The sequence below is a fragment of the Cornus florida genome, unplaced genomic scaffold (genome assembly GCF_030987335.1).
Source record: "Cornus florida cultivar Cherokee Brave unplaced genomic scaffold, ASM3098733v1 CherokeeBrave_3.0.0_Hap2_Chr10, whole genome shotgun sequence".
Taxonomy (NCBI): domain Eukaryota; kingdom Viridiplantae; phylum Streptophyta; class Magnoliopsida; order Cornales; family Cornaceae; genus Cornus; species Cornus florida.
The window spans coordinates 11599562-11671650 of record NW_026775580.1 but is presented as its reverse complement, the minus strand read 5'-3'; the positions used below and the strand labels follow the sequence as shown (position 1 = coordinate 11671650).

The 72089-nt window shown below is 35.4% G+C and overlaps 3 protein-coding genes across 8 annotated transcripts; 2 read left to right on the top strand and 1 right to left on the bottom strand.

Annotated features, from left to right (window-relative positions):
• Positions 1 to 29438: 29438 nt before the first annotated feature.
• LOC132278525 (uncharacterized) lies at positions 29439 to 38706 on the top strand. 5 transcript variants are annotated; one of them, XR_009471065.1, is made up of 9 exons: positions 29439 to 29951; positions 31974 to 32145; positions 32273 to 32429; positions 32507 to 32707; positions 32838 to 32927; positions 33036 to 33140; positions 37848 to 38210; positions 38296 to 38364; positions 38455 to 38706. XR_009471065.1 is itself a non-coding variant. In XM_059780332.1 (8 exons), the coding sequence occupies exons 4-7, from the start codon at positions 32699 to 32701 to the stop codon at positions 38091 to 38093; spliced, it is 450 nt and encodes a 149-aa protein (XP_059636315.1). In that variant the 5' UTR covers positions 29439 to 29951; positions 31974 to 32145; positions 32273 to 32429; positions 32507 to 32698; the 3' UTR covers positions 38094 to 38210; positions 38296 to 38706. The 5 variants fall into 5 exon arrangements, 2 of the variants coding, with proteins under 2 accessions (XP_059636315.1, XP_059636316.1); XR_009471064.1 differs by having other exon boundaries at positions 38296 to 38370; XR_009471066.1 differs by having other exon boundaries at positions 33073 to 33140; positions 38296 to 38706.
• An 11116-nt stretch (positions 38707 to 49822) lies between these two features.
• Positions 49823 to 50931, top strand: LOC132276359 (thioredoxin-like protein CDSP32, chloroplastic). The gene has a single exon (XM_059777750.1). It carries the CDS (start codon positions 49895 to 49897, stop codon positions 50786 to 50788), a length of 894 nt encoding a protein of 297 aa, XP_059633733.1. The 5' UTR covers positions 49823 to 49894; the 3' UTR covers positions 50789 to 50931.
• Positions 50932 to 52209: 1278 nt separating this feature from the next.
• On the bottom strand, positions 52210 to 53930 carry LOC132276360 (HMG1/2-like protein). 2 transcript variants are annotated; one of them, XM_059777752.1, is made up of 8 exons: positions 53770 to 53930; positions 53626 to 53680; positions 53321 to 53419; positions 53113 to 53170; positions 52941 to 52985; positions 52729 to 52809; positions 52523 to 52621; positions 52210 to 52432 (listed from the first exon to the last, which is right to left on the bottom strand). In XM_059777752.1, the coding sequence occupies exons 2-8, from the start codon at positions 53670 to 53672 to the stop codon at positions 52415 to 52417; spliced, it is 447 nt and encodes a 148-aa protein (XP_059633735.1). In that variant the 5' UTR covers positions 53673 to 53680; positions 53770 to 53930; the 3' UTR covers positions 52210 to 52414. The 2 variants fall into 2 exon arrangements, with proteins under 2 accessions (XP_059633735.1, XP_059633734.1); XM_059777751.1 differs by having other exon boundaries at positions 53626 to 53928.
• Between the last annotated feature and the right edge of the window lie 18159 nt (positions 53931 to 72089).

Below are 72089 nucleotides of genomic sequence, written 5' to 3'. Positions count from 1 at the left end.
TGAACTAGTAGTGCATTGAAAGCTTTCATCTTGATAAAAGTGGATAACAAACCCATTTCATTAAGTTGCCGAGATTCTAGCCTCATCAAGCACTGAATTTCTCTCGCCAAAAGGTGGAGGGCCCAAAGTCTAGGTTAATAATTGAATGTCAAAAAAAAAAAAAAAAAAAAAAAAAACGAAGAAAGTTGCAAAAGTAATAAAAAAGTGAGGACTTCTCCCATAAGGTGAGAAGTGGGAAAGGATTAAATGGAGGTTATTTTGATTTGTAGCATAGTTGATTTGAGCTTGTAAGTCCTTAGGGGGTGTTTGAACACCTAGTTCCCTAAAGCCGTCTAGTTTGGGAGTCATTGACCTAATGCTCGACCTCATGGATCGCTAGAAAGCTTAATAGATCAACACATTGCATTATGCTTCCATCTTTGATCCTTAGGATTAGAAAAAAAAAATAAATAAATAAAAATAAAATGGAGTGAAAAGAATAAGCGCACCTAGAACAACAAAGCTTTAATAAAAGGTCCACTCTTTGTCTTGATGATTGGTACTAGATTTGTGTGCTAGTTTGAGGGTAAGGATGTGATTATTTCTTTAGTTGGCTTAGATAGCAATATATTTGATGCCGGTCCACTCAAAAAGGATTCTAGTGTTGTTTCAATTTGCATGATCATTTTCTTGATGTGTGGAAGACCATACTTGCTTGATTGATGTTAAAATTTTGGGAGATTGCTTGGAAATGGTTGAAAAATTGCACACTTGAGGTAGCTTTCTCCCAATGCTTGTTTGCAATATTGGTGCCTCTTTTGTGAGAATGAGCTTAATGTTTATAGGTATCATTTCTAGAAACCCTCACGAGACTTCACTCGTCCACTAGGGGTAACCTAGGGGTTTCAAAGGCTTGTTGCATATGCTAAATGCAATCGTTCCCTACAAAAGTAGTGTTATCCATTTATTGCTTTCTAGTTCATAGTTGTATAGTTGTTCATTTCATTCATTTACTTTGTATTCATCGCTAGGGACTAGCAATATTTAAGTTTGGGGCCGTGATGAGCACCGAAAAGTGAGCATTTAAACCCCTTAAGCGTAGGTATTTTATGACATTTATCTATCTTACTTTCCCGTTTTAGACTAATTTCATGTTATTGTCCTTTTTAGGTGCTTATCCCCAAAATAAGCTAATTCAGCCAAATAAGAGCCTAAAAGAAGCTAACTCAAGTCGGATGCAAGAAATGAGCAAAGTGGAAGCAAAATGAAGCAAAGTGTGGAAATCAGCATGTTCGATCGATCTCAAGAATACTACGATCGATCGAAAGTTCATCGATCTAGACTTTCCAAGATGGATCCAAGCCCTGTTGTCCTTATCCAAAGATCCCACAAAGTTCAATCGATCCAACAATGCTCAGATCGATCGAAAAGATTCCATGTTATCTTATTGTACCACCCTACCTACCACTTTTGTCTCTTTCCCAAAAATATCTCAGATCTGTCCTTATCCAAAAAGGCGCCGCCATGGGAGGATCGATCCAGCCAAAGTTTGATAGATCTCAGCCATGTTCGATCGATCTCAACACAGTTCGATCGATCAAACTTCCTCAAGTCCGAAAAAAATATATTTCCAGCTCATTAAAAGTTGTCACTTGTGCAATCATTGGAGGAGCCCTTGTGTAAGAGCCTAGACCATTTAGTGTGACATTTGAGCTACCTATATAAGGATTATGGGCCACTTTTACATAGAAGTTTTACATATGCTTTTTAGAGTAAAGAGATACAATTCTTAGAGAGGAAGAAAAGAGAGGAAGAGGCTAGAGACACATTCTTGAGAGGTTTTCAATCTCCTTCAAGAAGAAGAGCACTTCTACCATGGAGATGGCCCTTGAGGGTTGGAGGACACCATTTATGAGTGACTAGAAATCCTCTTGGGGCTAGAGTTAGCCTTAAGCATGCTTTCTTTACCTTGATTTATGTATGTTTGTGGGGATTTGTGTTGTAATACATGTTTTGACATTTTTATATACATAGATCTTGTTTACTCAATGATTTGTGTGGTTTAATTCTTCCAATTGATTATTTCATTCTATCCATATGTCTATGTATGCTAGAATAGATGTTCATGTGTTTATCTCTATCTCTTGTGTTGTTGATGCACGTCTATGTGTGTTGATGTTATAGATCTAAAGATTGTCAAGACATAGTGCTTAATAGAATGCTCTTGTGGTTTATTTAATGGTTCATACTCATTTCTTGATGGATTGTGCCTCTCCCTTAGTTTAATTAGTTCAATTTCCATGTCATTAGCTTAGATGTAGTGTAGTTACCTTAGTTGTTAAATGGGAGGACAATTCATGCTTGTTGTTTGATGTTCCATACTTATGAATGCAAGTAATATATTTATCTAATTATGTGATGTGTTTGGATTGTGAGCTTAAGGAAGGATTAATGACTTAGTTTTATGTATTGTGTTATTCATTGTGTTGTTTAGACAATATATACTTAATTGGTCATTCATGCTTGTTAAAACAACTACACACACTCACTATTGTTGCAACATATGTTTTCCCCCTCATTAATTGTTAATTGAGTGTATAGAAAGGTGATGCTTAGTGGTGATCTCTAAGTCCCAAGACCTCTTTCTCTTGTTTTCTCTATCCTTTAATTACTTATTTTACATTGAGTTTCCTTAATCTTAATTGTAGTTTAATCAACCAAACAATCTACCTTTGATCACTCGACCTACTAACCTTAAGCATTGTTTCCATTACTAGTAGCCCTCAAATCCTTTGGGACGATCCCTACTCACCCTAGCTATATTTTTAGTTAGTGGTAATAGTGGCATTTATAAATGTAAAACTTGGCCACACTATTTCGTACAAATTTGGGTGCACCACGACAGTCACACCAAGTTTTTGACGTCGTTGCCAGGGATCGAACCCGAGTCAAATGGTAGTAGTGGTGCACAATGAGACAACTTTTAATGAGCTAAAATATATTTTTTTCGGACTTGAGGAAGTTCAATCGATCGAACTGTGTTGAGATCGATCGAACATAGCTGAGATCTATCAAACTTCGGCTCGATCGATTATCCCATGGCGATACCTTTTTGGATAAGGACAGATCTGAGATATTTTAGGGAAAGAGACAAAAGTAGTAGGTAGGGTGGTACAATAGGATAAGATGGAATCTTTTCGATCGATCTGAGCATTTTTGGATCGATCAAACTTTGTGGGATCTTCGGATAAGGACAACAGGGCTTGGATCCATCTTGGAAAGTCTAGATCGATGAACTTTCAATCGATCGAAGTATTCTTGAGATAGATCGAATATGCTGATTTCCACACTTTACTTCATTCTGCTTCCACTTTTTTCTCCTTTCTTCCATCCAGCTTGAGTTAGCTTCTTTTAAGCTCTTATTTGGCTGAATTAGCTTATTTTGGTGATAAGCACCTAAAAAGGACAATAACATGAAATTAGTCTAAAACGGGAAAGTAAGATAGATAAAGGTCCTAAAATACCTAAGCTTAAGGGGTTTAAATGCGCACTTTTCAGCGCTCATCAACAACTGATCTTCCATCTGTGGTAAAATGGCAAGTCACTCTGAACAATGCAAAATGTATATATATATATATATATATATATATATATATATCATTTAATTAGATAATTTGGTATAATTTAATTCAGAAAAACACGGATCAAAAAGCATCGATTACTGCCCTAAGAGATGCAAAAGTAAAAACAATGCTTCTCCCTTTTTTCTACCAGTAATAATGAATTAATTGCAACCCCTTGCCCTTATATATAGAGACATACACTTTTCATAAGAATATATATATATATATATATATATATAATTATTTTACTTAATTCAATCAAAATATAAACAAACTTCTAATATAAATCATTTTGTAATTCAATGTAAATGTAGTTTTTCCTTTTATTTATAACCCTTCTAGAATTCAGGAGTAAGCCCAGCCAAAAACTCTGAGCAAAGCAATATATATATAATTTGGTATAATTTAATTCCGAAAAACATGAAACAAAAAGCATCGATTACTGTCCTCAGATATACAAAATGGGCAGAGCCAGGATTGTGAGGTTAAGGGGGCCAAAATTATAAGCAACATTAGCTAGAACTTTTGAAATATATATATATATATATATATATATATATATATAAACTTTTTAACAAACTTTCTGAACAAACACAAATAAGATTTATGCTAAAATTATAAAAAATTTCTATTAAACAATTAAATTTTAATTTATAAAAAAAGTAAAAATTCATAATATGTGACGGCCCAAGTTTTGTAAACCCGGTGCGTCAGTGATGACCAAAAGATGACCCGATAACGGATCCAAAATGCGAAAGCGAAAGGTGAAACAACTATCTCTAGAGATACAATGCGTCTCTAAGACACCAATGTGATCCTTAATGAGGTCATGTAACACAAAGGAAAACAAATGCGGAAGTGTCGTTTCAAAACGGACAAAAAGGAACCTAGGGGCAAAATGGTCATTTTGAAAAAGTGGATTCAAGTGCTATCGATCACACCGTTAGGAAGACAATGAAAAATTAAACATAATGGACTCAAGAATTTCATTATTCGGAGTCCGGACGAAGGAGAAAGGTCAAAAACAAAAATGATGTCGTAGCGGCCCGACGAGAACAGCCCACTACTACTGCAACTGAGAGTAAAAACGGGCATCTAAACGGACTTTTCTGGAAAAACTCAAAGAAGAAACACCCCCTAAAATCGATTTTCCTACCCCGATCACAAAGAGGAAACAAAAAAAATATATTGTAAAATGCCCAGAATGCCCCCAAGAAAATCTGGTCAAGGGGGTAGAAATTTCTCCGAGCTGCTGCCCAAGGAAAGGAAATAGGGCTTCGGGAGATTTTTAAATTGCCTAAATTGAAAATGTAATCTTAAAATACACCCACAAGACCTCTGGAAGTTTTGGATCGGTCGTCACACTTTTCAAAAAAAAGTCGATGAATAGTACCAAGTACATTTGCACTAAAAATCTGCAAAACCTGGCAGTAAAGATTTTTTAGACAAATGTGGATTTTTGAGGGCCAAGATGGCATTTTCTGGAAAAACACAAAGAAGAAACCCCCCTCAAAATTGAGGTTTCTACGTGATTCATGAGAAAAAATGAAAAAAATGCATTTTGAAATACCCGAAATGCCCTTGAACAGAATAGGGTAAAACTCCCTAAAAATGCTACTTAGAGTTTTTGTTTCATCAAGGATGGTGTTATTTGCCAACGTGAGTATGCAAGTGCATGCATTATGATAAAATAGATGTACCAACATGGCCTAAATCCTCTTTACATTCCATTAACAAGTTTTAGCATACAAAGCCTCCATTTCTCACAAATAAGCTACAATGGCAATACTTGAGTTTTAGAGGAAACATACTTGTAACCTTTCAAGTTAATGGCCCTTGGCCTCATGTCATACATGTAAAATGCATTAAAATGAGTGTACTTATGTACACTTTACATACATAGAATCAAAGAATACAAGTTTGATACATAAAGCTACCAAACGATCCAAGGCAATGAAATCTTCAAGTCTTGAGTCTTGTACCTGAAATATGCCCCAGTATCGTAGGGGTGAGTTACATAAAGCTACTCGTAGGAGATGAGCATGCATCGACCTAGCATTTTACAATTTTATCACCTTAAGGTGAAATATATCAAAGGGGTTTATGCCACCTAACGTCTATGTCAAAATGAGACTCAGGAAGCATCCTAAACTACCTTAAAACATTTCTAGCATAATCACATTGTTCATGCAATTCAAACAACATGGAAACATGTTATACAAAGCAACAAGATATAGATTCTCAAAGTCTTCAACTTGAAATCAAAGATACGAAAACAACAAGAGTGGGTCATGCCACCTAACATCTATGTTCAAAGTGAATCTATAGGATCATTCCTAAACTACATTTGAACATCAACACAAATTATGATATCGATGCAATTTAACTAACATTGGAACTTCCAATACAACGCTTAAAGTATGATTTCTCAAAGTTAACATCTTGCAACTTAAAATGGGAAATCAAATAAAGAACAACAAGTTACGATATCATCTAGTTATCAACTTGAAATGAAATACGAAATCAAACAAAGTGGATACTCGGACGTCACGCCGGATCAGACCGACAACATAGTTACTTTAGGATTACTAGCCCATGTGTAACCTCCCTATGTGCGCACTAGACTATATAGAGGGACAATCCCCCGTACTAGAACCAAGTCCCAGCCGTAGCCAAACAACGACATCCCCAAGTTTTCAAAATCAACAAATTGTGCAACAACGTATATATATATCAACATGTATATACAAGATATCAACTATTTACCAAGCACAATCCAATTTTGGAAACTTATACAATACATGCTCAAAGTCTACAACTACTATGGCATGGAAGATATCAAATACAAAGTGTGCAATTCCTTACACATAGCAACAACATATTCAATAAGGAAAAACATATTCTCATGAATATAAAAGTAACAACTATGTTATCCAATACTCAAAAGTAATTAGGTGAACATACACCAAATCCAAATCCATGATTTAAATATAAAAACAATTTCCAAAATGCAATTAAATCCATGGAGTAATAAAATAGAATTTAATTAAACATAAATAGTTAAATTCTCTAAATCCCAAGCTAATCCCAAATAACCTCAATTTAATATATTTTGAAGGACATGTCATGGTCATCACATATATATCATCAAATGACAAGTTAAGTGACTAAAACACTTAAAACAAAATTAATCAAGTTAATTAATTAATTTCCTCTAGATTTTTAAACAATTCCAAATGCCTTCAATTTAATCTATGTTAGAGAACATGCCAAGGCCTATCCAAATATCACATTACATCATGATTTCATGTTTGCTATCACCATGTGAATTAAACTTTCACAAAAAATAAATATTAAATAAATTTTGTAATTCTTATCCAAATGCCCCAAATTTAATATATGTTAATCAACATACTAAAACTTAATTTCCTAGTATACCACAATTTAATTCCATGTTATACACAAAGCCATATGAATTAAATCTCAAATATAGAAAATAATTAAATTAAATTTTAAATCTTAAACAAAACATGCTCACAAATTGTATATGCTCATTTAACAATCAATACAACATAAATATAATCCTAAGACACCCCCTACCTCAATTTGAGATGAAAATCTCAAAATCCATCAAAACGAAACGGCTTCGAATCCGACGAAACTCCTAGGTTTTGTCGGGGACAACACGATCCACATGAATCTCCAAGAAGCCCCATGAAAATCCAAACTTGGCCTAAATCCCAAACTCAAAATTTGGTCAAAAATGGTTTCTAATAAGGTGTAATGGTAGAGCACGACGAGACGAGCAACAAATGCAAAGGCCGAAGGATTTTCACTTAGGAAAAGTAGGTTAAAGGAGGAGAGAGAAGATGGCAGCTCCATGGGCATCCATGGCTGCCTTTGGTTGTGCAAGGAGAGGAGGAAGAAGAAGAAAATCTGATTTTTCTTCTTTAAGGCACTTATTTATAGTAAATCACAAAAAGTGCCCCGAAAGGGCCCCGCCGGGTCCGGAAAAGTAGATTTTGAGCAAACACCCTCAAATAGAAAAAATCCATGAATGAAAAAGATTCAAAATGAGAAAATATGAACAACAGAAGAAACGGCGTCAAAAACCAAGTCCCGAGAAGAAAGTTATGCTCCGAATAAGTTCGGCGGCAACCGGGTCCAGAAACTCCGAAACTGGAGAAAAACGACCAAAACGGAATTCTATGAATTTATGAGTCAAAAAAAAGTGAAATTGAATCCTGTACGAGGATCCAGACTCCAGACGAGACATTTTGCAATAACTTTTGTTAATTGCACAATGGCCCCTACAAAAAGGGTTAACTGCGAAACTGCCCCAAAATGAAAATATCTTCCAAAAGATATTTTCTTAGATGCCCCTGAAATAAAATATCTTCAAAATATATTTATGAAATACACCCTAAGAAATGAAATTAATTCCAAAGATTTATGCATCCATGCCCCTATGGGCACCGGGAGCAACTAGAATACTTTCTTGCAAAAGTAAAAATACGTATTTCGTGGAAACCACTCACGATAAGGATACGTGAAGTCAAAAATCAACTCCGAGCACAAGAAGTGAGGTTGTGCCAAAAACTAACAAACGGAGATAAGACGAAATACGGAAACTGATAGAATAGGGAAAAGACGAAATAGCGCATAGTGTCCAAAAACGAAAAATACAAAAATGACTCAATCCTCAAAGGAAGTTGTCAATTCACATGAAAGAGTCTCAGAAACCAATTTTGAGCACTCGAGATGACACTAAGCGACGAAACCATCCACAGAAAAGAAAAGACAACGGAAAAAATTTATCCGCAAAATTTAAGGAAAAAGGGAAAAGGAAGAAAATGACCGGGTCATTACATAATACTTGCACAAATTAATAATCATTACATAATATATCAATAAAAAAAAAACAAACAACAATAAATCAATTTTGACTAACTTAAATCAAATAATATTGGCAAGTAAAAGAAAAAGAAAAAAAAAAAAAAAAAAAAAAAAAAAAAAAAAAAAAATGTGATAAACAAACATTGTTACTTTTTTAGAAACTTATTTAAGATTCAAAACAAAACTATAGTATAGTATTAATATTGAAAAATGCAAATATTGGATCTCTAAGAAGAATGTTATGTATTCTTATAAACTAAAAATCAATACAACAATAAAATAAGTAAAATTTTGAGAAATTCAACTTTTTTAGAGATTATGAAAATCATAACTAATTAGTATAATCCAATCCAAATTTAAGAAAGCTTCAAAAAAAAAAAAATAACACAAACACAATTAGAAATCATCTACATCGATGAGAAAAAAGTGATTCCTTAGGTCAAATCAATACAAGTGTGCAATGAAATAAGGGAAATTTTTTTTTTTCTGAAGTTATATTAAAATAAGAGATTGTAAGGATATAATCTTTCTTTGCGTGTGAAATTTGTCTCTCTACACTCTCAGGAGAAAAAGGGCAAACAAATTCAAGTGGGAACAAAACAAAACAAAAAGGTCAAAAGTGTGGATGAAAAGCATTAAAAAAACAAAAACAAAAAACGTGATAATAAAAAAATAATTTTGATTATTTAAAAAAATCGTAAAATGTTAATGGCTTACACATAAAGAGTATGGGTGAAGTGCAAAAAACATCCCTATAGTATGCTTATAGTGCATATTGCACCCTCTGGTGCAAAAACTACCCCTAAACTATGACATTTGTGCAAATAGGTCCCATTTATAAAAATTGAACTAAAATGCCCTTAGAAATACATTTTATAATATATATATATATATATATATATATATATATATATATATATATATATATATATATTGTAACGACCCGGTCATTTGCCTTCCTTTCTTTTTCCTGAAATTTTAGTGTCCAAAAAACGAAGAATGCGAAAATGACTCGGTCCTCAAAGGAAGTTGTCAATTCACCTGAAAGAGTCTCAGAAACCAATTCTGAGCACTCGAGATGACACTAAGCGGCACGAAACAGAGCTCAGAAAAGAAAATTAAACGAAAAAAATTCATTCGTAAAATTTCAGGAAAAAGGAAAGGAAGGCAAATGACCGGGTCGTTACAATATATATATTGTAACGACCCGGTCATTTGCCTTCCTTTCCTTTTTCCTGAAATTTTACGAATGAATTTTTTTCGTTTAATTTTCTTTTCTGAGCTCTGTTTCGTGCCGCTTAGTGTCATCTCGAGTGCTCAGAATTGGTTTCTGAGACTCTTTCAGGTGAATTGACAACTTCCTTTGAGGACCGAGTCATTTTCGCATTCTTCGTTTTTCGGACACTACTCTATTTCGTCTTTTCCCTATTCTGTCATTTTCCCTATTTCGTCTTATCTCCGTTTGTCAGTTTTTGGCACAACTTCACTTCTCATGCTCGGAGTTGGTTTTTGGCTTCACGTGCCTTCATCTTGAGTGGTTTCCTCGAAATACGTATCTTTACTTTTGCAAGAAAGTACTCTAGTTGCTCCCGGTGTCCACAGAGGCATAGATGCACAATTCTTCAGAATCTTCTTCATTTCTTGGGGTGTTTTTCGTAAATATCTTTTGAAGATATTTTATTTCTAGGGCATCTAAGAAAATATCTTTTGGAAGATATTTTCATTCTGGGGCAATTTCGCAGTTAACCCTTTTTGTAGGGGCCATTGTGCAATTAACGAAAGTTATTGCAAAAATGTCTCGTCTGGAGCCTGGATCCTTGTACAGGATTCATTTTCACATTTCGTCGAGTTGTGTACTCTTGGAATTTCCTCCTGGTCGATGTTTTCCAGTTTCAGAGTTTCTAGCCCCGGTTTGCGCCAAACTTGTTTTGGGCATAACTTTTTGCTCGGGACTCAGTTTTCAATACTGTTTCTTCCGTTGTTCATATTTTATCATTTTGATTTTTTTTTTTGTTCACAAAGTTTTGCCATTTGAGCACGTCTGCTCAAATTTTACTTTTTCAGACCCGACGGGGCCCGTTCGGGGCACTTTTTAAGATTTCTATAAAAGAAGGGGAGAGATATTTCATTTTTTATCTTGTCCCCTCTTCATGCACGACCTGGAGCTCCCATGGCAGCCCAAGGGGTGCTGCCATCTTCTCTCTCCTCTTTTGGTTCACTTTTCCTTGATGGAAAGTCTTCGGCCTTAACGTTTGTTGTTCCCCTCGCCATGCTCTACCTTTCCCCCTTATTAGAATTCAATTTTGACCATTTCTTGAGTTTAGTTTTGAGGTCAAGTTATGATTTTGATGGGGCTTTCATGGGGGTTATATTCACAGCGTTGTCCCTGACAAAACCTAATAGTTTCGTCAGATTCGGAGCCGTTCCATTTTAATGGCATTTGAGATTTTCATCTCAAATTGAGGTAGGAGATGTTCTAGGTTTAAATTCTTATTATATAGCATGCTTGTGATGCTTATACTACTTGTTTGCATGATTAAATATAAAATCTAGAGATTTTATTATTTATTTTTCTTATACGGGATCTAATTTTCCCAGTTGCTCATGACTTGGTTTAAATATATAGCATGATTTTATATTGCCCCTTGATATGCTCATTGTCGTGTATTAAAATTGGAACAATTGAATAAGTATTAAAGATTTTATTTAATATTTATCTTAGATGAAAGATTAATTCACATCGCCTTAACTAGCTTGAAATTAATATGTGTTAACATATTATATTAGGCCTTAGCATGCTCTTCAACATAGTTGAATTTGAAAGTAATTGGAGGTATTTTGAAAATTAGTAATTATTAATTAATTTGATTAATTAATTTGCCCTGAGTGCACTAGTCACTCCATTTGAATTCCGACTTAATATTCTTGATCTGCATCCCATATAGCTTCACATATATTTGATTTAGAATATTCGGTGAGGTTTTGAAACCTTTCATTTAATTAATTTCCTTGTTTAAGATTTAATCCTCATGGTGATATACAATTTGGAATTGAATTGTGGCATGCTAGAAAATTAAGCTTTGGTGTGGTTGTTCACATATGTTAAATTGGGATTAGTTGCATGAGAATTGCAACCTTTATTTTATATTTAACGTTAGTGAAAGTTTAATTTACATAGGTGTAACTTGCATGAAATAAGCTTGTAATGTGATATTACATTAGTCCTTGGCATGTTCTCTAAGATATGTTAAATTGAGAGCATTTGGCTAAGTTTGAAAATCTAGAGATTTTAATTAAAAGAATTAATTAAAATCTATTTAATGGTCCCCTTAGCTTAATTAAGTTTTTAACTTGATAATTGTATTGATCATGACTTGTTACTAGCATATATTAATTTGGGACTATTAGAAGTTGTTTTAGAACCTTGGGATCTAAATTAGTATGATTTAATTAAAGTTCTACTTTGTTGTTCCAACAACCTAATTGAGTTTTAGAATGGATATAGATGATGACCATACCATGTCCTTAAACATGTATTAAATTGAGGTTATTTGGAATTGAATCAGAATCTAGAGAATTTAATTGTGTTTATTTATTTAAATTCTATCAATTTGCTCCATGATCTAGTTATGTTTTAGAAGTGGTTTATATATTCAAATCATGGACTTGGACTTATTGTATATTCATTTGGTTATGTTTTGAGCATTGGAGAGCATAGTTGCTATGTTTATACTCATGAGAATATGTTTTCCTTATTGAATATATTGTTGCCTTGTGTAATGATTTGCACACTTCGTATTTAACATCTTTCATGCATAGCGTGTAACGAATCGCACACTCAAATTTTAGGGTTACTAGCCCATGTGGACTTAGAGCATGTATTGTATAGGTTTCCAAATTTGGTTGTGCTTGGTAGATAGTTGATTATCTTGCATATTCCTGTTGATATATGCGTTGTTGCACAACTTGTTGATTTTGGAAACTTGGGGATGTCGTTGTTTGACTATGGCTAGGACGTGGTTCTAGTACGGGGGATAGTCCCTCTATATAGTCTAGTGCGCACATAGGGAGGTTACCCATGGGCTAGTAACCCTAAAGTAACTATGTTGTCGGTCTGATCCGGCGTGACGTCCGAGTATCCACTTTGTTTGATTTCGCATTTCATTTTCAAGTTGATAACTAGATGATGTTGTAACTTGTTGTTTCTTATTTGTCGTTCCATTTTAAGTTACATGATATTAACTTTGCGAAATTGTGCTTTATGCGTTGTATTGGAAGTTCCAATGTTGGTTAAATTGCATCGATATTGAAAATTGTGTTTTGACGTTCTAACCAAGCTTAGGATTGATCCTATTGATTCATTTATAACTTAGACGTTAGGTGGCATGACCTACTTCTGTTGTTTTCGTGCTTTAGATTTCAAGCTGATAGCTTTAAGAAATTGTATTTTGTTGCCTTGTATAATATGCTTTTATGTGGTTAGATTGCATTGAAGTTGTAAATTGCGTTTTGATTGTTCAGCATGGCCTAGGATGATTCCTTAGACTTTTTTAGAACATAGACGTTAGGTGACATGATCACCTTAGTTATTTCTATATTCGAGATTGTAAGTTAATACCTTTAAGAACCTATATCTTGTTGCTTTGTATAACGTGCTTCCATATTGTTTAAATGGCATAGATGATGTGATTTATGCTAGAAATATTCTAAGGTAGCTTAGGATGCTCCCTGAGTCTCATTTCGATATAGACGTTAGGTGGCATGAACCCCTTTAACATGTTTCACCTTAAAGTGATAAATTTGTAAAATGCTAGGTCGATGCATGCTCATCTCCTACAAGTAGCTTTATGTTACTCACCCCTACGATACTGGGGCATATTTCAGGTACAAAGACTTGGTTCGTGACGCCTAGCATTCCTTGGATGTCGTGTAGCTTTCAAGTTTTCATTTCATGAGAATGTTAGCATGAAATGTCATTTTATAGACTTATATGTCAAAAATATGTATATTTGATTCCATGTATGTAATGTGTACATAAGTACACTCCTTTCAATGTATTTGATATGTATGAGATGAGGCCAGCCGCCAATGACCATTATATTGTATCCTATGTACTTTTTAACTTCATGAAATATTGTGAAAATCTTGAAAAATCGCAAGTCATTGCTTCACCATGGTTGCATCAGGTGTGGTAATCCCATTCTCATTCTTTCATAAGGTTTCATAAATCATGTTTGAAGTGTGACCAAGGGCCAAACGGTCATTTGATCCCATTTTGTATTTTTGGATTCCGAGTTTTCATTCCAAGTTCCATTTTTGCCTTTTTGCCTGTTGGGGGGTCGGATTTTGTATCGGTAGTATTTTTAAGTCGTGGACCATTGTAACACGTCCAAATAGGTAAGTTACGTTTGTGTGCATGGTCGTTTCCGGGCAAAACCTTATCGTTTGTGTTTTGAGCCTCTTGTGAATTCATTTCGCATTTTTTTTTCATATTCTGATCTAGGGGCATTATGGCCCTTTCACATCAGTTTTATTTTCTTCTTTTAACATGGTCGCTTAGAAAACGTGATTTTAGGGGGGGTTTCTTTTTCGTGTTTTTCCAGAAAAGGTCGTCTTGGTGCTGGAAATCGATCGCAAAGTTCAGCTTTTCTGTTTTTTTTTAGCAGCTTTTTGGACCTCTATGACCAGATTTCATGGAGGGGCATTTCAGGCATTCTACATTGCATTTTTTTTTTAATTCTCTTGCGAGTCACATAGAAAATTCAATTTTGAGGCGGTTTCTTCTTTGTATTTTTCCAGAAAAATTCATCTTCTAGCCCATTTTTGCTCTCAGTTGCAGGCAGTCACTGTAGCAACTTTTAACCCTCTTGTTCAGTTCTAATCTAGGGGCATTTTGGGGATTTCACAGTGAGTTTTTTTCGATTCCGTCCAGGATGTCGAGTAGAAAACTCGATTTTAGGGGGGGTTTCTTCTTCGTGTTTTTCCAGAAAAACTCGTCTTGACCTCCGTTTCAAGCCTCAGTTCTGGGCAGATCAAAAAAAAATGTAGCAGCAGCCAAGGGCTGCCACCAGCCATGTCTTTGGGCGCCGGCATGCGCACCGGTGGGCTCGCGCATGGGCGCCGTGTGCGCCATGGCCTTCGTCGGGCCGCCGCGACGTCTCAACTTCAAACCCTTGTTTCTCCCTCGTCCAGACTCCTATTCAAGTGAATTTTTTTTTGAACTTGATTAATTTTTCACTGTCTTTCCAACGGTGTGCTCGGTTGCACCTGGTTCTTCCTGGATAATTACCAGTTTACCCTTTTTACCTTAAGTGCTCGTTTTTCTTCGTCATGCCGTTTCTCCTTCGTCCGGACTCCGAATCATGCGATTCTTGACTCCATCATGATTAGTTTTTTGTTGTCCTTCCAGCGGTGTGCTCGATGGCACCCGAATCTATAGTTTACAGAAATAACTATTTTGCCCCTGGGGGCTTATTTGTCATATTTTCGATCTTTTGCTTCCGCATCAGTTCTTGTTGAGTTCCACGACCTCATGGAAGGTCACTTTGACTTCTTAGAGTCTTGTCTTCTGTTTTCGCTTCCGCATTCAGATCTGTTATCGGATCATCCTTACGGTTCATTACAGGACACGCTGGCCTAAAAACCAAGGTCGTCACATATATACACACAAACATACACACACACACACACACACACACACACACACACACACACACATCACTGGGGAGGGAAGGAGATGTTGATGTCGATTACGGCGGCGCGTAGCTTGCAGTCGAAGATATGTGAGTCAGATTTGTCTCTCTCTAAGAAATCGATCTAACTCTTTCAGAAACCACACTTAGCCTTTTCATTTTTCTCTCTAAAATTTCAGCACTTCGAGTTACTGTTTATCATTTATGCTCGCAATAACATATATGTAATTGTAAAAATTTGTGTATATATATGTATATATACATATCAATATATAACGAGAGACTAATTGATTGATTGATGATTCAAATGATTTATCTCATATTACTATTTGATTTATCTTTATTTGAACAATTTGTTTATTAATCTCTCTCTATATTTTAATCCATATCTAGTTTGTTGGAAGATGTATATCAAATTTACAATATAATATTCTATTTATTATTATTTATTTTTTTTGGAAAATTTATTTTGCTTTACTATGTTTTTGGTTATGATTTGATTTAAAGAATATCATCTGAAGGGTTTTTTTTTTAATTATAAGAATATTGGGTCTGTATAATTGACGCAAAGAGGTGCTCAACGCTGATGGATCTGGTGGGCGGTGGTGACAGTGACAGTTCGTGGTAGAGAGTGAGGAACGACAGCCAACAAGCAAGGGAGGGGTCAGTGGTGAGACGAACGGCAGGCAAGGAAGAACTGAATCGACCGTGAGCTTGATCAGTTCAGTAAAGATGCGTGTAATGACCCAAACCCGTGGGTTCGAGTCGTTAACTGGGTCCTTACCCGAACCCAAGGTCCCCTAAGTCAATCCCGTCATGTCTAATGTCGAAGGCAACATTCTTAAGTCATAGTTATGCTTCATAAGGGCTCAAATGTAGATTCCCAAGACTCAAGGTGAATTATACTGGAGAAGGAGCAAAATGGAATGAAGCAACATGGTTCGGTCGACATAAGTGGAGCTTCGGTCGGCCGGAGTGAGCCCTCCTAAACCAGTTGGCCGAAGTGGCCAACTGGTCGACCAATTATGATCTTTGAGGGCCACTGGAAGAACCGTTCGGCCGAAATGGCTCTGCGAAATGGGTTTCAGCTACTGGAATTGCTAAAAATGAGAAAATGTGCAAAGGTTTGGGTGGAAGTCTTGAAAGCTGATCTAAACGTGTTTCAACCACATCCATGAACATACTTACTTTAATAAGATAACATTTATACATCTTATTAAAATCAAATTACATCATTACATAATGAAATAAATTCATTTACATTGAATTTGAATACATGTAACAACAAAAATAAACTTCCTAACTACGTCTAAGCACATGAAGGTGTTGATGAGCATTGAATATCGCATATTCGAGCCCCTAAATACACATATGTTAAGACCTAAAGTGATATATCTATCCTGTTTTATATTAATTTATGTTCATTTCATGTTTTTAGGTGTTTTCCCATAGAAGCAGTTAAAATCGGGCTTTTATGATGAAAAGAATGATAATGAAGTTTACAACATCGTTGCCAGTCATTCAAAGCAAGCTGAGAGCTTAAATGACGAAGTTTGGAAGAAGTCAAAATCCAAAGCTTGAGCCCAAGGCATTGAAGCTCAAGCCTTGCACCTTCAAGCTTGAGCATAGGGTCAGGTGCTCGAGCCTGACCATAGGGTGCTCGAGCCTGACCATAGGGTGCTCGAGCCTTGACCCTTAAGCTCAAGCACAAGGCGTCAGAATTCGAAGGAATTGATTTTCAAGCTCCCAGACCTCGTGCCAGACCTTAGGGATCAAGCACTAACACCTAAAGCTCGAGCCTACAGCCCCAAAGCTCGAGCCCAACACCTTGGGATCGAGCACCATGAAGAGAGGATCGAGCACCATCAATAAAAATACATTCCAGACAATTTTTGCTCCCAAAGCTCGAGCCTGAGCTTTAAGGCTCGAGCACGAATCAGAAAGCTCGAGCACCAACATTTCGAGCTCGAGCATGCCTGAAAACTCTAAACCCGCTTCAATATTTTGGGTATAACTTTTGACTCAGAACTCCAAATTGAGAAAACTCAGTGGCTTTGGAAAGAAGACTTGAAGCCTGACATTTTTATCTCTAATAGCCATCTCGAGATTCGTACTCTAAATGGGTTAAATGTAATGACCCGGTCATTTTCCTTCCTTTCCCTTTTCTCGTATTTTCACGGATATCTTTTCCGTTGATCCTTTCCTTTCTGAGTTTAGTTTCTCATCACATAGTGTCGTCTCGGGTGCTCAGAAATAGTTTCTAAGACTTTTTTCCTTGGATAGACAACTTCCTTTGAGGACCGAGTCATTTCCATATTTTTTATTTTTAGACACTATTCATTTTTTCGTCCTTTTCCTTATTTTGTCTTTTCCCAGTTTGTCACTTTGTTGGCATAACCTCACTTCTTGTGTTCGGAGTTGGTTTTTAACTTCATGTATCTTCATTCTAAGTGGTTTCCACGAAATGCGTATCTTTACTTTTGCAGAAAAGTACTCTGGTTGCTCCCGGTGTCCACAGGGGCATGGATGCACAGTTCTTCAGAAACATTTCCATTTCTTGGGATGTTTTTCGTAAATATCTTTTGAAGATATTTTATTTCAGGGGTTTTTAAGAAAATATTTTTTGGAAGATATTTTCATTTTGGGCTAGTTGTGCAGTTTTCACTTTTTGGAGGGGCCATTGTGCAATTAATGAAAGTTATTGCTAAATGCCCTGTTTTGAGCCTGGATCCTTGTACGTTATTCATTTTCACTTTTCGTCGAGTCGTGTACTCTTAGAATTTCCTTTTGGTGGTTTTTCTCCAGTTTCAGGGTTTCTGGCCCCAATTGCCGCCAAACTTGTTTGGGGCATATCTTTCTGCTCAGAACTCAATTTTCGAAACTGTTTCTTTCATTGTTCATCTTTTCTCATTCTGCTTCTTTTTTGTTCATGGAGTTTTGTCGTTTGAGCGCGTCTGCTCAATTTTCACTTTTCCGGACCCGGCGGGGCCCGTTCGGAACACTTTTAGGGTTTTTCTATAAATAGGAGGTCTTAAGAAAAAGATCAGATTTTTCTGTCTCTCTTCTCTCTCTTGGCCAGCAGCCATGGCAGCCAAGGGGCTGCCACCCTTCTTCTTCATTTTCCGGTCACTTCCCTTTAGTAAAAAAGTGTAATGCCTTAGCGTTTTATGTTCGCCTCGCCGTACTCTACCTTTCTCCCTTATTAGAATCCGTTTTTGGCCATTTCTTGAGTTTGGGTTTGGGGTCAAGTTGTGATTTTGATGGGGCTTCCTTGGGGGTTATGTTCATCGTGTTGTCCCCGACAAAATCTAAAAGTTTCATCGGATTCGGAGCGGTTTCGTTTTGGTGGGGATTTGAGATTTTATCTCAAATGGAGATTTTATCTCAAATGAAGGTAAGGGGTGTTATAATTTCATATTTTTGTTGTCTTGCATGTTTTTGATGCTTATATAAATTGTATGCATGCTTTTGTTCATAATCTAGAATTTAATTTAATTATTTTCTATGGTTAAGATTTAATTCTCATGATGATGTATAACTTAGAATTAAATTGTAGCATGCTAGAAAATTAGGCTTTGATATGTTTGTTGACATATATTAAATTGGAATTATTTGTATAAGAATTGTATTTTTTATTTAATAATTATCTTTGGTGAAAGTTTAATTCCCATGGACGTACCTTACATGAAAATAACTTGTGATATGCTTTTAAATTAAATCTTGACATGTTCTTTAACATACTTTAATTTGAGAGCATTTGGATGAGTTTGAAAATCTAGAGATTTTAATTAAATGGGTTAATTAAAATCTAATTAGTGGTTTCATTGGCTTAATTAAGTTTTTAACTTGATATTTGTGATAACTAGGACTTGTGTGCTAGCATATATTGATTTGGGATCATTTAGAGTTGATTTGGAAATTAGAGATTTAATTATCATGATTTAATTAAATTCTATCTCATTGTTCCATGGATTTTAATTATGTTGTAGAAGTTGTTTCTATATTTTAATCATGGAATTGGACTTGTTATGTAGTCACTTGGTTATGTTTTAAGCATTGAGTACATTGTTGTTAAATTTATATCCATGAGAACTTGCTTCCAATATTGGATATATGATTGACTTGTGTAATGAATTGCACACTTTATAATTGACATTATGTATGTCATTTTAGAATTGAAACTCTAAGGCATGGATTGTATAGGTTTAACCTACTTGTGCATGGAAGGTGATTGCATGTATTATATAAATTATGTATAAGTTGTGAACTTATTTGGTTTATTTTGGAGTCTTGGGACATTGTTATTACTGTGATATGGCTAGAGTCTGGCTCTAGTCCGGGAGCTATAAGTTCTCCCTAATTCAGATAGTGCGCACTAGGGTGGTCTTCCCAGCGAGTTAATGCCCGAAATAACCATTTTGTTCTTGGTTTAGTCCGAGACGTGATGTCCAAGTCTTCCACTATTTGATTTCGCATTTAATTCCAAGTTGACAATCATGTTTAATTGTGACTTGTGGTTTTGGCTACTGGCGATTTGATGTTGTTAAGTACATCTATACTAAATTGCTATATTTAGTTGTTTGCACACTTTTAGATTTCAAGTTGATAACTTAGAGAATCTATGTCTTGATGTATGGTATTAGAAATTCTAATTATACTAAATTGTTATATTTAGTTGTTATTGCATTTTAGATTTCAAGGTGATGGCTTTGAGAATCTATGGCTTGATGTTTTGTATAGCATGCACCTATGTTGTTGAAATTGCATAAAGGGATGTGTTTTATGCTAGAAATGATTTAAGGTAGTTTAGGATGCTCCCTGAGTCTCTGTAATGACCCGGATCTTTCGGATAATTTTTTTCAGTGGATCTTTTCCTTTCTGAGTTCAGTTTCACGTTGCTTAGTGTCGCCTCGAGTGCTCTGGAGTGATTTCCAAGACTCTTTTCTGTGGATTGACAACTTCCTTTGAGGACCGAGTCGTTTCCACATTTTTCGTTTTTCGACACTATGTGCTATTTTGTCTTCTTCCCTATTTCCTCTTTTCCCCGTTTGTCAATTTGTTTGCGTAACCACACTTCTTGTGTTCAAAGTTGGTTTCTGACTTCGCGTATCTTCATTCCCAATGATTTCTATGAGATACGTATCTTTACTTTCGTGAGAAAGTACTCTAGTTGCTCCCGGTGCCCATAGGGCATAAGTGTAAAGTTCTTTGGAAACTTTTTCTTTTCTTGGGGTGTTTTTCATAAATATCTTTTGAAGATATTTTATTTCAAGGGTATCTAAGAAGATATCTTTTGGAAGATATATTCATTCTGGGGCAGTTTCGCAATTTTCACTTTCTTGTGGGGCCATTGTGCAATTAATGAAAGCTATTGCTCAATGCCTTATTTTGAGCCTAGATCCTCGTATGGGATTCATTTTCACATTTCGTCGAGTTACGGACTCTTAGAATTTCCTCCTGGACGATGTTTTCCAGTTTCAGGGTTTCTGGCCCCGGTTTGTGCCAAACTTGTTTTGGGCATAACTCTCTGCTCGGGACTCAGTTTTCGACGCCGTTTCTTCCGTTGTTCATATTATCTCATTTTGAATCTTTTTCATTCATGGAGTTTTGCCATTTGAGTGCGTCTGTGCGAATTTCACTTTTCCTGACCTGGCGGGGCCCGTTCGGGGCACTTTTTAAGTTTTTCTATAAATAGGAGGTCTTAGAAAGAAAAATCAGATTTTTCTCTCTCTCTCCTCTCTCATGGGTGGTCCAAGCTCCATCCATGACTGCCATATTCTCTCTCCTCTTTTGGACTTCTTCTCTTCATTAAAAAGTGGTGATGCCTTTGTGTTTATTGTTCCCCTAGGCGAGGCCTTCGATTTCAACTGATTGGAATCTCGTTTTGGCCATTTCTTGAGTTCGGGTTTGAAGTCAAGTTATGTTTTTGATGGGGGTTCCTTGGGATTCATGTTCGTGGTGTTGTCCCCGACAAAACCTAGGAGTTTTGTCGGATTCAGAGCCGATTTATTTTGCTGGGGATTTGAGATTTCATCTCAAATGGAGGTAGGGAATGTTTTAGGATTTTATATGTATTCTATTGTGTGTTTTCCATGTTTATACAACCTATATGCATGCCTTGTATCAAATCTAAGAAATTTGAAATATTTAATTCTTTGTATAAGATTTAATTTTCATGATGATGAGAAACTTTGATTTGAATTATGGCACGGTAGAAACTCTTGTTTTAATATGTTAGTTAACATATATTAATTTGGGATTAATTAAATAAGAATTATTCTTTCTAATTAATATTTAACTTTTGTGAAAGATTTAAGTTCATGGCCATACCTTGCATGGAATTGAGTTGTGTTATACTTTTAAATTAAGTTTTGACATGTTTGTTAACATACTTTAATTTGAGAGCACTTGGTTGAGTTTGGAAATCTAGAGACTTTAATTAAGGGAATTAATTAAAATCTATTTTGGTGGTTTCATGGACCTAATTAAGCTTGTGTGTGAATATATGTAATGACCATGATATGTCTATTAACATATATTAAATTGGGGCCAATTGGAAATGATTTGAAATCTAGAGAGTTTAATTATTTTGATGTAATTAAATTCTATCTTGTGTATCTATGGACCTAATCATGTTTTAGAAGTTGTTTCTATTTTAAGAGCATAGATTTAGACTTGTGATGTATTCACTAGATTGTGTTATATGCATTGAAGAGCATTGTTGTTAAGTTTATATTTATGAGAGTATATTTCTAATATGAATATATTATTAGCTCGTAATTTCGTAGCATTATGGATATAAAATGCTTATTATGCACAATTGAGAGTTATATTGCTAACTTGTTACTATGTAGTAGTAATATATATAAGTTATGAACTTATTTGGCTTATTTTGGAATCTTGGAACATTGTTGAGTTGAGATGGCTAGGGTTTGGCTCTAGTACGGGGACGTGAGTCCTCTAAGTCATTGAGATAGTGCGCACTTAGGGTGGTCTTCCCTGCGGGTTAGTGCCCGGAATAACCATTGAGGTCTCGGCAGAATTCCGAGCGTGATGTCCATGTCTTCCACTGTTTGTTTTCGCATTCAATTCCAAGTTGACAATCATGTTGACATTCAATTCCAGGTTTTCGCATTCAATTTTGATGTTGTTAAGTTCATCCATACTAGATTGATATATTTAGTTGATTTCACACTTTTAGATTTCTAGTTGATAACCTAGAGAATCTATGTCTTGATGTGTGGTATTAGATATTCTAATTATGCTAAATTGTTATATTTAGTTGATGTTGCATTTAGACTTCAAGTTGATAACCTTGAGAATCTATATGTTGTTGCTTTGTGTAAGCATGCTCCTATGTTGTTGCTCTGTGTAAGCATGAACCTATGTTGCTAAAATTGCATGAATGAGGTGATTAATGCTAGAAATGATCTTAAGTAGCTAGGATGCTCCTTGAGTCTCACATTTGACATAGACGTTAGGTGGAATGAACCACAATGATTAAAATCATGCAACTTGTAAAACGTAGGTCGATGCATACTCATTTCCTACGAGTAACTTTATGTTACTCACCCCTATGATACTGGGGCATATTTTAGGTGCAAGAATCAAATTTGAGGTCTTCATTATGCTTTGATGGTTTGTGGACTTGGAGACTTCCACTTTTGTGAAGGTTGGCTTGGAATGCCAATTGTAGTCTTATATGTCAACATGTGTACATTTGATTCCTTATATGTAATGTGTATATGAGTACACTCTTTACGATGTATTTGACATGTATGAGATAAGGCCGGAGGCCAATGACATGTAAATTGTATCCTATGTAAATTTTGACTTCATGGAATATTATGAAAGTATTGTAAAATATTGAGTTTTTGATTCACCATGTTTGCATTGGGTGTGGGAATTCCATTTTGATTCTTCCATTAGCATTCATTCACCATGTATGAAGTGTGGCCAAGGGTCAAGCGGCATTTTGAAACCATTTCAGAGTTTTGAATTCCAAGTTTTCGTTCAAAACTTCATTTTTGGCATTTTGGCCGTTGGGGGGTCATATTTTGCATCGACCATATTTTTGGGCCATGGACCATTGTAGCACATCTTACTAGGTAAGTTACGTTTGCGTGCATGGTCGTTTCCGGGCAAAGCTTCTTCTTTGGTGAAATGAGCCTCCTACGGACTCAATGAACACTTTTGTTGCATTTTCTGACCTAAGGGTATTTTGGGAATTTCCTTTGGGAAATAAATTCCGTTCTTTACATGGTTGAATAGAAAATATGATTTTGGCGGGAGGGGGGGGTGTTCGTTCTTCGTGTTTTTCCAGAAAATTCCATCTTGGCATCGGAAATCGCATCCGAAGTTTAGCTTTCAGTTTTTAAATTTAGCAGCTTTTTGGACCATCTGGACCAGTTTTCTTAGGAGGGCATTTTAGGCATTTCACAGTGAGTTTTTTTCAATTTTTCTCGCGAGTCATGTAGAACACTCGATTTTGGGGGGGTTTTTTCTTTGAGTTTTTCCAGAAAATGTCATCGAGGCCCTCAAATTTCCATTTTTCCTGGAAAAACCCCTGCTGCCAGGTTTTTGGGTTGCACTTTACTGCCCTCTTCACATGTAAACGGTTACGAGGGGTTTCGTAACCGGTTACATGTGCATGGGCAGTGTTTTTGGCGAGATTTTTGGCTTCCTAACCGGTTTGGAAGGTCTCCTAACCGGTTAGATGTTCTTGGTTGCCCCCTTTTTGACTGTTTTGCCCATTCTTCTTTCGTAAGCCATATCTTCTTCATCCGGACTCCGAATCAAGCGATTTTTGAGTCTAATTTCATTGATTTTTCGTTGTCTTTCCAATGGTGTGCTTGGTGGCACCCACTTTTAGGCTGGAAATGTAACGACCCGGTCATTTGCCTTCCTTTCCTTTTTTCCTGAAATTTTACGAATGAATTTTTTTCGTTTAATTTTCTTTTCTAAGCTCTGTTTTATGTCGCTTAGTGTCATCTCGAGTGCTCAGAATTGGTTCCTAAGACTCTTTTCCGTGGATTGACAACTTCCTTTGAGGACCGAGTCATTTTCACATTTTTCATTTTTCGACACTATGCGCTATTTCGTCCTTTTCCCTATTCTGTCTTATCTCCGTTTGTCAATTTTTGGCACAACCTCACTTTTCGTGCTCGGAGTTAGTTTTTGACTTCATATATCTTGATCTTGCGTGGTTTCCATGAAATACGTATCTTCACTTTTGTAAGAAAGTACTCTGGTTGCTCCCGGTGTCCATAGGGGCATGGATGCAATGTTCTTTGAAATTATTTTCTTTTCTTATGGTGTTTTTCGTAAATATCTTTTGAAGATATTTTATTTCAGGGGTTTTTAAGAAAATATTGTTGGAAGATATTTTCATTCTGGGCCATGAATGTAGTTTTCACTTTTTGGAGGGGCCATTGCGCAATTAATGAAAGTTATTGCAAAATGTCTTGTTTTGAGCCTGGATCCTCGTACGGGATTCATTTTCACATTTCGTCGAGTTTTGTACTCTTGGAATTTCCTCCTGGTCGATGTTTTCCAGTTTCAGGGTTTCTGGCCCTCGTTTTCGCCAAACTTGTTTTGGGCATAACTTTCTGTTCGGGACTCAGTTTTTGATGTCGTTTCTTTCGTTGTTCATATTTTATCATTTTGAATCTTTTTTGTTCACAAATTTTTGCCATTTGAGTGAGTCTGCTCAAATTTTACTTTTTCGGACTCGGCGGGGCCCATTCGGGGCACTTTTTGAGATTTCTATAAAAGGGGGGTGAGATATTTCATTTTTCATCTTCTCCCCTCTTCATGCACGAACTAGAGCTCCCATGGCAGCCCAAGGGGTGCTGCCATCTTCTCTCTCCTCTTTTGGTTCACTTTTCTTTGATGGAAAGTCTTCGGCTTTAACGTTTGTTGTTCCCCTCGCCGTGCTCTACCTTTCCCCCTTGTTAGAATTCAGTTTTGACCATTTCTTGAGTTTGGTTTTGAGGTCAAGTTATGATTTTGATGGGGCTTTGATGGGGGTTATGTTCACGGTGTTGTCCCCGACAAAACCTCTCGGTATCGTCGAATTCGGAGCACTTTTATTTTGGTGGGCCTTTGGGATTTTCATCTCAAATTGAGGTAAGAGATGTTTTAGGTTTAAATTCTTGTTATATAGCATGCTTGCGATGCTTATACTACTTGTTTGCATGATTAAATATAAAATCTAGAGATTTTATTATTTATTTTTCTTGTACGGGATCTAATTTTCCCGGTTACTCATGACTTGGTTTAAACATGTAGCATGATTTTATATTGCCCCTTGATATGCTCATTATCGTGTATTAAAATTGGAACATTTGAATAAGTATTAAAGATTTTATTTAATATTTATCGTAGGTGAAAGATTAATTCACATGGCCTTAACTAGCTTAAAATCAATATGTGTTAGGATATTAAATTAGGCATTTGTATGCTCTCCAACATAGTTGAATTTGAAAGTAATTCGAGGTGTTTTGAAAATTAGTAATTATTAATTAATTTGATTAATTAATTTGCCCTGAGTGCACTATTCACTCTATTTGAATTCCAACTTGATATTCTTGATTTATATGCCATATAGTTTCACATATATTTGATTTAGAATATTCGGTTAGGTTTTGAAACCTTTTATTTAATTAAATTCCATGTTTAAGACTTAATCCTCATGGTGATTTACAACTTGGGATTGTATTGTGGCATGCTTGAAAATTAAGCTTAGGTATAGTTGTTCACATATATTAAATTGGGATTAATTGCATGAGAATTGTAACTTTTAATTTATATTTAACTTTAGTGAAAGTTTAATTCTCATGGTCGTAAATTGCATGAAATAAGCTTGTAATGTGATATTACATTAATCCTTGGCATGTTCTCTAAGATATGTTAAATTGAGAGCATTTGGTTATAAGTTTAAAAATCTAGAGATTTTAATTAAAAGAATTAATTAAAATCTATTTTGTGGTCCCATTAGCTTAATTAAGGTTTTAACTTGATATTTGTATTGACCATGATTTGTTTACTAGTATATATTAATTTGGGACTATTAGAAGTTGTATTAGAACCTTAGGATTTAAATTAGCATGACTTAATTAAAGTTCTACTTTGTTATTCTAACAACCTAATTGAGTTTTAGAATGAATATAGGTGATGACCTTGCCATGACCTTTAACATGTATTAAATTGAGGTTAATTGAAATTGAATCGGAAATCTAGAGAATTTAATTGTGTTTATCTATTTAAATTCTATCAATTTGCTCCATGATCTAGTTGTGTTTTAGAAGTGGTTTCTATATTCAAATCATGGACTTAGACTTGTTGTATATTCATTTGGTTATGTTTTGAACATTGGATAACATAGTTGCTATGTTTGTACTCATGAGAATATGTTTTTCTTATTGAATATATTGTTGCCTTGTGTAATGATTTGCACATTTCGTATTTAACATCATTCATGTATAGCGTGTAACGAATCGCACACTGAAGATTCGACATTCATTACATCATATTAGTTGTGGACTTAGAACATGTATTGTATATGTTTCCAAATTTGGTTGTGCTTAGTAGATAGTTGATTATCTTACATATTCCTGTTGATATATGCGTTGTTGCACAACTTGTTAACTTTGGAAACTTGGGGATGTCGTTGTTTGACTATGGCTAGGACGTGGTTCTAGTACGGGGGATAGTCCCTCTATATGGTCTAGTGCGCACATAGGGAGGTTACCCATGGGCTAGTAACCCTAAAGTAACTATGTTGTCGGTCTGATCCGGCGTGACGTCCGAGTATCCACTTTGTTTGATTTCGCATTTCATTTTCAAGTTGATAACTAGATGATGTTGTAACTTGTTGTTTCTTATTTGTCGTTCCATTTTAAGTTACAGGATGTTAACTGTGCGAAATTGTGCTTTATGCTTTGTATTGGAAGTTCCAATATTGGTTAAATTGCATCGATATTGAAAATCGTGTTTTGACGTTCTAATAAAGCTTAGGATTGATCCTATTGATTCATTTATAACATAGACGTTAGGTGGCATGAACCACTACTGTTATTTTGTGCTTTAGATTCTAAGTTGATGGCTTTGAGAACTTAAACCTTGTTGCATTGTATAACATGCGCTTTTGTTGTTGAATTGCATGGATAATGTGATTCTTGTTAACTTGTATTCAAATATACTTTTGTTATGTTGTATGGATTACTCTAGACCTGGTTCAATTGTATTGAAAATGTAATTCATGTTAATCTATGCTCAAGCATTGTTCTTGTCGTGTTTTTTGGATTATCCCAACCATGATTCGTTTCATACACGTATGTATATCATGATTCTTGTTGCTTAGACTCTAAGGTAGCTTAGAATGCTCTCCGAGTCTCACTTGGACATAGACGTTAGGTGGCATGAGCCCCTTTAACATGTTTCACCTTAAGGTGATAAATTTGTAAAATGCTAGGTCGATGCATGCTCATCTCCTACGAGTAGCTTTATGTTACTCACCCTATGATACTGGAGCATATTTCAGGTACAAAGACTTGGTTCGTGAAGCCTAGCATTCCTTGAATGTCGTGTAGCTTTCAAGTTTCCATTTCATGCAAATGTTAGCATGAAATGTCATTTTGTAGACTTATATGTCAAAATATGTATATTTGATTCCATGTGTGTAATGTGTACTTAAGTACACTCCTTTCAATGTATTTGATATGTATGAGATGAGGGCGGAGGCCAATGACATGTATATTGTATTTTATGCAACTTTTTAACTTCATGAAATGTTATGAAAAACTTGAAAAATCGCAAGTCATTCCTTCACCACGGTTGCATCGGGTGTGGGAATTCCATTTTCATTCTTTTATAGGGTCTTATTAATCTTGTATGAAGTGTGGCCAAGGGCCAAACGATCATTTGATCCCGTTTTGCATTTTTGGATTCCATGTTTTCTATTCCAAGTCCATTTTTGCCTTTTTGCTCGTGGGGGGTCGGATTTTGCATCGGTTATATTTTTAAGCCATGGACCATTGTAGCGCGTCTAAATAGGTAAGTTACGTTTGCATGCATAGTCGTTTCCGGGCAAAACCTCATCGTTTGTGTTTTGAGCCTCTTGTGAATTCATTTCGCATTTTTTTTTTGCATCTTCTGATCTAGGGGCATTATGGACCTTTCACCTCAGTTTTATTTTCTTCTTTCGACATGATCGCTTAGAAAATGTGATTTTAGGGGGGGTTTCTTTTTTGTGTTTTTCCAGAAAAGGTCGTCTTGGTACCGGAAATCCCTCGTGAAGTTTCAGCTTCCAGTTTTCATTTAGCAGCTTTATGACCCTCTTGTTCAGTTCTGATCTAGGGGCATTTTGGGGATTTCACAGTGAGGTTTTTTTGATTCTGTTTGCGATGTTGGGTAGAAAACTCGATTTTAGGGGGGGCTTCTTCTTCGTGTTTTTCCAGAAAAACTCGTCTTGACCTCCGTTTCAAGCCTCAGTTCTGGGCAGATCAAAAAAAATGTAGCCGCAGCCAAGGGCTGCCACCAGCCGTGTCTTTGGGCGCCGGCATGCACGTCGGTGGGCTCGCGCATGGGCGCCGTGTGCGCCATGGCCCCTCGTCGGGCCGCCGCAACGTCAATTCTTCTTTTGGGCTTTTCTCCTTCGTCCGGACTCCGATTCAAGTGAATTTTTTTTTTTGAACTTGACTAATTTTTCACTGTCTTTTCAACGGTGTACTCGGTTGCACCCGATTCTTCCTGGATAATTACCAGTTTACCCTTTTTGCTTTAAGTGCTCGTTTTTCTTCGTCATGCCGTTTCTCCTTCGTTTGGACTCCGAATCATGCGATTCTTGAGTCCATCTTGATTAGTTTTTCGTTATCCTTCCAGCGGTGTGCTCGGTGGCACCCGAATCTACAGTTTTCAGAAATGACTATTTTGCCCCTGGGGGCTTATTTGTCATATTTTCGATCTTTTGCTTCCACATCAGTTCTTGTTGAATTCCACGATCTCATGGAAGGTCACTTTGACTTCTTAGAGTCTTGTTTTCTGTTTTCGCTTCCGCATTTGGATCCGTTATCGGATCAATCTTCAGTTCATCACAGGATACGCTGACCTAAAAATCAGGATCGTCACGTACCAGCGCTTTTCGACACTGGTATTAGGGTAACATACCAGCGCTTTTCTTTTATGCCCTTGTATTAGAGTAATAGTAATAGTACCAGCGCTTAAAATAGAAGCGCTGGTATTGGGATAATAGTACCAGAAGCGCTGGTATTGCCCTTTCCTCCAATTTTTTCTCTTCCCCCTTCCCTCCACTTTTTCCCTCCCCATATTTATATATATTTCGTGCCTGAACTATGTCATTTTTTGGGTCCACTATTACAGATTATTCCACTTCCCTTTTCATTCAATTTCATTTTGGCTACTTCATCCGCTGCCCTCTCTGCTCTATCGCTATCTCGATCTCTCAGCTGCAAGACACTGCTCTTTCTCGATCCATTTAGCAAGACCTTGATTGATGTTTGCCCCCATATAAAGCCCTTTGACACACACACAATCAGACGATTAGCATAAACCCTCACACACACAATCAGACGATCAAACATAAACCCTAGCGCACACAATCAGACGATTCTTGACCAAGGAGAAAGACCGTGTCTCACCGCTGATTCTCCTCTTCTGGTTTTCTTCTCCGGCCGATTCTCTGGCCGAAGTTCGGTCTCTCTCTCTCGGATTCTCCTCTTTTTCCTCTCTTCTCCCTCGGGTAAGTCGTCTCCCTCTTCTCATCCTATATATCTATATATATAAATATATGAGTTCATGTTTGAAAATAAAAAATTTAAGGAGGTTTTGATACATATTGATTTGGGGATTTTGGATTTTCATGAGGAAATTTGGGATTTCATTGTGACGTAGGTCTATATATGGCTTTGTGTTCAATTCTTTTGGAAAAATTGTGACTATGCTTGCATGTATTTCGAATTCAAATTTATTTTGGGGCTGTGACTGTGATAACTGTAATGCCAATATATGTTTGTTTTGTATGTTGAGATTTTGAAAACCCTGTTTTGATATGCATATATGGTCTGTATTTCCAATTTTCATTGGGGCTGTGAATCTGTGAATCCAATTTTCATTGGGGCGTGCAACTCTATGAATTGCATCGATAATGATATATAAAGCTCCTGGAGATGTTTGATGGATGGTTGGGACATTGTTGCTGGTGTCCATGTTTTTGGCTTTATGTTTCTGTTTTTGCTGGTGTCCATGTTCTTGCCAGAATTAAAAAATAAAATAATAATAATAATTAAAAAAATGGTCTACTACCGGTAAAGATATAATGGAGATGCTTATGAAAACCCAAGTTGGTAATCAAAGCTCTAGATCAGTGTTAGACCTGCATTAATTTAGACCATGGTGATACTTGTTGATATTGATTTTTTCCACTTAACGAGAGAACTAACAAGATGCAAATGAATTCTAAACTTGTATGAAACAGGATTGGAAAATAGGATTTACTTAATTGACTTAGTTGAGAAATGTTTGTTAAGTTGAGTAAATGTCTTCTCTGTATTCACTAAATATATAACTTCAAAAGCAAAATTTAGCAAATGTTAAATGTATCTTTTATTTAATATAGAATTCTATTTGAGCTCCAAGATAATATTCAGAGACCTTTTCTTTTTTAGGGGTTAAAATAGACTGAGTGTATCAAATTCTTGTAATGCAATTATCCACCTCTATATACCAAATTAATCAAGGTCTATTGTAGAAATTTCTAGAATAATGGTCCAGAAAATTGATTTCTTTTTGCAAAAATGTTTACTTTTTTTTTTTTTTAACGTATTTTTGTCCTCCATTGTACTTGATGGAATTACTTGATTGATGTTTGCTAACCCGTCTCTCTTTCGGCATTATCTCATCTGAGATTACAAAGTTGAAGCCCTAGGGCTTCAACTTTGTTTTACTTTGTCTCTCTTTCGGCATTACTTTTCTTTTAATGTTTTTTTTTTTCTTTTATGAAATGAATTTTTGGTTTGAATTTTTTTTTTCTTTTATTTCCAAACGAATTTTTCGTGCTTAGTATATATATATATATATATATATATATATATATATAGTTGATCTTTTACTGTACATAAGATTTTTTATAATACAAATTTTGGTTAGGATTGTTTTAGTTTCTCTCTGCAAGACTATTTTGATGTTTGGTTGCTTTGGTTAGGATTGCTTTTTATATCTATATTCATATTTATATTAGCATTGATGTTTGACTTAACAATTGGGTTTAGAAAAATAATTCAAAACAACATAACGGTCTAATTTTAATTAGAATGGTTTTATATAATTTCCATTGAACAACCATAAATACCCTAAAGTTTTGAGGTATTTGTTATTTCTTTTTATTGGTTTTTCCTGGACCGCCTTTTTTTAACAATTTGATTGTATTCTCTTAACTGAATTCTCACTTTTTTGTTTGCTTTTCCAGGAAGGATAAATAATAAGCTGACTTTGTTGATCTTGCTCAACTATATATCTATCATCCATTAGCTATTTTATTCATCGATTCTCGATGGCATTACAGATTGGCTTGTAATCGGTTGCATTAGATCCAACTTAATACTTTGACCTGGAACAAGAGTCAATAATTACCACTGTGTCATAGTTATTAAATTGCCCGTGCTGATGTTTAGATGTTGTGTTGAATTACAATTTTATTGTCTTTTTTTAATAATTTGATTGCATTCTCTTAACTGAATTCTCACTTTTTTGTTTGCTTTTCTAGGAAGGATAAATAATAAGTTAACAATGAAACGAACGGTTAGTGAAGTGGAAAAAGTGAGTGAACAAAATACCGAAGCTTCAACTTCAAAATCATCCCAACCACCGCCGAAGAAGAGACGGGGTCCGACACGATGCAAGAATGTCATAGACGCGAAAACCTTATTACCTTTAAGGTACATATATATATATAGATCATCTTATATAGTTTACATAATTAGACTATATTCAATATGAAGGAGAAAAAATGATTTCTATCTTTATTTTTGTACTAAACATCTACAATTGTTAATTTTTGTTTAGGGTTAATAAGTTTGGACAGCCGATCGGTCCGGGGAGTGGGACATATACTAATTATCTGGGAACACTTGCCCGGAAGGGTGAATTAGCTCCTTTGTGCTACAAAACTTGGTAGGAGATACCTAAACAGCTAAAGGAGGATATGTGGAACATTGTAAAGGTAAAACCCTTCAATAACATTAAAATAATTTTTATGAAAAAAGTGGACTAACATACAACAATTATCACATTTTCAAGGAAAATATGATGTGGGAATCATGACAAAACAGTGGACAATATCCTCCATCTGGAAAAAATAGAGGGGGTACAAGTGAGTTGAAAAATGAATACTACTTAGTTAGGGATACAGATGAAGAAAGATTGGCAAACCCACCACCTAATGTTGAAAAGGAGCATTGGGAATTTTTGGTTAGGCATTGGGGTACGCCTATGGCGAAGGTAATCCTCCATTTATCACAATGTTTTTTGAAGTCAATGAGTTGAATTTATAGTTTACCTGCTTTCAGTCATTATTTTAGGTGGAATGTTCTTTACTCAAAGAACTTTTACTTTTTCTCGCTTTTTGTAGGAGGTCAGCAAAAAAAATAAAGAACGTCGTGGGAAGCAGACAATGATGCATACTACAGGGACAAAAAGCTTTGCACGTGTTTTTGCCGAGGTTAGTTGAAGTTTTTATGGAAAATATAAATTATTTCAATTCTTATGTCTTTGAATGATTATAAATGTTAGTGGTAAATAATATATATCACAATGTATTCTTTTATAGATTGAGGATGACGAAGGTATTCAGCTTTCTCGTGTAGATTTATTCATCCGCACATATGTAAATAAGGATGGCAAAGCTACTGATGCTGCTACTTCGGAGATGATTGTAAGTTTTCACGCTTCCATTTTGCAAAAAGGGGGTCATGTGCCTTAAAGTGACCAATTTTTAAACTCTTTACGTTGTATTAGGGGGTCACGTGCCTTGAAGTGACCAATTTTTAAATCATCGGCCCGTGTGGAGGCAATTTACTTTCTTGTATTTGTTGAAAAGCATGGGAGTATGGGATCATTGTATGTGGAGGCTTCTTGTTGATTGATTTGTGTTGTGGAGAAGAAGTATTTGCTATTTGTTGTTTGTATTAATTTGTTACTCATATATTGTGGCAATAGTTTTTTGAATGTAAACAACTTCAAATATTATATACAAGCTATGTAAAGGGCCACTAAACACTTGTTCATGATGATCATTGTAATTATTGTGATAAACTATCAATTCTACAAGCTTTCAACACTTGGATCTCTTGATTTGCAATTCCCAGTTGATGAGACGCAACAATTTATAGTAGTTTTCAACCACAAATTTATGTCTATATATCTATATTATAGAGTATATAGATATATATGTGTATAAATGGTTTCAATAATTCAATGTAACGATGCTATTACACCCATTTGAGAACTTTATAAATCTTGAACGTAATCATGCTAGATGAATTGGTATTTAGTAATATTGTTATCTCTTCGAAGAACATATCTCTATTGATTTGCATAGATTTCATTTCAATTTAGCTTTTCTAAGATAAAAACATTAATATTTGTTTGAGCATCCTAAATTTTCTCGTATCAAGTTACAGAAAAAAACAAAGTTGCACAAATTTAGAAATATAAGTTATAACTCTGGGAGGCAAAGTTTTGTTATTCTTTTTTAATATTACTCTATGTAATTAGAAATCAATTTGACCACTTTGCCCTATAACAAGGTCGTGGAAGAAAATCAGATTAATTGGAAACAACTTCCACTCGACAAATTAGACTGTCATAGAAAAAATTTATAGCTTGAAACTTATTTAACGAGTTTTAAACTTTTCCTCCCAAACAGCCCACCAAAACTGAAACCATTGTTTCTTCAACCTGTCATAAAAAAAATTCGGGAGCTCGAAGTAAGATATTGCATAAGAGGGTAAGCATAGCTTTTAACACCTTTCTACTGCTAGGCGACAAAAAAATTTCCTTTCCATCCCCTTATTTTCTTTGCAATATTATCTTCAATAAAACTAAATACCTCCCTACCGAAATACTTCTCTTGGCCCCACTCTTTAAGGATATTAAGTAAATCCCTCAACAAACAAGTTTTTTGAAGATGGAAATCTGAGTTGATAGTTTATCACAATATTTCCATCTTCAAAAAGCTTGGCATGTTGATAAAAATTGTTTCAGATTCAATCTCTGCAGATTTCTAATCCAATTCAGATTCTTTTTTTTTTTTTTTTCAGTTCTGAAAAGATTTCCATCTTCAAAAAACTTGGCATGTTGGTAAAAATTGTTTCAGATTCAATCTCTGCAGATTTCTAATCCAATTCAGATTCTTTTTTTTTTTTTTTCAGTTCTGAAAAGATTTCCATCTTCAAAAAGCTTGGCATGTTGATAAAAATTGTTTCAGATTCAATCTCTGCAGATTTCTAATCCAATTCGGATTCTTTTTTTTTTTTTTTTTTTCAGTTCTGAAAAGATTTTCATCTTCAAAAAACTTGGCATGTTGGTAAAAATTGTTTCAAATTCAATCTCTGCAGATTTCTAATCCAATTCAGATTCTTTTTTTTTATTATTTTTAATAGTTCTGAAAAGATTAACTTAGGATAACCCAGACGTAACACAGTGAAAGTGTCAAAGATGACTTGTTGACTAAACTTAATTTTTATACATCCCTGTAAAGTTACCAGAATGGGTCCATGATTTGGGATCTCTCCTGTGCCGCATTAGGAACATTTACAACTTTTATATAACTTCTTTTATGCAATAATATTATATTGTTTATACAATAATTATATTAAATCATTATTTTATGATGTTACATTTTATCATCAAATTGTTGAAGGATACAAAACGAAGGAAAGATCCCTTTAGGTGGGGATCCAGAGTACTCCATTCTCATTTCTCCCTTAAAATATTAGACTGATTTTATACATCATCCAGGAATTTGATGGGTCTCGTCATCTGATGGGTCTGAGTTTGCTTCCAATTTGACATAACACAATGAAAACTCAGTCTTTATCACAAACACTTTGATAGCAATCAGAATGGCGGTTAGCATAATAACGTATTATAGGAAATTATGTAGTTTTGGTTAATGAGCAGATAGATGAAGAGGATCATGTACTTCATGGGGTTTAATGAATCTTATTTAATCATATGCTTCTTTGTAAAGTAATGTGCAGTCCAACAGAGGTTATGCCCATGGAATAAAGTGATTTAAGCCCCCGTCATCTTCCAGACTGCACTGGTTTTCGCCTTTGAACTTTTAATCACATGCAAGACTAGTGTGAATCACATCAACATTTTATCAATTAATGTCAAGTGCCACAGACTCACAGGATTACATATAAATATGGTAGCTTATATAACATTTGACATTGACTAATGTATTCCACCAACAAATAGAAAAGTAGCTTATGGATCCATATAGAGAGTATAAAGCATTATACGTGGCTCATTCTTCTCTGGTGGTCTTGGTTTAATAAAGAAAAGGGCTTGCCACTTCCTTGTCTTTGAAACTTCTGTTCTGAAATTATTTGGAGCCCACCCACTATAGCCGGATCATCCCCCATTTTTTTTTTATTTTTTCTTTTTTTATTTTATTTTATTTTATATATATATATATATCAACTCTGATACACAACTAAGGATATATAGTATGGAATTCATGTATTAGAACTGGAATCAGAAAAAGATTATGTTCAAATATTGAACTAATATAATCCTTAATTCAAATTTTTAAGTGTGGATTTCATACTTATTATGGTACATTTACATTGACATCTAGTTGAATTCAAGGAGGACCTAACAAATACAGAGTAGAGTGTATATAAATGCTAAGCTACAAATTTCATATCAGTGCTCTGTACAAAAACTAGAATATGATCAAAAACCCCTACTTGTTTTGCTAAGGTACCCAACAAAAATAATAATGAAAAAAAGATCAAACATATATATTTGGCCTCATCTCATCAACTTCATTCTGTTTCAATCCCTAGCCTTCCCATCCACTTTGATCAGTTCCAGCCAGTCAATTTTGGAATTTTTAGAGATTGAATTCTGTGTTTTCTTTTTCAGATTTTTTTTTTTAATTTTTTTTTCTTGAGTTTGATATGACTTGATAACATTATTCAGGATCAATGTTAATTAGCTGAGACACAAGAAAGAGGGTATTAATTAGTAATTAAGCTAGGTCCCCTATAGATGAAGCAAGCATAATGACCAGTTGTTACTTTGAAGGGCAAATCAAATGTTAACAAATAGAATGTTCCAAGTGAATTCATTTGAGGTCAAAAACATTGCGCCATAGAAGACTAGATCTAGCTTTGTTAGGAATGCTGTAACTTGACTGTTAGTGAGATGTCTTGTTGTAGAAAAAGCTCAAATCATTCAAACATGGAGACCATGGACTGTTTGCTATCTAGCTCTTGGTGCTACCTTAAAGCTGATAAGATTGATCGTGTCAGATTCTTTCAAAAGCTAAATAAGTGATTCAACTTTGAGCGTGGGGGGGGGGGGGGGGGGGGGGGGGGGAGATGTCTAATGGTTCAGTAGGTTTGCTTCTTGTGGTCCCTCTTGATTACAGGTAGGGCAAAGAAAAAGATATTTCCAGAAAGATTTTTAGAAAGCGAATCTTGTGAACCATAGCGCAGCACTCAAAATCTTTAGATGATATAAAGATTAAAGAAGTTCATGCTGCCGACCTACCAATGGATACCGCCCTGTATCATCCCTTTCACGCGAATATTTATGAAGCTAACACATTCTAAATCATTCCTCATCACAATATTTGTGGTCTGCGTTACAGTCCAACAGAAAATGCATGTGCATATTGTATATATATTTGTTCTGTGTGTGTGTATATATATAGATTAATGACATGATCACTCTGCTAAGGGAATGTTTTAAAAGAAAATGTGTGAAAGTATAGGTTTAAAGTGATTAATTCTGAGCTAGCTTAATAGTGAATTTGATAAAAAAACGTTTTGTTAAACTGCATTGACTGTTGTCTCTTTTTTGGAATTAATGGTAAAGCAAACAAACACACGGCAAACAAACATAGAAACACAACTTTTTGGCCATGCCTAGGCTCGAACATCTCCCTGCTCATTTGTAGCCTTTCAATAGCTCTATCACCACATAACACGTACGAGAAGGAGGACGAGTACATTTCTAATGATCGACATGAATTTGGTGGTGATGTTGGGTTTGCAGATTGTAATTACAGGGGAGATCATTGACATGTGAATTGTCTGGCATGCATCAGATGATAAGACTACTAATTTGATTTTTCCTCTTCTATAACGACTCGATTAAAAGAACTACTAATTTGATAAAAATTTGATTTTTTTTTTTGCTCTATTTACTTCATTTAAATCCTTTTGTTTTTGTCATGAAAGCTTAGGTATATATATATATATATATTATACATGCACATGTATATTTAAGTATTACATGTTCATAGCTTGTTGGGATTTCAGTTCTTTTGTGGTTTATTTAGAATCTAGGGTTTTCAGTTCTGGATGTCATGGTAGTTCAAACTTTTTTTTTTTTTTGGCAGGAAAACATAAGAGAACTTCAAAAAAGTTACTCTGACTTGTCTATTGGCAGCTCCAATGATTTGTTCTCCATTGTGAGGGGAGAAGAGAGAACTGGTCGTGTGCGGATGCTTGGCTTCGGGCCTACACCAAGCGATGTTTGGAGACCCTCTCCTAGTAAAGTTGAACTGATTAATAATGCTAAAAAATCTCAGGAGGAGGCACGTGCTACACGTGTAGAGTTGCAGGAGACGATTTCAAAAATGTAAGCTGACTATGACAACAAGTTGGAAAATTTACGAGCCAACTACGACAACAAGTTGGAAAATTTGCAACAACAGGTGGCTATGCTAATACAGATGTAACAACAAAATTGTAATGGACAGGTATATTTATTATTAGTTTTACTCTTTACTAAATATATGTTTACTTATGCCAAGATTTCATATATTTTGTGTTGTTATTTTGAAGGATTCTGATTCTTTAAATGCTCCTCCTAGAGTATCTCCAAATCCATTTTCTAGTCGTGATGCCAATTCAGTTAAGGTTATGAATTTTTAATTTCTTTTATATATATGTTAAATTTTCATTTATTATAATGTGCGCTTAATGAATTTATAAAAAATGTAGGGTAATTCAAATCAAATGGGCAAGAAGACTTGTTGAAGTTGAAGTTAAAGTTGAAGATGGGGTCGTGGTTGTGCTTTTTGAATTTCCTTTGCCTTGGATGGGTTCTTTTTGAAAAACTTGTACTACATTTGTTAAAAATTCTTAATTCTTTTTGTGTGACATTTAGTACCTTTATCTAGATAATTTGAATGATATTTTCATATTGGCACCTTAACTTGTGGTTGTATTAGTATATATTTTTTACTAGCTTAACTTTTGGTGGTATTAGTAGTCAATTTTGATGGTATTTTTCATATTGGCAGGGTTAACTTGTGGTTGTTTGTAAAAACAATTTGGATGGTATTTTTATATTGACTTGTGTTAGGATGCATTTAGTAGTCGTGAAGGGGAAAAAAAATATTTAAAAAAAAAAAAATTCAAATAACCCTTTACCAGTGCTTTTTCAAAAAGAGCTGGCATAAGGGAAAAAAAATATAAAAATAAAAAAATTTCAAATAACCATTTACTAGCGCTTCTCCAAATCTTCAAAAGCGCTGGTAAAGGCCTACCAACACTGGATTTACTAGCGCTTTTGAAGGCTTTTACCAGTGCTTTTGAGCGCTGGTAAAAACCAAAACTGTTGTAGTGTGATGCTTAGGAATTGTTTGAGGCCCTAAGTGAAAATTCTATTCAACATGCTTCTTCCTCTAGGTCTAGGTCCATTCCTGGTATCTATCAAGTTGAAAGTTTGTATGAAGTAAAAAAATCTAGAGAGCTTGCCACTCAAATGGAAGTGTTGAATCGAAAGTTTGACCAAGTTTTGTCAGTTGTAAGTACTATTAGTTCTTCTTAGCATTCCTCTTTCCCAAAAGAAGTGTGTTCTGTTTGCGCTAGTCTATCTCATTATGCTAACAGTTGTCCTCTCTTAGGTCACTCTTTTGAAAATCCACAAGCATAAACCAATGTTGCATTCCCCAGTTCGAGTTATAATCCAAATTTCAATGCTTATAACCCTGGCTGGAGAGATCATTCCAATATATCATAGCAGAATCAAAGCCAAGGCCATACTGTTCCCCAATCTGAGGGACAGTACCATAATTCATCCATTCCTCTACAAAATAATTCTTTCAATCAATTTTCCATCTACTCTCCTCCTCAATTTAGGAACCAAGCTAATCATGATCCTCCTCCTCCTAGGTGCTCGTCTGAATTTGAAGAAAAGGTTTTGGCTGCAATTAATGATTTTAAGTCCACCACTCAATTGGTACATTCCTATTCCCAATCTATAGCCAAAATAGAAGTTTAAGTTAGGCAAATAGTTAAAGTGTTGACTCAAAGGGAGGAAGGCACAATGCCAAGTCAGCCAATTGCAAATACAGTCAAGCAACCTTACATGATTGATGAGACTACTCCTTTAAGTTCACGTCATGAGCACGTTAATGCCATCACTACTTTGAGGAGTGGAAAGATCATTAATAATCAAATTGAGGAAAAAAAGGTAGAAAAAGAGAAGCGTATAATTCCTATCAATCCCATTCTTCCAAATCCACATCCCATAGATGTTCCCTCACATCCTATTCCATCAAGCTCCACAGGAGATGAAGGTGGAGTCATTTCTTCATCTACTCCCAACCTTGAGATAGCTTATAAGCCAAGAGCGCCTTTTCCTAAACATCTCAAGGGACCCTCTTACTTTGGTAAGCAATAAGAGAAAATCCAAGACATGATGGATGTCTTCAAACAGGTAAAAGTCAATATTCCTTTCCTTGATGCTATCAATCAAATCCCTGCCTATGCTAAATTTTTAAAAGACTTGTGCACCCAAAAGAGAAAATCGAAAAGCCAAGTCTCTAAGAAAATCTATCTCACTGAGCAAATTAGTGCACTCGTTCAGCATAGCACTCCTCCTAAGTTCAAAGATCCTGGTGCTCCTACCATACCTTGCATCATTGGAAACAATATGATAGACAGAGCACTTTTTGATCTTGGAACGAGTGTTAATCTTCTTCCTTACTCGGTGTATGAGCAATTAGGCTTGGGAGAGCTTAAACCCACATCAGTAGTGTTGTAACTTGCTGATCGATCTATCAAGCAACCACGTGGGATCATTGAAGATATTCTCATTAAAGTGGATAAGTTTTATTTTTCGGTTGACTTTCTTGTCGTGGATATAGAACTTGTTCACGATCCCAATAGATATATTCCTGTAATCCTTGGTTATCCATTCTTAGCTACAACAAATGCCAACATTAACTGTAGGATTAGGGCTATGGATATTTCTTTTGGGAACATGAAGCTCAAATTAAATATCTTCAATGCCACTCCATATTACTCAGAGAAAGATGAGTGCTTCTTTATTGATGTTATTGATGAGGATTCAGTCACCATCTTTCCAACAAAAGATCCTCCTCCTTTGATTTTGAGTCCTCCTTGTCCTTCTTGTGAGTCCTCTTACAAACTTGAGCCTAAGCCACCACCGGATAAGCTTGAGTATTCTTTCATGGGTCTTGATGGAACCACAGTGGTTCCTCCTGTTTCGAATTTTATAATCACCCATAAGACTGATTTTGGGATGAGGGAGATAATTGAGTTGTTGGATACAGGCTAAGGAGTGGTGTATAGTCGAGCTAGTAACATTAAACTTAGCATGTTGTCGAGCTATCGACTTTAAACTTAGCATTTGTATGTTTGTACCATAGTTTATTTTTATTCTTTTCAGTTTTTCTAGGTTTTTAATTTTTTTTGTTTATTTCTCTTTTATTTTTCGATTAGGTTAGTTTAGGTTTGTTTTTAGTTAAAAATAAATAAATAAATAAAAAGTTTGTCTTGTGCATAATGATATATATCTGTTTTACTCCATATGCTTACTACTCTGATGTGGGCTGTGAAATGTGATTATTTAATAGGTACGAAGGACTAAGTTTGGGGGTGAGGTGACGATTTCATTCCTCTGAGCTATCCATTCTTGATCCTTGTTGGTTCTGCGTATTTGGTAATATCTTTCTATCTTTACATCTGTTTTCACACGTTGAGGACAATATGCATCTTAAGTTCGGGGGTAAAATAGTGCCTTTTTAAAAATTTCTTGTTGATATATTGTGCACAAGAAGATGCAATTTAACTGTTTAGGCATGATTTTGAGTCTGATAATTGTTGTGATGTCTCTATTCAGTTTGATATTGGTTAAAGATGGTTTGTATACCAAATTTATGTTGAAAATGAATTTTTGAGAATTTTTGAAATTAGTTGGTGGCCTGTGGTTCACTTTGTTAGGATGATTATATTTTGATGATTGAGATCTCTGAAATACTTCACTTTGCACATATTCACACTTGCATGAATTTTGTGGGGTATAAACTATAAGTCTTGTTTTGTTTTATGTTAAACTGAGATGAGCAGGTGAATTTGATGATTTTGATAACCAAGGTATAAAAAAGAAATAGAAAGAAATAAAGAATTGGTATGTATGCAACAAATGAAAAAAATTCTTCACCAATGTGAATGAAAAAAAAAAAAAGAGAAGAAAAAGAAAAGAAGTAGAAAATTGTTAAGTTTAGGTCTGTACCTAGATTGTTTGAGCAATTAAGTCCTTAGGGGTGTATTCTGACACCTAATGCCCTAAGACCATCTGGTTTGGGAGTCATTGGCTGAAAGCTTGTTACATAAGGAGTTTAGGTTGCCTAGATTACTTGAACAATTAGGTCCGGAGGGGTGCTTTATCACTTAATGTCCTAAAACCGTTTGGTTTGGGAGTCATTGGCCGAAAGTTCGTTACATGGGTGATTTAGAAAGCTTAATAGATCTGAGCATTACACAGTATCCTTTTTGAAAAATGCATAGCTGAAGAAAATTAAAAAATAAATAAATACCTTGGGAATTGGAATTTGAAAAGTTTGCCTGTAAATTGAAGGATAACATGGAATGAATACAAGTATGGATAGTAAGCCACATGTTTGAGATTGTGAGTTCACTTTTAAAGGGTTTTGGAGATTGAGATTATTGAATAAATGGTTAAACTGGCATATGGGGACCATAGTTACTAAACTGAGATTGAAGGTTTGAAATTTTTCCTAATTAATATAACTTGTTATACTTGTTGTAATTGACTGATTGATGCATTGCTGGGACATCGTGATATAAAAACAAGTTTGAATGATCTTACCGTGCAATTAAGGCACTGATTTGAGAAATTTATGGGTATCTTTACTGGAAACCCTCACGAGACTACAACTCGTCCACTAGGGGTAACCTAGAGGTTTAAAGGCTTGTTGCATAAGCTAAATGCAACCGTGATTCCCACGAAAGCAACTTTTTAGTTCTATATTGCTAAGGGACTAGCAATATGTAAGTTTGGGGGTGTGATGAGCGCTGAATATTACATATTTGAGCCTTTAAATACGCATATGTTATGATCTAAAGTGATATATCTATCCTATTTTATACTGATTTATGTTTATTTCATGTTTTTAGGTGTTTTCCTAAAGAAGCAATTAAAACCGGGCTTTTATGATGAAAAGAATGATAATGAAGTTTACCGCGTCGTTGTCAGTCATTCAAAGCAAGCTGAGAGCTTAAATGGTGAAGTTTGGAAGAAGTCAGAATCCAAAGCTCGAGCCCAAGGCATTGAAGCTCGAGCCTTGCACCTTCAGGCTCAAGCCTAACCAAGGGTGCTTGAGCCTAACCAAGGGTGCTCGAGCCTGACCAAAGGGTACTTGAGCCTTGACCCTTAAGCTCGAGCACAAGGCGTCAGAATTTGAAAGAATTGATTTCCAAGCTCCCAGACCTCGTGCCAGACCTCAGGGATCGAGCATTAACACCTAAAGCTCGAGCCTACAACCCCAAAGCTCGAGCCCAACACCTTGGGATCGAGCACCATGAAGAGAGGATCAAACACCATCAATAAAAAGACGTTCCGAATAATTTTTGCTCCCAGAGCTCGAGCCTGAGCTTTAAGGCTTGAGCACGAATCGGAAAACTCAAGCACCAACACTTCGGGCTCAAGCAAGGATGAAAATTCTGAATCCGCTTCAGTATTTTGGACATAACTTTTGACTTAGAACTTTAAATTAAGAAAACTCAGCGGTTCTGGAAAGAAGACTCGAAGCACAACGTTTTTGTCTCTAATAGCCATCTCGAGATTTGTACTCTAAATGGGTCAAAAGCGCGTTACAAAGTCAGAACAATTTGCTGGCAGGTGATGCTCGAGCCTGAACCCAAATGCTCGAGCCTGAACCTCAAAGCTCGAGCCTAGTACTCTAGAGCTCGAGCCTGGCCGTCCTGGAAGTCTTAAATACATGCGAGAATGACCCAAAATCATATTTCTTTGTTTCCTTATGGGCCCAGATTACCCTAGAAGACCTAAAAGCTCATCCAACCCCGTATTAGAAGTTAATTATTCTATAAAAGGAGGCACAAGGCCATCAATATCTCTCATCCATCGATTGCTCTCTCTCATATCTCTTTCTCACGGCGGCTTTTAGGTTTCTGAAGAAGAAGATCCAAAAGGAGTTTTGGCGGTCCATGACGATGAAGACCACAACAACATAGATGATATCTTGCGTCGTCATGAGTAGCGGGCATTGATGTAGCCCGAATCCGAATATTATGGTTTGATTATTCTATACTTTGGGAATTTATTATATTATGTATTTTGATTGCATGATTTTGAGTAATTACTTAATTCAATTGATTTTTAATGATTACATAGTTTTTGAGTAATTAATACCTTGTCTTAAATTTAATTATTCTTAAATTATATTCAACCCATTCTTATGAACAATATCTGGCGGAGTCCTGCTGGACATACGAATGGAGATCATGCAATGGTGTTCAAACATTTTTCATGAATGAATGTTTTCATAGTCTATGCCTGAGAAAGACGAGTTATACTGCAAAATTAGTTAAAAGTAGGTAGGTAAATAATTCGTGCCAACCGAAGATAGATTATTATTAATTGAAATTCATGAAACATCTTTCTTTAAATCTGAATTAAATTAATGTTATTGAGTTTAATTCCATATTATACATAATTATTGAAATCCCAAGGTTGAATAGTTGACCATAGTATGAGGTTCGTGATGAAGTCAATCCCTAAGTATTTCTTCTCTTGATCTCAATCCTTTTATTCCGTTTATTTTCTTTTACTTAATTAATTTACTGTTTATGTTATTGCATAACACAACAAATCAAATCTTCCTTCTAAATTAAAATAGTAATTAATTGAAGACTCGATGAACCACCACAGTCATTGAGGTTCAACACCCTCAACATAACCCTATCTTACAAGGATTCGTTCTATTGCGAATGGTATTTTATTATTGATAAATAAAAACGCACATCAGGTGTCTCATGTGCTAAAAAAAAAAAAAAAAATTGTGAAATGGCCAAGATGCCCCTAGATTAGTTAAGGGCTTAAAAACTCAAAAAATGCAACTTTGTACCAAGTATACATTTGACCCTAAATGCATTTCTATGTTGAAACGAATGTGCACGCAAGTGTAATAAATGATTCTAAGCGCGGGGGAATGGTCCACGGCTCCCTAGAAGCCCCGACTCAAAATCCGACCCCCCGACGGTCAAAAATAATAAAAATGAACAAGAAATGGGAAATTTGAAAACCAAAATTAACAAATGATTTTAAATTACCGTTTGACCCTTAGCCACACTTCAAATATGATTAATGAGACCCTATGAAAGAATAAAAATGGAATTCCCACACCCGATGCAAATATGGTGAAGTAATGACTTGTCATTTTTCAATGTTTTCATAACATTTCATGAAATCAAGAATTATATAAGATGCAATATAAATGTCATTGGCCTTCGGCCTCATCTCACACAAGTCAAATACATCGTAAAAGGTGTACTTATGTATACATTACATATATGGAATCAAATATACAAGTTTAGACATATAAGGCTACAAAATAACATTTCATTCTAACAATTGCATGAAATGAAAACTTAAAAGCTACAAGTCATCCAAAGTATGATGAACATCACGAATCAAGTCTTCATACCTGAAACAAATTCCCAGTAACTTCGGGGTGAGTAACATAAAGCTACTCGTAGGAAATGAGTATGCATTGACCTAGCATTTTACAAAATTATCACCTTAAGGTGAAACAAGTCAAAGGGGCTCATGGTACCTAACATCTATGTCAAGATGAGACTCAGGGAGTATCCTAAGCTACCTTAGATCATTTCTAGCATAAATCACATCATTCATGCAATTTAAACAGCGTAGAAGCATGTTATACAAAACAACAAGATATAGATTCTCAAAGTCCTCAACTTGAAATCTAAAACACGAAAATAACTAAAGTGGATCATGCCACCTAATGTCTATGTTCTAAATGAATCTATAGGATCGTTCCTAAGCTACATTTGAACATCAAAACACAAATCACAATATCGATGCAATTTAACCAACATTGAAACTTTCAATACAACACACAAAGCATGATTTCTCTATGTTAACATCTTGAAACTCAAAATGGGAAATCAATTAAAGAACACAAGTTACGATATCATCTAGTTATCAACTTGAAATGAAATGCGAAATCAAACAAAGTGGATACTTGAACATCACGCCGAATCAGACCGACACCTTAATTACTTTAGGGTTGCTAGCCTATGGGTAACCTCCCTATGTGCGCACTAGACTGTAGAGGGACAATCCCCCGTACTAGAACCATGTTCTAGCCGTAGTCAAACAACGACATTCCCAAGTTTCCAAAATCAATAAGTTGTGCAACAACGTATATATCAACAGGAATATACAAGATAATCAATTACCTACCAAACACAACCCAAATTTGGAAACACATACAATACATGCACTAAGTCCACAACTACTATGGCATGACAAATGTCGAATCTTCAGTGTGCGATTCGTCACACGCTATAACTATATATTTCAATATTGAAAACATAAACTCATGAATCTAATACAAATCCAAAATCATGATTTAAACATATAACCAATGTTAAACACATGATTAAATCATTAACACTATAGAAACGGAAATTAATTAAATAAACTAATTAATTTCTCTAAGTTTCAAATTTCAATCAAATGACCCCTAATTAACACATGTTAAACAATATTGCATGATCATTACATACATCCATTCAAAATCTTAATTAGGTCAATGAACAACAAAGTAGAATTTAATTAAATCATGATAATTAAATCTTTAACTTCTAAAGCAACTTCAAATGGTCCCAAATTAATATATGCTAGTATACATGTCCTAGTTATCACCAATATCAAGTTAAAAACTTAATTAAACCAATGGAACCTTTAAATAGATTTTTATTAATCCTTTTAATAAAAATCTCTAAATTTTCATGCTCATCCAAATGTTCGAAAATTAAAGTATGTTAAAAAGCATGCCAAGACTTAATTTAATAGCATATCACAAGTTAATTCCATGCAAGGTATGACCAAAATAATTAAACTTTCACAAAAGAAAATTATTAAATAAAAGTTGCAATCTTTATTCAAATAATCCCAATTTAATATATGTTAACAAACATACCAAAGCCTAATTTACTAGAATACCACAATTTAATTCTAAGTTGAATATCATCATGAGAATTAAATCTTAAATATAGAAAATAATTAAATTAAATTTTAGATTATGAACAAAAGCATGCATACAAGTTGTATAAGCATCAATAGAATGCAAGACAACAAAAATAATAACCTATAACATCCCCTACCTCAATTTGATATGAAAATCTCAAAAACCATCAAAATACAACCCCTCTGAATCCGACGAAACTTCGGGATTTTGTCGGGGACAACACGGTGAACGATAAACTCCAAAGAGGACATACCAAAATCCTAACTTGACCAAAAACCCGAACTCAAAAAATGGCCAAAAACGGATTCTAATAAGGGAGAAAGATGGACGTAGTCAAGACAAACATAAAACACAAAGGCACTACGACTTTTTACACGAGGGAAGAAGGTTTAATTGAGAGAAGAAGGGTAGCAGCACCCTTTGGGCTGCCATGGGTGCTGCTAGACGTCCATGAAGAGAGGGAAAGATAACTTTTTAATTTTATAACACCCTATATATAGAAAGTGCCCCGAAAGGATCCTACCGGGTCCGGAAAAGTGGAATTTGAGCAGACAGGCTCAAATGACAAAACTCTGTGAACGAAAAAGAACTTAAATGAGAAAATATGAACAACGAAAGAAACGGCATCAAAAACTGAGTCCCGAGTAGAGAGATATGCCCCGAACAAGTTTGGCGGCAACTAAGGTTATAAATCCCTAAAACTGGGAAAAACGTCCGGGAGGAAATTCTAAGAGTACACGACTCGAAAAAATATTTAAATGAATCTCGTACGAGGATCCAGGCTCAAAACGAGATATTTTTGCAATAACTTTCGTCAATTGCACAATGGCCCCTCCAAAAAGGGTTAACTGCACTAATGACCTAGAATGAAAATATATTCCAAAAATATTTTCTTAAAAACCCCTGAAATAAAATATCTTCAAAAGATATTTATGAAAAGCACCCCAAGAAAAGAAAAAGATTCTGAAAAATTATGTATCAATGCCCATATGGACACCGAGAGCAACCAGAGTACTTTACTCCAAAAGCAAAGATACATATTTCGTGGAAACCACTTAGAATGAAGATACGTGAAGTCAAAAACCAACTCTGAACACAAAAAGTGAGGTTATGCCAACAAAGTGAGAAACAGGGAAAAAACAAAATAGGGAAAAGGACGAAACGTGAATAGTGTCAAAAAACGAAAAATGCGAAAATGACTCGGTCTTTAAAGGAAGTTGTCAATCCAAAGGAAAGAGTCTCAGAAACCATTTCCGAGTACTCGAGACAACACTAAGTGATGAGAAACCAAATACAAAATAGAAGAGACAACGAAAAATATTTATTCGTAAAATTTGAGGAAAAAAAGAAAGGAAAGAAAATGACCGGGTCATTACAGCGATTTCCGACGACAATGGTCGAAGCGACGGACAAAGACTTGTAAAAAAATGCGGTTCAGTGGTGGTTGATTTGCAGATCTTAGGACCGGATTTTTAGGTTGATGGCGGTGATGGGTGGTGATGGTTTGGGTTTGATTTTGCAAAACCCAACCTCTCCGGCAACCTCTTCCCGATTGTCTGCAACCTCCACCTCTCCCTTTGTGAAATGGGCATCAACAAGATAGGGGTATTTTTGGAAGAGTAAAAGGGTAAAATGGGCATTATATTAATTGAGGGTGTTTTTTGCACAAATTAAAAAGAATAGGGATGTTTTTTGTACACCTTTTTAAATAGGGGGTAAAATTGCTATGAAATATATACTTCAGAGGTGTTTCTTGTACTTACCCCTAAAGAGTATATAACTAATTTATATTAGAGTTTTGCTATTTCGCTCCATAATACAAAATCGATACTTCACCGACTTCACATTCCAGTGTAAAAATAGATAATTTAAAACCAAAATATAAAATAACTTTCAAAAAAAATAATAATTGAAAATTTAACAAAACAATAACTGTGATAAAAAAAACACAAAACAAATTAATAAAATAAGAATTTAGATTGTTCAATCATCGATTTTTGTTGATATTCAAAACTTCAAAGGAAATTTTTGTTCTAAATTTTATAAAAATTAATTTCTTATAGAATTCTTATAAAAACATTCCAATAAAAATAAATAAAAAGAAAAGAGAAAGTGATAGAAATTTTAGGATAATAAGGTTATGGAAAGAATCGTACTTTAGTTGGAAGGATTTTAAGATAATCATGTGTTTGAGTTGAAATTTTAAGACAACTAAATTTTTATGTGAGTAGTATCGGGATTCTATAGTCAATTAAATTATTTTCCTTTAAATTATATACAAATTATATTTTGTTAAATGCTAATTAAAGAAAGAATTAGGCAATTATAGATTTTACACCATACATGTTCCCTCTGCCAATCTCCCTTTTTTTAACTAGTAATAATTAATTTATTGTAACCCCTTGCCCTTATAGATATATATACCGACATACACTTTCCATAAGAATAAATATATATGTAATTATTTTACTTAATTCAATCAAAATAAAAAACAAACTTCTAATATAAACTATTTTGTTATTTTGAATTACTAACTCAATGTAAATCTAGTTTTCCTTTTTATTTATTACACTTCTAGAATTCAGGAGTAAACCCAGCCAAAAATTCTGCTTTCTTGAAGCCCAAGCTGACTTCAAGCCCTGCACGAACAACTGGGCTGGGCCGAAAACACCAACTATAGAAGAATATTACATAACGGAGAAAGGAATGGAAATAAAAATCTAGCCGAAGTATATACGGATGATATGAACCACATACCTAACGAGTGGATGTGGTTTTTGATCATAAGAAGATTTCATTGCACTCCCCCTCTGCAACACACACACACTCACACTCACACTCACACACTCTCTCTCTCTCTCTCTCTTCCCATGGCTTCAATCACAAACTTCTCGGCGAAACCACCCTCATCTCCCCTTTCAGTCCCTAAAATCAATCCCATTAACTCCCATTTTTCATTCCTTTCATTCTTTACCAGACGCAAACCTTTAGTAACAAAACTTGACAAAGGCCGTGACCACTTCATTGTAAAGGCCACAGCAGCATCAAAAACCAAAAAAACAGATCGTGATGAAAGAGTTCAGCAAGTTCATAGCATAGAGGAATTCGACGAGGCCCTTCGCATGGCCAAGAACAAGCTTGTCGTGGTAGAGTACGCCGCTAGCCACAGCTTCCATAGCAGTAAAATCTACCCTTTCATGGTCGACCTAAGCCGGACGTGCAGCGACGTTGAATTCTTGCTCGTGATGGGTGATGAATCCGACAAGACCAGAGAACTTTGCCGGAGAGAGAGTATCGAAAAAGTCCCCCATTTCAGCTTCTACAAAAGCATGGAAAAAATCCATGAAGAGGAAGGGATAGGCCCGGACGAGCTGGTTGGAGATGTGCTATACTACGGTGACAACCATTCTTCTGTGGTGCAGCTGCACAGTAGGGAAGACGTGGAGAGCTTGATTGAAGGTCACAAGGTTGATAATAAGTTGATTGTCCTTGATGTAGGGTTAAAGCACTGTGGACCATGCGTGAAGGTTTATCCGACGGTGATTAAGCTATCGAGGCAGATGACCGATACGGTGGTTTTTGCACGGATGAACGGAGACGAAAACGACAGCTGTATGCAGTTCTTGAAGGACATGAAGGTGGTTGAGGTGCCAACATTTCTGTTCATCAAAGAAGGTGAAATATGTGGAAGGTATGTAGGTTCTGGTAAAGGGGAGCTTATTGGGGAAATTCTCAGATACCAAGGTGTTCGTGTAACATATTAGTCAGAAAGTTATATGTTATCTCAGACATCAAAAGGAAATTGAATATTCAGGTTCAAAGATTGATGAGGGAATTGGTAATTTGATAAGGATGTATATCATTGAACCTATAAATTCTAATCATATCTTGGTAGCATTTTCTAGAATATCATTTGAGACCTTGTTTTCTTTTTTGGTCTAAAAAAGAAGAAATATTTCTTTTCACCCGTTGCACCTATAATGAATGGTTGGATACACCTGTTGTATCGCGCAACGAGCGCAAAAAAGTTTTTCTCATAAAAAAACAAAAACTTTTTAAAAAAACAAAAACTTTTTAAGGAATAATAAAAATACATATAACTTTTTTTTTTTTTTTTTTTTTTTTTTTTTTTTTCCAGAATCTAAGAACACTGAAATGAAACAGAAACAGCAAGAAGCTAAAAGCAGAAATGCCTTATCCATGCAATTGCATCAAATCCAACAAACTCCTAAGTGAAACAAATCATTTTAAAATAAGCAGAGAACAAATCATTTTAAAATAAGCAGAGAACAAATAACATATCAAAAAAAATTCAACCAAACTACCTATAATTCAGCTACAGGTCGATCCAATTCCATCAAATCCAACCAACTTCTAACACAGAACAAATAACATATCAAAAAAAATTCAACCAAAATACCTAAAACCGGTCAGGCAAAATTAGAACCAGTAAGCAAGTTCTAAGCTCTTTTTTTCTGTCAACACTTGTCAACCCCTAAACGAAATCAAAAAGTTAAAAATCTCCTTGGCACAACTTATCTCTACCATTCATCCTTTTTGGAAATACCCATGTCCCAACTGAACTGATCAACTTTTCATATTCAAAAGTTACTTACAAAAATGTATTTAAAAAAAAAAAAATCAATTAAAATTACATTCTAATCCTTATATTCGAATCCAACTGACGCATCTAAACCTTAAAACTAAAGAAAAAGTTATTGAATCCATTTGATAATTAAACCATAACAAAGCATAAAAGTGTATCCAAAATGGTATTGCATCCTAAACAAACATTTGCAATGCACCACCTAGCCTTAATTTTCATTGCTCACCTAGCAGCAAAAGACTAGTAATAACTGCAAAAGAATCTTACACAAACATTATACTAAAAGAGTAATGGTAGACCAGTCATAATCCAGTCATAATCTCTACCATCGATCTCAATCTTTGTGAATGTAAAGACGGTCAAAAAATGAATATTAAATTGAAGCAATTATTTTCCTATGTGAATTTCTACTAATTGCAAATTTCAATTGGCAATCATTAACTACTTGCACAACTCAAAACTATTGCAAAAGGCCTTTTAAGGAATACTAGAAACACATAAGAACCCTTTTTTTCCCCAAAATCGAAGAACTTCATTCAAAAGGAAATAGAAATTGCAAGAAGCTAAAGCAGAAACACCTTTTTGTAAACTAAACCAAATAAAAGATTAACTTGCTCTACAAAATTCATAAGTTCTGTCAACTATCCATTAAATTGGCGGGTAAAACAAAATGAAAGGGCAGGGACAATATACTTGTCACCGGAATATATCAAAATGCGAGCAAGGGATTAACATAACATAGAAGCTATCAAACACCAGAAGTGCCCGCCAATCATACTGAATTCTACTCGCTATCTTCCACCTGAAAAAACAGAAACATAATTTTCAACAAAATAAATTTACACCAGAGGGGGGAGGGGGGATCATAATATAACAAAAGATACTGACAAACCTCTCCACTGCCCTCCGATCCTTCATCTTCCTCATCATTGGCTTCAGACCTGGACTTGTCAGACTCCAACTCATTCTCAGAAGCATTTGTACCTCGAGCCTAATTTTATTTAAAAGGGTATACACATCAAACACCATCATAACCACCACAACTCGTAGTGAAATAAAAATAATAACACTCAACATTGCAAAACAATTAACAATTACCAATTTCTTGTTGTAGGCGTCCATGTTCTTTTCATAATCCTTCTTCCGCTGTTCTGACTTTGAAACATATGGTGCTTTCTCCTAAATTTTATTAATATCATCCCAATTAACAAATCAAATTGATTGATAGTTGGTATACTTTATAAGCATATGAAAAGGGCATATCTAATAGTAATAACAATTATAGAATTACTATATTGTTCATTACTTACAGCATCAGACATTGCCTTCCATTTGGATCCAGCAGCTTTGCCTACCTATTTTTCAAAAAATTAATAAATAAATAAGTATAAAAAAAAATAAGCTACAAGACATACAAACATAGAATATCTATATATATATATATATATATATATATATATATATATATATGAAATTACTTACAGCAGACACTAATTTGTTGTTAGGATTCTTTTCCTTGAACTGCTTTCTGAAGTCTTCCCTTTAATGGGAGAAGATGAAAATATAAATAATTAACAAAAATTTAAATAGAAATTGATAGAAATCTTTTTTCCACAAAATTAAGAAATCGCTGCAAATATATATACTGTATTAAAGAGAAAAATAAATAAAACATAGTTTGGATTTATACAAGAAAACAAAAAAAGCACTGGCAGGCCTCTTTGGTTTGTTAGGGTCCACCGCTGCCTTTCTCTTGGATGATTTGGCAGGGGCTGTATTCACAGAAAGCCTATCACAATAAACAGAAACGGGTATTAGAGGACATGTACATATACATATAGACTCACATACATGATTATATAGATACAGTGATACGAAGTATTCAGATATGCACCGCTTTGATTTTAAGGGTTTTTTTTCCTTTGATAAAAACAAAAACCAAAAAAAAAAACTAAGAGAAAGACTCATCAAAACGATTAGAAAACTTAGGCTTACTTGGTGTCTGATTTCTTTGACTCTGACTTAGATTTACGGCCTTTCATGGCGATTCCTGCAACTACAGTGTCGAATTAGTAACTGATACTGTGTGGATTGATCGAAGTGTGCGAAACTCAGCTAAAAGGACGGATGAATTCCTACCGCTTCAACGAACGTATTAGGGTTAGGGTTTGTGTGTGTGTGAGTGATATAGAGAAAGAGAGGGGATTGGGCTTTGAAAGGCGGTGACAATAATTATTTGGGAAATTGAAATTCAATTGCGGACGAAAAGAACCCCGGGTTTAGGCGGGATGTCAAATTTCGTGACATGTCAGCGATCCGTGTGCTTTCATTCAATTGTTGTTTTTGTATTTTTTTAATACAAGAGTTTCCTACCAGGTGCTAATATGGTGCAATTAGACAACAAATAATTCGTAATTACAAAATTAAAAAATAATAAATAAGGATAATAATTTTTTTTTGAAATAAATTAAATAACCTCTTATTTCTTTATTTATCATTTTCCTAATTTTATAATTCTTTATTTATCGCGGTTAGTATAAATAAGGGAAAATTCTTAATAAGTCTTACTTTTTAACTCTAATGATCAACATGTTCTACCTATTTTTCAGAAAGATAAAAAAGTCCTATTATGAAAAATATTTTCAAATAAGTTCAGATTTTGTATTTTATAATTTTATTTCCATTATTACCCTTTCTCTTTAGTGTTCTTCAACTGCCTTGTTGAAAAGCTTTCTTGAATCAAAGAGAGGGACCTGCTTTTCATGACTCTTATGTTATGTTTGGTGTGTTAGAATGGATTGCAACTTGGAATGAAATGAGAATGAAAATGGAATAGAATGAGTATTATTTGGTGTGACACAATGAATCGTTATCGAATGGAATGATTATTACCATTCTATTGTTTGGTTGACTATCATTAAATTTGGAATTGAATGATTTTTCTCAAAAATACCACTTTCATCATTTTAACTAATATTCTGACAATGAATTATAGGATGTTATAAGATGCCCAATACTGCCATTGAAAAAAAATAAAGAAAAACCTTAAAATAAAATAATATATTATTTTTAATGAGATATTAATCTTAATAAATGACTACAAAAGTTCTAGAATTGGCTTTAAAACTTGGACAGATTCAAGTTTTACAACTAAACCAATCTACCATGATTGAAGACACACAAATAAGTTTGTCAATACAATTTTATCCAAAAACAGGTTGAATACTTAACCTAAGAAGCTGATGTAAAGGCTAAAATATATATATATATATATATATATATATATATATATAATATGGTTGAAGGTCCTACAACTTTTTGTCAATGGCAGCCCTAGGTATATTCAGAAGAAAGGGAAGATGAAAGATTGCGAGTGTCGCTTGCATATGCCAAAATTGTGATGTGATTATGGCCAAGTTTGAATTTGTAAAATGTCACTACCACTACTAACTACTACTAACGTAATAAGAGTGAGTAGGGATCGTCCCAAGGGATTTGCAAGGTATTTCGGAATCAATGTTGGATTAGTAGGTTGAGTGATCAAAAGGTGGGTTTGTTGGTTGAGTTATACTATAATTTAAACAAAAGTAATGTAATGTAAAACAACTAAATAAACGAGGTATAGAGAATAAGATAGGGTTCTTAGGACATAGAGTTCACCACTAAGCCTTACCTTACTAGACATTCAATATTTGAGACATTCAATATTTAAAAGATTAGGGGGATTATATGTTGTAAAATAAGTGTGTGTCATTCATTGAAATATTAAACATAAATGGCCAAATAAGCATACATTGTCTAATCAATCTAGTGAATAGCACAGCATATCAAATTAAACCATTAATCCTCCCATAAGCCCTCAATTAATACACACACAATAATCTAGAGAAATGTACTCCTTGTACTCATAAACATAGATTATCAAATAACAAGAATGGACTGTCCACCAATCTAGAAAATTAAAGCAATTACACTATAACTATGCTAATGACATGAAAATTAAACCAATTAAGCTAAAGAGGTAGCACAATCCATCAAGAAATAAGTATAATCCATTAAATAAACCACAAGAGTAATTCATTAAGAACCATGCATTAACCAACACTACACCCATTATTTTAATACACATAGACATGCATCAAATGTAAAAAATCAAGTGTAAAGCACATGACCATTCATTCTAACATATATAAACATATGAATAGAATTAAAAGATCATTTGGAAGTATTAAACTACACAAACCATATAGAAACAAGATTTATATAAATATGAGGTCAAAATAATAATTACAACATAAATCCCCACTAATTACAAAGTATCAAAGTCTATGAGGCATGCTTAGGGCTATCTTTAGCCCCAAGAGAATAGTTTAGCCACTCATGGTTGTTGTCATCCAACCCTTAAGGGCTCTCTTCATGGTTAAATTCATCCTCCTCTTGGTGTTCTTTGTAGAAACCCTAGAAAAGTGAAAGAACCCTTCCAAAAATGTGTGTGTTCTCTCTCTAATCTCTAGCCAATTACCTTTCTAACTAACTAACCTCTTTACTAAAACTAACCAAATTCCTTATATAGGTAGCTCAAATGTCATCTCTAATGGTCAAACCTCGTGCACTAGGACCTTTAAATGATTACACCACGAGCACACCTTCAATTGGGCTTGAAATCAGTTTTGCATGCATTTTGAGGCAGTTCGATCGATCACACTGTTGCTTCGATCGATCGAAGTATGGCGGCGCAATGATTTGGATAAGGACAAAGGCTGAGATATTTATAGGAAAAGGACAAAAGTGGTTATGTGACGGCCCTGGTTTTTCAAACCAGTGCGTCTTGTGATGAACCCTAGTTTGATCCGATAATGGATCCGAAATGCAGAAGCGAAAACAAAAAACAAGACTCTAAGAAGTCAAAGTGACCTTCCATGAGGTCGTGGAACTCAATGAGAACTGATGCGGAAGCAAAAGACCAAAAATATGACAAATAAGCTCCCAGGGGCAAAATAGTCATTTATGAAAACTGTAGATTCGGGTGCCATCGAGCACACCGCTGGAAGGACAACGAAAAACTAATCAAGATGGACTCAAGAATCGCATGATTCGGAGTCCGGACGAAGGAGAAACGGCATGATGACGAAAAACAGACACTTAAAGCTTTAAGGTAAAATTGGTAATTATCCAGAAATATCTGAGTGTAACCGAACACACCGTTGGATAGACAACGAAAAATTAATCAAGTTTAAAAAAAAAAATTCACTTGAATCGGAGTCTGGACGAAGGAGAGAAGCCCAAAAGAATAATTAGCGTCGCGGCGACCCGACGAGGGGCCATGACAGACCCATGCGCACGCCCATGCGGGCGCCCATACACGCCGCGCGCGCCCATGCACGCCGCGCGCGCGATGGGTGCACCATGGCTGGCAGCAGCCCATAAAGCTGCTGTGTGGTTTTTTTCCAGAAAATTCCAGAACAGAGGCTGAATTTAGAGGCCTAGATGAACTTTTTTGCAAAACCACAAAGAAGAAAGCCCCCTCAAAATTGAGTTTTCTACGTAACACGTGAGAAAATTAAAAAAAAACTCACTGCGAAATGGCCAAAATGCCCTCCCAAGAAATCTGGTCAAAAGAGCTAAAAAGCTGCTAAAATGAAACTGGAAGCTGAAACTTCACGAGGGATTTCCGGTACCAAGACGATGTTTTTTGGAAAAACACGAAGAAAAAATCCCCCCTAAAATCACGCTTTCTAAGTGACCATGTCAAAAGAAGAAAATAAAACTGATGTGAAAGTCTATAATGCCCCTAGAACAGATTATGCAACAAAATTGAAAAATGGTTCCATAGGAAGCTCAAATCACAAAGGAAAGGGTTTTTTTTGGAAACAATCATGCACGCAGACGTAAATGGTGATTTTGAACCCGCGGGAAAGGTCCGCGGCTCCCGGAAATGGCCGAGTCAAAATCCGACCCTCCAACGACCAAAAAGGCGAAAATGAACTTGAAAATATGGAAACCAAAATTAACAAATGATTTCAAATTACCATTTGGCCCTTGGCCACACTTTAAACATGATTAATGAGACCCTACGAAAGAATAAAAATGAAATTCCCACACCCGATGCAAAAGTTATGACACAATGTCTAAGCATTTTTCAACATTTTCATATTAAGCCTTGAAAACGAAAGTGCACAGAAAGCAAAATACATGTCATTGGCTTCCGGCCTCATCTCATACATGTCAAATATATTGTAAGGAATATACTTATGTACACATTACAAAAATAGAATCAAATTTACACATTTTGACATATAAAGCTATAAATGGCATTTTAAGCTAACATTTACAAGAAATGAGAACTTTAAGTCTACAAATCATCCAAGCATGATGTGAATCCCGAATCTTGATCCCGGTACCTGAAAAATGTCCCCATTACGTGGGTGAGTAACATAAAGCTACTCGTAGGAGATGAACATGCATCGACCTAGCATTTTACAATTATATCACCTTAAGGTGAAACATGTCAAAGGGGCTTATGCCACCTAACGTCTATATCAAAATGAGACTCAGGGAGCATCCTAAGCTACTCATGCAATTTAAAGTGAACAACGGCATACAAGTATACATGCTCAAGTATACTAAACAATGTTAAACACGTCATACAACATACAAGCATACATTTCTAAGTATACTAAACCACATTAAGACAAGTCATGCAATGTCTAAGCATATTTACACAAGTATGCATTTTATATGAAAATCTCGTAAATCAAGTATACCGACACAAGTATACTAAGCTAAGAGAGATACGCCTAAGACAAGTATACACGGCACAAGCATACTAAATGAAATTTAAACTCACAAAGCAAGCATACAGGTTCAAGTACACTTTATGAGATCTAAATGCACAAAACAAGTATACAATTTCAAGTATACCACATAAGATTCAAATATCCAAAGCAAGCATTAATTCTCAAGCTATAAGTAATCCATGATTAACAACTTGAAATTAAATGCGAAATCAAATAGTGGAAAGATTAGGATCCTTGGCTACAGACCAATCGAGTTATTCCGGGTTACTAGCCCGCTAGGTACTACCTAGTGCGCACGTGTATAAGTTATTCCGGGTAATTACGACCCACAAAGTACTACCTATTGCGCACTTCATATGACTTAGGAGACTCACGAATCCGTACTAGGGCCAAACCCTAGCCATCACATGAGTATGATCTTTACAAGCCTCCAAAAACAATAAGTTCAAAACTTATGCAAAATCAATAAGTTAAACCAAACTTATACATCTCAAATAATGTCTAGGAATCAATTTACATGCACAAGTAAGGTTGAATTCACACAAACCATGTCCTAGAGTTCAAGTCTAAATAGCATATGACATGTCAAGCCTCCAATATGCAATTTTTACACCAAAACAAGAATATTTTACAACAATTGAACCACATTACCACACTAAGCCACAGGTACTAAATAAGTCCCAATTTAGTAACTAGCTTCCAAGGTAAACAATTGTAATATTCTAACAAGCTATACACCTACACAAGATATATCTAAACAAGCTATGCAAGTCAATGATATTCTATATCATGCTAAGTCCAATTACCATTTCAAGATGCCTCAAGTACTAATTCTACATCAAATTTGTAATATGTTCACAAGGTGATTAAACGGACTACGTTTCAAGGGCTTAATAACCTATTACCTCCGATATCAATTTAAGTGACCAACACACTTAAAATAAAATTAATTAAGTTCATTAATTAATTTTTCTCTAGATTTTCAAACATATCCAAATGTCCTCAATTTAATATATGTTAAAGAACTCACCAAGGCCTACTTTAAGATCACATTACAAGTTGGTTTCATGCTTGATACAACTATATGAATTAATCTTTCACAAAAGATAAATATTAAATAAATTTTGCAATTCTTAATCAAATGCCCCAAATTTAATATATGTTACACAACTCACCAAGGCCTAATTTACTAGCATGCCATAATTTAATTCTAAACTATATACCATCATTAGAATTAAATCCTAAACAAAGAAAATAAATAAATTAAATTCTAAAAACTTGAACAAGGCATGCTCACAAGTTGTATATGCTTATAAAACAATCAATATAACAATAATATAAACCTAAGACATCCCCTACCTCATTTTTGTGATGAAATCACAAATTCCCACCGAAATGAAACCGTTCTGAATCCGACGAAACTTCTAGGTTTTGTTGGGGACAACACTATTTACATGAATCCACAAGAAGCCCCATCAAAATCACAACTTGACTTCAAACTCGAACTCAAAATTTGGCCAAAAATGGGTTCTAATAAGGGTCCAAGAAGCGCGTAGTCAACACGAACACAAAACGCAAAGGCCCTATTATGTTCTGACAAATAAATGAAGTTCAAATGAGGAGAGAGAAGGTGACAGCCTCCCTTGGGCTGCCATAGAAGCTTCAGGTCGTGCAAGAGAGTGGGGAAGATGAAAAAAAAAAATATCTCATCCCCCTTTTATAGAAATCTCAAGATGAAAAAATAAAATATCTCATCCCCCTTTTATAGAAATATCAAAAAGTGCCCCGAACGGGCCCCGCAGGGTCCGGAAAAGTGAAATTTGAGCAGACGCTCTCAAATGATGAAACTCTGTGAACGAAAAACATTCAAAATGAGAAAATAAGTATAACAGAAGAAACGATGTCAAAAATTGAGTCCCGAGCAGAAAGTTATGCCCCAAACAAGTTTGGCGCAAATTGGGCCAGAAACCCTGAAACTGAAAAACATCGACCAGAAGGGACTTCTAAGAGTTTATGACTCGACGAAAAGTGAAAATGAATCCCGTACGAGGATCCAGGCTCGAAACAAGATAATTCATAATAACTTTCATTAATTGCACAATGGCCCCCACAAAAAAGATTAACTGCAAAACTGCCCCAGAATGAAAATATCTTCCAAAAGATATTTTCTTAGATACCCCTGAAATAAAATATCTTCAGAAGATATTTACGAAAAATATCCTAAGAAAAGAAATTAATTTCAAAGAATTATGCATCCATGCCCCTATGGACACCGGGAGCAACCAGAATACTTTCCTGCAAAAGTAAAGATACGTATTTCGTGGAAACCACTCACGATAAAGATACGTGAAGTAAAAAACCAACTCCGAGCATAAGAACTGAGGTTTTACCAACAAAGTGACAAATGGGGAAAAGACGAAATAGGGAAACGGACAAAATAAGAATAAGGACAAAAAAGTGAATAGTTTCGAAAAACGAAAATTGTAAAAATGACTCGGTCCTCAAAAGAAGTTGTCAATCCAAAGAAAAAAGTCTCATAAACCATTTTCGAGCACTCGAGACGACAATAAGCGATGAGAAACCGAACTTAGAAAAGGAATTTCAACGAAAAAAATTCATCCTTAAAATTCTAAGGAAAAAGGAAAGGAAGGAAATGACCGGGTCATTACAACCTACCCTCCTTAAAGAGATTTCGTCCCCGAAATCTGGAACATTTCCAGAAGAACCGAAGAAGGACCATACACAAGGTCACACAAGGAATAGATCATAAAGTACCCAAGGACAACTCCAAAGGTCTCGAGATTAACGAAGAGATATGAAACCGTGAATAGTGAGACACCTCTCTAACGAATTGACATACTAACCTAATGTCAACCACCCAAAGGAGATCAAGGAAACTACACATCGAAACAAGGAACACAACTAAAAGCAACATGGCAGCACGAATACTTACTAGAACCTGCCCACAACGTACCCAAGGTGCGGTAGCATCCACAGTGTCAAGTGCCCGCCCACACTCACATTACTAGCTAGGTAATGCAAGGTAGCATCGACGGCAACTAGCACTCGCTCACACACAACCTGTACGGTAGTATGACAGTATAAAGCCCTAATTCGCCACCTGCCCCCAACAAGTTTACCCGTGAAACCTATCGATACAAATGACATCAATGTCAAACAATCATTACCAAAAGCACTACGGAAACTAAGCATTCTGTGAGAATTGCAATATGGTCCAAAATGTCCGGCCGGACCATTCTAGCCAATCCAAAACCCTGATAACAATGTCATAGGCACCACTATGTTTAAGGCCTTAAATCCCCAATACTGGAAAAACTGACAACCCCAAGTCTCAAAACACCGCTGTCAACAACACCAGTCACGAATCCAAAGCCTGACAAGTCTATGCCCTCAAGCTAATGGATCGGACTTTACAAATCAAACAACATCATCATCGCCCTAGCCACAACGACTTCCAACTAGACAATGCACCCAAAATCCTCTACGTCATCCTAACGCTGACCTACTACAAGGCTACGCCTAGGAATCAAGACATCGGATCAAGCTCACACACACAATCTCGATAACCAAGGTCACACAACCCCAAGCAAAGTGCAGAATGATAAAAAAAATTAACTAATAAAGCAATTAGTCATGCAACATACACGTATATATACACAAGTATACATTCACAAGTATACTAAATAGTACTAAATCCATGGTGAACAAGTATACAGGCTCAAGTATACTAAATCAAAGTGAAATGAAATAAACAACGTGCAAGTATGCTAGGTACAAGTATACTAAACGTAAATAAAATTCCACGAACAATTTCACAGAAACAATATCGTACCATACAACTAAACACATAGTGTACAAGGGTAATCAAATATGCTACATATCACATAGGGGTCAAGCATTAGAGACACGCTAAACATCACCTATGATGCTAGCATGACAAGCAGATATAGTAAATGAAAACACATCACCTATATCATCACATAACTACCAAATAGTCACATCCCCTAACATATTTCTAAGGCATGCACAAAACAACAAGGCATATAAACATGTAGGAATGACTATGCAAATAACAATCCCATAAAATCACAAGCAAGAAGGGATGAAATGCCTCTCAGAAGAACAAACTCACTAAAGTGAATCCCAAAACCCGGATGAGTCCAATCCCTCACAGCAAGGAAGTGAATAATCTCCTAGAATGAACACTAAGGTTCCCGAAACAAAGAGTTTACAAGTCTTTCCCAAGACTGGCTCAAACACAAGGTGGAATCCTAACGCCACACAAGATAAAACCACTGTTCTAAGAAGAAAGGGCATGAGAACCTCGCCGTTAAGGCCTACGAAGACAAAACTTCCAATCCCCAAGGAAGGACTTGAGTCAATCCGACTCATTGCCCCATGACGCTAGAAACAAGACCTCAATGACGTCACCACATCAAGGTCACCACGAAACCCCAAGAGATGATGCCCTAGTATCAGTTTCAACCAACCAAGCTGGAACAACCCACAATGCCTAAACAAGACATAAAAGTAAGCAGTTGTCACGTAACACAACAATGGACTACGTACTCACACAAGTAGAAAAGAATCACATAAGGCATGTCAATGTAAGCATCATACGATCATGCTAAGAATAACAAGCACATGTAACACGCCAAGGCAAATAAGCATTACCATCATATAAAGCATATAAGCGTGAATCAACATGCTAAAACAGACAAACACATACAATATGCTGAGACCAATAAGTATATACAATGTACTAAGACAGACTAGCGCATACAATATACTAAAGCAAACAACCATATATATCATGCTGAGACATTTAACGAAACTTCTAAACATACATCCACATAAGCACGTAAACATGTGATCACATTCAACATGTTATCAAAAGCAATTAAACACATAGAGCATGGCAACACAAGCATGATATGCACCCAAAACCCGTAGTCCTAAGGTTTTCAAACCTAGGAGCTCTGATACCACCTGTGACGGCCTTGGTTTTTCAAGCTAGTGCGTCCTGTGATGAACCCTAGTTTGATCTGATAACGGATCCGAAATGCGGAAGCTAAAACAGAAAACAAGACTCTAAGAAGTCAAAGTGACTTTCCATGAGGTCGTGGAACTCAATGAGAACTGATGTGGAAGCAAACGACCAAAAATATGATAAATAAGCCCCCAGGGGCAAAATAGTCATTTCTGAAAATTATAGATTCGGTTGCCACCGAGCACACCGCTGGAAGGACAACGAAAAACTAATCAAGATGAACTCAAGAATCGCATGATTCGGAGTCCGGACGAAGGAGAAACGGCATGACAACAAAAAACGAACACTTATAGCTTTAAGGGAAAACTGTTAATTATCTAGAAATATCCGGGTGTAACCGAGCACACCGTTGGATAGACAACGAAAAATTAATCAAGTTAAAAAAAAAAATTCACTTGAATCGGAGTCCGAACGAAGGAGAAAAGCCCAAAAGAAGAATTGGTGTCGCGGTGGCCCGACGAGGGGCCATGACAACCCCATGCACACACCCATGCGCGCGCCCATGCACGCCGTGCGCGCGCTGGGTGCACCATGGCTAGCAGCAGCCCATAAAGCTGTTGTGTAGTTTTTTTTCAGAAAATTTCAGAACAGAGGCTGAATTTGGAGGCCTAGATGAATTTTTTTTTGCAAAAACACAAAGAAGAAAGCCCCCTTAAAATTGAGTTTTCTATGTGACATGCGAGAGAATTAAAAAAAAACTCACTGCAAAATGGCCAAAATACCTTCCCAAGAAATCTGGTCAAAAGAGCTAAAAAGCTGCTAAAATGAAACTGGAAGTTGAAACTTCACAAGGGATTTACGGTACCAAGACGATGTTTTCTGGAAAAACACGAAGAAGAAACCCCCCCTAAAATCACGTTTTCTAAGTGACCATGTCAAAAGAAGAAAATAAAACTGATGTGAAAGTCTATAATACCCTTAGAACAGATTATGCAACAAAATTGAAAAATGGTTCAATAGGAAGCTTAAATCACAAAGGAAAAGGTATTTCCTGGAAACGATCATGTATGCAGACGTAAATGGTGATTTTGAGCACGCGGGAATGGTCCGCGGCTCCCGGAAATGGCCGAGTCAAAATCCAACCCTCCAACGGCCAAAAAGGCGAAAATGAACTTGAAATTAAAAATATGAAAACCAAAATTAACAAATGATTTCAAATTACCGTTTGGCCCTTGGCCACACTTCAAACATGATTAATGAGATCCTACGAAAGAATAAAAATGAAATTCCCACACCCGATGCAAAAGTTATGACACAATGTCTAAGCATTTTTCAACATTTTCATATTAAGCCTTGAAAACGAAAGTGCACAGAAAGCAAAATACATGTCATTGGCTTCCGGCCTCATCTCATACATGTCAAATACATTGTAAGGAGTGTACTTATGTACACATTACAAAAATAGAATCAAATTTACACATTTTGACATATAAAGCTATAAATGGCATTTCAAGCCAACATTTACAAGAAATGAGAACTTCAAGTCTACAAATCATCCAAGCATGATGTGAATCCCGAATCTTGATCCCGGTACCTGAAAAATGTCCCCACTACGTGGGTGAGTAACATAAAGCTACTCGTAGGAAAAGAACATGCATCGACCTGGCATTTTACAATTATATCACCTTAAGGTGAAACATGTCAAAGAGGCTCATGCCACCTAACGTCTATATCAAAATGAGACTCAGGGAGCATCCTAAGCTACTCATGCAATTTAAAGTGAACAACGGCATATAAGTATACATGCTCAAGTATACTAAATAATGTTAAACACGTCATACAACATACAAGGATACATTTCTAAGTATACTAAACCACATTAAGACAAGTCATGTAATGTGTAAGCATATTTACACAAGTATGCATTTTATATGAAAATCTCGTAAATCAAGTATACCGACACAAGTATACTAAGCTAAGAGAGATAAGCCTAAGACAAGTATACACGGCACAAGCATACTAAATGAAATCTAAACTCACAGAGCAATCATACAAGTTCAAGTACACTTTATGAGATCTAAATGCACAAAACAAGTATACAGTTTCAAGTATACTAAATAAGATTCAAATATCCAAAGCAAGCATTAATTCTCAAGCTACAAGTAATCCATGATTAACAACTTGAAATTAAATGCGAAATCAAATAGTGGAAAGATTAGGATCCTTGGCTACAGACCAATCGAGTTATTCCGGGTTACTAGCCCGCTAGGTACTACCTAGTGCGCACGTGTATAAGTTATTCCGGGTAATTACGACCCACAAAGTACTACCTATTGCGCACTTCATATGACTTAGGAGACTCACGAATCCGTACTAGGGCCAAACCCTAGCCATCACATGAGTATGATCTTTACAAGCCTCCAAAAACAATAAGTTCAAAACTTATGCAAAATCAATAAGTTAAACCAAACTTATACATCTCAAATAATGTCTAGGAATCAATTTACATGCACAAGTAAGGTTGAATTAACACAAACCATGTCCTAGAGTTCAAGTCTAAATAGCATATGACATGTCAAGCCTCCAATATGCAATTTATACACCAAAACAAGAATATTTTACAACAATTGAACCACATTACCACACTAAGCCACAGGTACTAAATAAGTCCCAATTTAGTAACTAGCTTCCAAGGTAAACAATTGTAATATTCTAACAAGCTATACACCTACACAAGATATATCTAAACAAGCTATGCAAGTCAATGATATTCTATATCATGTTAAGTCCAATTACCATTTCAAGATGCCTCAAGTACTAATTCTACATCAAATTTGTAATATGTTCACAAGGTGATTAAACGGACTACGTTTCAAGGGCTTAATAACCTATTACCTCCGATATCAATTTAAGTGACCAACACACTTAAAATAAAATTAATTAAGTTCATTAATTAATTTTTCTCTAGATTTTCAAACATATCCAAATGTCCTCAATTTAATATATGTTAAAGAACTCACCAAGGCCTACTTTAAGATCACATTACAAGTTGGTTTCATGCTTGATACAACTATATGAATTAATCTTTCACAAAAGATAAATATTAAATAAATTTTGCAATTCTTAATCAAATGCCCCAAATTTAATATATGTTACACAACTCACCAAGGCCTAATTTACTAGCATGCCAAAATTTAATTCTAAACTATATACCATCATTAGAATTAAATCCTAAACAAAGAAAATAAATAAATTAAATTCTAAAAACTTGAACAAGGCATGATCACAAGTTGTATATGCTTATAAAACAATCAATACAACAATAATATAAACCTAAGACATCCCCTACCTTATTTTGTGATGAAATCATAAATCCCCACCGAAATGAAATCGCTCTAAATCCGACGAAACTTATAGGTTTTGTTGGGGACAACACGATCTACATGAATCCACAAGAAGCCCCATCAAAATCATAACTTGACTTCAAACCCGAACTCAAAATTTGGCCAAAAACGGGTTCTAATGAGGGTGAAAGAAGCGCGTAGTCAACACGAACACAAAACACAAAGGCCTTGCTATGTTCTGACAAAGAAATGAAGTTCAAATGAGGAGAGAGAAGGTGGCAGCCTCCCTTGGGCTGCCATGGAAGCTTCAGGTCGTGCAAGAGAGTGGGGAAGATGAAAAAATAAAATATCTCATCCCCCTTTTATAGAAATATCAAAAAGTGCCCCGAACGGGCCCTGCAGGGTCCGGAAAAGTGAAATTTGAGCAGACGCGCTCAAATGATGAAACTCTGTGAATGAAAAAGATTCAAAATGAGAAAATAAGAATAACGGAAGAAATGAAATCAAAAACCGAGTCCCGAGCAGAAAGTTATGCCCTAAACAAGTTTGGCGCAAATTGGGGCCAAAAATCCTGAAACTGGAAAACATCGACCAGAAGGGACTTCTAAGAGTTTATGACTCGACGAAAAGTGAAAATGAATCCCGTACGAGGATCCAGGCTTAAAACAAGATAATTTGCAATAACTTTCATTAATTGCACAATGGACCCCACAAAAAGGGTTAACTGCAAAACTATCCCAGAATAAAAACATCTTCCTAAAGATATTTTCTTAGATACCCCTAAAATAAAATATCTTCAAAAGATATTTGCGAAAAACATCCTAAGAAAAGAAATTAATTTCAAAGAATTATGCATTTATGCCCCTATGGATACCGGGAGCAACCAGAGTACTTTTTTGCAAAAGTAAAGATACGTATTTCGTGGAAAACACTCACGATAAAGATACGTGAAGTCAAAAACCAACTCCAAGCACAAGAAGTGAGATTTTGCCAACAAAGTGACAAACGGGGAAAAGACGAAATAGGGAAAAGGACGAAATAGAAATAAGGAGAAAAAAATGAATAGTGTCGAAAAACGAAAATTGTGGAAATGACTCGGTCCTTAAAGGAAGTTGTCAATCTAAAGGAAAAAGTCTTAGAAACCATTTCCGAGCACTCGAGACGACACTAAGCGATGAGAAACCGAGCTTAGAAAAGGAATTTCAACGAAAAAAATTCATCCGTAAAATTCTAAGGAAAAAGGAAAGAAAGGAAATGACCAGGCCATTACAGGTTATGAGGATAAGATCAAAAGGTTCAATCGATCGAAGAAAAGTTGGATCGATCGAATAGGAAATTTTCCTGAGGATAAAGACAATGGTTCAATTCATCATGGTAGGGTTGGAACGATCACAATGTGATCGATCATTGCTTGGTTCAATCGATCGAAGTGAAAATTTTCACCACTTTGCTCCTTCTTTCCACTAGACATTGATTGCTTCTCCAATGCTCTAATTCAGCTGATTTGACTTATTTTGGGGATAAGTGCTTGAAAAGGAGAAAAAAATGAAATTAGACTAAAACGGGGAAATAAGATAGAATAAGGTTCTAGAACACTCAAGATTAAGGGGTTTAAATGCGCACTTTTCAGCGCTTATCACACCCCCAAACTTAAATATTGCTAGTCCTTAGCAATGAACTATGAAGTAAATCAAGAAACTAATAACTATATAAGAATGAACTATAAGGTATTACACACTAATTGACTCTAGAAAGGGGGGTGAATAGAGTTAATAGCCAATTTTCAAATTTTCAAATTTAATTTCTAATCAACAATTGTATAATATGTATTTAATGCAAATAAATAATCCAAAGCATAAATGAAAGAGAGTAGGGATAAGGTATTGCAAATAATGACTCGGAGATTTTAGCGAGGTTCAGAAACTTCTACTTCTCGGCTCAAGATCCCTCTTGAGACTTTCCAATCCACTAAAGCTTCTCCTTAAGGGTGGAAAGCAAACTTTTACATGAAGCAAGCCCTTGCTTCTCTTTCTTGCTAGGAGAACACCCTTCTCCTAGGCTTTTTTGGGTCACACCAACCTTTACAAGATTGTAGAAAAGTTTGAAGTTTGAATACAAGATTAAATCTCTCTCAAGATAGATATACAAATGTAAGCTCACAAGACTAGAGTAATAAATGAATCAGAATGAAGCTCAAGTCTAATATGGTTGAATGAGTAAAATGCTAGAGTAAATGCTCTTGAATGGTATTTCAAAAATGTTTCTCAACCGCGCCTTGCCTTCTTTAATGCTTGACATTATATAGAGTGGGAAGGAAGATGAAGGGCATTAATTGCTCAAATATGTCTGTTGGAGTTAGTTGTGGAGCAATAAATGAGAAGATAACCATTGGAGCAATAAATACTAGAGTTTCAGATCTGTCTCAGCTTATTTAAAGTACTCGAGAAAATGAGATTGGATCTCATCTAACCAGTTATAGGATTCTTCCTAACCGGTTACATTAGCTAGGAGACTTTTTTAGTTTAAGACCAACTACTCAAGTCCAGAAGGCTTCCAAACTGGTTACATCATTGGCCAAGAGAAGTGACATTCTATTTAAGCGACGATAACCAGTTACATAAGTTCTCCTAACCGGTTACATCATTAGCCAAGAAAAGTGTTATTCTGTTTAAGCGAAGATAACTGGTTACATAACTTCTCCTAATCGGTTATATCATTGGCTAAGAAAAATTGTATTCTATTTGAGTGAAGGTAATTGGTTACTTGGGTTCTCCTAACCGGTTATGAAGGGTCATAAAAGGATGCATCATTCTGTGTATGTTAATCTACTCGGTTAGAACCAACTTTCTAACCGGTTACAAGATGAGGTTAATGAGGTCGAGCTTTCTGCTTTGTTCATCTAATCGGTTAGATGATGTTTCCTAACCTATTACAAGATGGATTTGATCAGCTCATGCTTTCTGTTTCACTCATCTACTCGGTTAGAAGTTATTTTCTAATCGGCTACCAGATGTAAGGAAATTCTGATTTTTCTTTTAAATGCAAGATATTGAAAAATGTATTTGAAGTAGATGCATGAGCCTATAGATATGAGCTTCAAATTAATTCATAAATTACTTTGACAAAGATCCTAATCACTCACCAATCTATCTACCCATTATTCTTCAAGTCAATCATGATTACATTATGCTTGAGGTAAACTTGATTTTTCTTGAAATGGTATCTTTGTCTTGGTTGCTTGGTTGTAATTGGTTGGTATATTTTATCCCTTTGCTCTGCAAGCTCAATGTAAACATTAGTTCGAGAACACTTCTTAATGTTTTGTAATCATCAAAATCATTAGGCGGTCTTTGAATAACCTTTAGGGTCAACAATCTCACCCTTTTTGATGATGGCAAAACATTGATGTGTTTATACATAAGGGAAATAAGCATATGACATATCTTAAATGCAAATTTGAGATTTCTCCCCCTGTCATAGTGTATAGGATAAGTATAGCTTTAATATGCATGAAAGAGATACTTTAGCAAAAATAATTTATGTTAATTTCATTTAAGCATTTGCAAAAATAAGCATCATGTTAACACATCATTCACTTCACTATTCTCCCCCTTTGACATCTCAAAAAGGTAAGGAGGGTCTACACAAGAAAAACAAGATCAATATAAAGTAATCGAAGGTCAACCACATTAATCAACAATCTCAACAACAAGGTCACGGCGCTTAAGAGGTGGAGGTGGAGAAGGATGAGCATCGGACTTCTTGCGGTACTCTGGAAAGACAAACCCTGGAGGAATGATCTGAATGCGCTCAGCCACCAATTTTAGAAAATCTTTCATAATTTTGGCATTGGCATTATGGACACCAGCCGACGATCAATGAGATCACAGGTCTCTATAGCTCGCTGAATGACAACATTTAAGTCGGATGACTGATCATAGGAGTGAGAGAGAAGTGATGTCCTAACGCTATCAGCTCGAGTCTTAAGAGCGGTGATTCTGTCACCCAGGGCTCGGATAGCTGCCATGGTCTCGACGTGCTAGTCACGAAGGAGTTGAGCGATATCAGGAGGAGGAGGCTGATGCTGAGGCTCTATAGGGTCCTCGGGAAAGAGCTCATCAAGATGAGTAAAGTCAAATGGATTATGCTGAAAGGGATCGACCTCTGGTGGAGCAGCAGCTGCTGGAGCAGCAGCTGCTGGTGCAGGGGCTTCAGGTGCAGGAGCTACAAGAAGTCTTTCCCAAACTCCATTGACTTTGTGACACTGCATATTTTTTAAGATTTTCAAGGAAAGCTTGTCTTCTCAAGTTGGGTCCTTTTTGTGAAATTTTGAGTCAAGAGGGACATTGAAGTGCCAGAAGACTCGAGTGAGGAACATTCCCGTAATACCCCTAGTTTTCAAAAGGATAGAATTGGAAATTTAATTTTGTTTCTTCATTGATTAATTGATTTAATTATGTGACTTAGTTGTTTTGTTTTCTTAATTGATTAATTGTGTTTATTTAAATTAATATTGTCTAATTGTGTTTTTATTTAATTATTTATTTGACTTGAAATTGTCTATGTGTTTTAAGTGACTTATGTAGTTATAATTATTTATTTGTTTTTAATTGGATGATTTAATTGTGATGTAATTTAGTTAATTAAAAGGAGGTTAAAAGATGGTAGTGTATATAGTGTAGGTTTAGGATTTTGAAGATTAGTTAGCCGACTTTTAATGAGTCGTGGAATTAGGATTAGGGTTTAGCAGGAACCTATATATATGTAAGACAGTATGGTCTGCTAGGTTGAAAACCTTATTCACAACATAGTATCTTGAGAGGAAAAACAGAGAGAAGCTGCAGAGGGAATAAGAGAGGGTCGTGAGAGATCACCTGTAAGGCTAGAGGAGAAAGAAGGGGTTGCTTTGGGATGGAATTAAGAAGTAATAGAGGGATGAAATAGTGATCAGGGGAAGGAACGATCTTGAAGAATTCTGAAACTTGAGACAGCGTTGAAAGGTTTCAAACCGAAACCTAAAGGCAAGTTTCATTCTATCTCATTCCTGTAAACTTGTGTTCTGTGCATTCTATATAATCTCCAGGAAGTTAATTAAACTTTAAAATGGAATTTTGATGCATGGTAACAGACTTTAAACTGTTCGTATGTTTAGGTGAACTGAAATTGTGTTCCTTGTATAAACTATTTTGTTCGGTTTTAAATCTTTTTCAAGCAATGCTTGTTGATATTTGAGGAGTCTTTAGGATGGTTGGGACTTAATTGAACCCTAAGAACTTTAAAAAAATTCTGGAGCAGAGGGTTGAACTT

Coding starts and splice junctions, on each gene's coding strand:
- LOC132276359 (XM_059777750.1), top strand. CDS start 49,895: ATGGCTTCAATCACAAACTTCTCGGCGAAACCACCCTCATCTCCCCTT.
- LOC132278525 (XM_059780332.1), top strand. Junction 32,928..33,035: donor TTGCACGTGTTTTTGCCGAG/GTTAGTTGAAGT, acceptor ATTCTTTTATAG/ATTGAGGATGACGAAGGTAT. Junction 33,141..37,847: donor CTGCTACTTCGGAGATGATT/GTAAGTTTTCAC, acceptor TTTTTTTGGCAG/GAAAACATAAGAGAACTTCA.
- LOC132276360 (XM_059777752.1), bottom strand. CDS start 53,672: ATGAAAGGCCGTAAATCTAAGTCAGAGTCAAAGAAATCAGACACCAA. Junction 53,171..53,320: donor AGTGCTTTTTTTGTTTTCTT/GTATAAATCCAA, acceptor CTCCCATTAAAG/GGAAGACTTCAGAAAGCAGT. Junction 52,986..53,112: donor ACAACAAATTAGTGTCTGCT/GTAAGTAATTTC, acceptor TTTGAAAAATAG/GTAGGCAAAGCTGCTGGATC.